The sequence below is a fragment of the Sylvia atricapilla genome, chromosome Z (assembly GCF_009819655.1).
Source record: "Sylvia atricapilla isolate bSylAtr1 chromosome Z, bSylAtr1.pri, whole genome shotgun sequence".
NCBI lineage: Eukaryota > Metazoa > Chordata > Aves > Passeriformes > Sylviidae > Sylvia > Sylvia atricapilla.
The window spans coordinates 69,451,976-69,523,218 of record NC_089174.1 but is presented as its reverse complement, the minus strand read 5'-3'; the positions used below and the strand labels follow the sequence as shown (position 1 = coordinate 69,523,218).

At 40.6% G+C, this 71,243-nt stretch overlaps 4 protein-coding genes across 5 annotated transcripts in view; 3 read left to right on the top strand and 1 right to left on the bottom strand.

The window, feature by feature from the left end:
- C1QTNF3 (C1q and TNF related 3) overlaps positions 1–10,115 on the top strand; it is a 12,648-nt gene extending 2,533 nt beyond the window's left edge. For both annotated transcript variants that reach the window (XM_066339615.1, XM_066339616.1), the window contains exons 2-6: positions 2,857–2,968; positions 5,187–5,341; positions 7,876–8,005; positions 8,706–8,805; positions 9,943–10,115. In XM_066339615.1, coding sequence (XP_066195712.1) covers positions 2,857–2,968; positions 5,187–5,341; positions 7,876–8,005; positions 8,706–8,805; positions 9,943–10,102 — 657 coding nt within the window. In that variant the 3' untranslated portion in view covers positions 10,103–10,115. The remainder of the gene's footprint in view (positions 1–2,856; positions 2,969–5,186; positions 5,342–7,875; positions 8,006–8,705; positions 8,806–9,942) is intronic.
- An 8,459-nt stretch (positions 10,116–18,574) lies between these two features.
- On the top strand, positions 18,575–39,354 carry AMACR (alpha-methylacyl-CoA racemase). Its single transcript, XM_066338596.1, has 5 exons — positions 18,575–18,860; positions 21,412–21,555; positions 24,055–24,215; positions 28,772–28,958; positions 38,561–39,354. Exons 1-5 carry the CDS (start codon positions 18,602–18,604, stop codon positions 38,968–38,970), a joined length of 1,161 nt encoding a protein of 386 aa, XP_066194693.1. The 5' UTR covers positions 18,575–18,601; the 3' UTR covers positions 38,971–39,354.
- A 1,691-nt stretch (positions 39,355–41,045) lies between these two features.
- SLC45A2 (solute carrier family 45 member 2) lies at positions 41,046–56,777 on the top strand. Its single transcript, XM_066338429.1, has 7 exons — positions 41,046–41,484; positions 42,553–42,729; positions 46,072–46,397; positions 50,163–50,306; positions 51,532–51,655; positions 52,482–52,687; positions 56,553–56,777. Exons 1-7 carry the CDS (start codon positions 41,046–41,048, stop codon positions 56,775–56,777), a joined length of 1,641 nt encoding a protein of 546 aa, XP_066194526.1.
- Positions 56,778–69,993: 13,216 nt separating this feature from the next.
- Positions 69,994–71,243, bottom strand: part of RXFP3 (relaxin family peptide receptor 3) — a 1,344-nt gene continuing 94 nt past the window's right edge. Inside the window, exon 1 of the mRNA XM_066338989.1 lies at positions 69,994–71,243. This exon is cut by the window's right edge and continues 94 nt beyond it. Coding sequence (XP_066195086.1) covers positions 70,000–71,243 — 1,244 coding nt within the window. The 3' untranslated portion in view covers positions 69,994–69,999.

Genomic DNA, 71,243 nt, shown 5'->3' with positions numbered 1-71,243 from the left:
ACTATTTTGCATTTTGCAGAACAGAAGCCAAGAATGGTGGAGATACATTACTTGTTTTCTGCATTGTCTTAAATGATAAAACAAAAACTGATAAAATTAATCAGGAAGTAAAAAAGGGCTGGGTCTCCAATTATGACTCATTCACAGTTTTAAATTAAGGGAATTTTATAGACAATCTGTTGCCTAGATTATTCTCCTATATACTAAATCATGGGAAATTCAACAAATAGCCTCAGCAATAGTTCCAATTTTCTATCAGTGTTAGGATATCAATGTGGCAGCAGCATTTCACAAACTTCTAAATCATATTCATGTTCTGCAAGCAAAGCCAAAGATTCACTGACAAAATTTATGCACAAATTGCTGCAAAGGATGCCTTTGGCAAGTAGATTGCAACTAACTTCTATGTCATATTTGAGTGTAATTTTACTTTGGGAACAAGCTTTTTGTTTTAATGTACTCTTCATGAAGTTCTCTGCTTTTAAAGATTAAAAGAAAATCCTAAATATTCATCATCCTTGGGAGCCTATCATGAATAATTTTTTCTCCTAGTGAAAGAACCAATAAAGGTAATAAATTAACTACTTTATGACTTGCATAAACAGCTATTTTGAAACCAGTGGAACTGCTGCATGCAACTAGACTGGCAGGACTTGTCTTATTTCACACCTAAGAACCTGATGAGCCTTTTTTGAGGTAATGCCAAACAGTACTTGGCTATCACCACAACTTGTATCTATTTTATTTTAAAAAAGCTGTTTCTCTAATAAAGTTGTTCAAGATTTCAGTGCATTATCTGAAAAAGACAAATTGCATCTGCACAGAGAGAGTCTCACATGCAGTCCACTCTGCTGGATTCATGTCTTTCCTCAGTTACAATCCACATTTCTAAGTATTTGGATATTTTTTGGCTGATATGACTTACTTGCTCTTGGCAGATGTGTATTTAGCTCATCTTGCCATTTAACGTAATTAAGAAGCACAATCTAAAAAACCCTGGAGATTTTAATCTCAATGCAAAAATCAACGTTATTCTTTTAGGGGGTACAAAATGCTTCACAATTCCAATCCTACTATACTTGGCCCTTTCAAGGACTGAAAATGAGCTGAAAGCAGAGCTGCTTCTCTCATACCACGAAAATTATAACAAGTGTATTGGCTGATCGCCAGTTATGTCCTGCCTAATAACTGGAAGAGACAAAACAGCCAGAAAAATGCAAACAGGTTCTCCAGGAAGAGACAGTTCAAGAGGCAGAACTTATTTTTCTCATTAGGTATAGACCTTGACCACACTCCATAAATATGAAGCCCTTCTGCCCACTGACAAGTCTTAAATTTTCCATAACTCCTTGAATATGAAGGATATCTGTTTAGCTGTCAAGTTGGCCTTTATTCCCATGGTAACTCCACCATCACTGGTTCCAGCTGGACAGGGTATGCATCTGTCTTGTTGGAGGAGTTGCAGTATTTTGGTGGTGGCATGAAATGAATTATATATATATATATATAAATATATATACATCTCCATCCTATATTCTATATTATAGGAGATTTTCTATATCCTAACTTAGATTAGGAACCTAAGTTCCTAAGCCTTCCAAAATCAATGAATTCGAGGGGTGTGCTTGGTATGGTCCAAAACACAGGCAGAAAGTTTCACATGACATCATTATTGACACTGAGGGCAAGAATACAGCATATCTGTGTGTTTATGTGACACCTTCCATCCTGCCAGAGGCTCATTTTCTTCCACCAAATAAGAATAAGTCTGGATTGGGCGAGTAATTTGACAATAATAAAGACAGGAAAAAGAAGGGCAAGGAAGGCAAACAGTAGAATAATTAAAGAAAAGTAGTAGTTGGATTGGTGTAACTATCCCTCTCCAGATTTTAAGAACTGCAGGTTTGCAGGATATTAGGATATCAGGAAAGAATTGTAGGGAAAAGAAAAGAGGGAACAAATGAAGAGGTAGAGAAATAAAATCAAACACTGGACCTTGGCCTTATCCGACATACTGGAAGATCTCTGAAACTAAGTAATGAAATTCAGTCAGAATTGAATGAGTCTCCATTAGTATAAACACAATAATATGGAAAAGAAAACCACCTAAACAAAACCATAATTAAACTGATTACTATAGTAGCTGAGCTGTACATAATAAACTCATTATTTTTTATTTATGCTGCTATATTAGTCAGCATATAGGTTTTTGTAGTTACACATTCACCACTACAAATAATCAAAAGCCCCAAACACCTTGTGTTGTGTTAAGTTCAAAATTTTGCCTTGTGTCTTGGCACTTTTTTAGTGTCTCACAACTTTAGTAGCCTGTAAATACATAAATCTGGGATCATGAAGAGGAATATGCTGCACAGATTTTTTTTTAGTATCTTCTTTGGGTGGTCCAACACAGCTTTATTTATATTTAATGGAGGATAGTTCATTGCTGAAGGTCAAATAAAGTTCCTTGTGTTTTACCACTTTTACAGGAGTGTTTCTCATCAAAGGTCAGTTGAAATGTGGGATCAGGATGTGAACTTAATTCAAATATTCATCTAAATTGCATTACTTGGTATTAATTTATTTTCAAAACCTCCATTATTTAACAGGGCAAATTGTTTTTATTAATATTTGTATAGATTTTTGAATGCTTTGAGAGCTATTCCTTTAAATCTTTCAAAAATAGCATCTTCAGGGACAACTTAACTATGTGAGAATTTCATGCCAGATAAGAACTGTTTTGAAAATTTACGAAGTATATAAACAAAAATAAATAATAAAGACCCTGTAACCAAAATGCCTAAGATCTATGTCCTCCATGAATAAGCTACCTAAAACTTATTCTTGTGCACTTAGCCCCCCCAGCCTGGACCGCAGAATACAGACTGCAGTTCCTGCTGCCGAGGTGACTTTGGAGTTCGACTCTACCAAGGGCCCCCAGGACCTCCTGGGCCCCCTGGAATGCCAGGTAAAGATGAAATTTAATTTACTTTTTTATCAGTCTAATTGAAGGCCATAAATTACGGATTATTCTATGAAATATCAGAGAGTGGTCCAAAAACCAGTATTTGAGGACAGATTCAGGAACAAGTTTTTCTATAATTTCAGAGGAGACAGATTTTTTCAGTTATATTCTAAGGTATTTTTTCCATTGCAAACCTATTTGTTATTAAAATTCAGCTTTCACAAATTCATACTGAAAGTAATCTTATTACATCTCTAGAGAAAATTGGTCCCTCTTAAAACAGCATGAAGTTCCCAATAAACTTGAAAGAACTTGTTCCCTAGAGCTGATTACTGTGATCACCTTTGTATATCCAGCTGTGTTACTGTGTACTGTATTCAAGGGCTTTTCTTCATCTAGCATACTGCTAGCCAATATTTTACAGAAACACAGATGCTTCTGTTCTCTCACAGAAATTCCTTCACTTCCTTCTTTCATCTTGTCTTTCCTAATAAAAATCTTTTTTTTTTTTTTAACATAAAAGATGTGCACAGAAGAACAGCATACACAAAGAAAGTGTATACTTTGATCTGATAATTGATATGGAAATAGAAGAGCCTAGAGAAGGGAAAATGTTGGTTGCATGCTGCTGTAAGTTTGTCACAGCAGCTACCTTTAGGATTTGGAAATCACCATTCTCAAAGCAGAGGTACAACATAAGTGAACAGGTCACTGAAAGACAGAATTGTCTCTTCTTAAAAAGCTTACATCTTCTGTTATCACAATAAAAATGCAATTCAGTGATCCATTACTTATTAATAAACAGTTGGATTTTTAGAAGCAGGATACAATTTTGTACTACACACACATTTTCAAGGCTGCAGTGGGCATACTGGGGCATGGCCTAGTCCCAGTTTCGCCCTTCCCTCGTGTCTCAGTCCCACTTTCTGTCACTGCAGGATACCACAAACCTATGTCTGGCAGCAGCCTCCTGTGCCCTGGGACTTCTGTCTCCTTCATTTGCTGGATTTCATGTTGTTGTGCCTGTAAGGGAAACAGCAGCAGTTATTTTTCCCCTTGATTGAATCAAATGTTGCTTGCAGACTTCTGAACTGGTAGAGCAGTTCTGGCTTCACATAAAGGATCATTCTCGTTATTTTTAAGAGCTGCAGATTCCTCTATCCAAACAAAAATGTGCATAATTTCTTTCACCATCTGGCTTCCTTGTTTGAAGTGGTTTTTTTCTTTCTTAATAGATAACCTCTGAAGGATCAATTCATCATCAGATTTGATCTCAAACAATACTATTCTTCTTGTAAATTTGTAACCAAATTGAATAATCAAAGAACAAGCAGAGTGCCAAAGAACCTTATTTCAGTTCAGGTAGAATTAGAACAATGATGACATTAATTAATCCCCTGAGCCGAAAGGTCAGGCTTTTGCTGCAGGAGGCATAATAATTGCTCAGTGATTCCAGCCAACCTTAAAATCCTGTCAGCTGCATAGACATTTGTTCAGTAATTTAGTCAGTAAACACCAGGAAGTAAGTAATACTGCAGATGCATGAGTATGTTTTGTAATGAGTTTTTTACTAATTTACTCATATTAAGCCATCTCAAAAAAGCTTAATTATAAAAACTTTGTCTCTTTTTAAATCTAGTACTATGCAATCAAATGACTCCTAGCCAGAACCATGCAAATGCACACTGTCCTGTTTTTAGCAGAGATTTTAGAAACTTTAATGCTACAGCCATTCATCATTTGTGTGGATGTATTTTAAAGATAGCAAAATCTTATTCAAAATTATCTTATCCTATCACGATTGACTTAATTTACCAGGAAACTGGTTTTTATAGTAAAGCAAAAGCAAGACTATTTCTGAAGGCTACCCTAGTATGTGTCAATAAAAAGTGGCTTTTGCTTTCTTTGAGGCTTCTGTCTGATGAGGTCTTCTTGCACATCCCCCCAACAAAGCAATGACTCGAGACACCACCAGTTTATACAGCAACACCAAGGCAACATGAGGGTTAATTCCCAAAATCTGTGGCCTTCTGGAAACCTGCTCACCAAAACCTTTACTGTCAACCTGACCACACAGCAGTTTCTTGTCTGTTACAGCTCAGTCTGGGATTTTTGGCACTGAAGAGTACCTGTGTTGCTGGTGGGAGAGGACCCTGTCACACTTACCTGTTAAAATACTATGAATTATTTAAATAAAACAGAAAGCTTTGTTTCCTTTCAGGAAATCATGGAAACAATGGAAATAATGGAGCAACTGGCCAGGAAGGAGCCAAAGGTGAGAAAGGAGACAAAGGAGATATTGGACCAAGAGGAGAGCGTGGCCACCATGGACCCAAAGGAGAGAAGGGTTACCCTGGGATTCCCCCAGAGCTACAGGTACAACATCTCTGGTTCATCTTGGCTGCAACCAAATCTCAGATTATGATATTCTTCACTGAAAACACAGCACCTTATTACTGTTAGAAGCAAATCCTCTTGTAAATTAATACTGTAACAGGCATATAAAACCCTTGTCCTTACTGAAAAATGTGCTTTGCCACATCTTTCTGGAAAAGAAAAGCTTGAGTCACAATCCATCTGAGAAATAGGCAGGAAGAAACATAGATGCTTTCCTTTGAGGGCAAAAAGCCAGTATCTGGGTTGTTAAAGGAGAATAGCAGGGACTATCATTTTCCTACCAAGCTGTATCACATAAATAATTGCACTTCCCACAGCATATGGAAAAAGTAAAGGAGTCATGTTTCTCAGGGCAGCCAGGCTTTGTGAGATTCTCAGGAACACATATATCCAGCTCCTCAAAGTATGGGCTCAAAATTTTCGAGTGCAGTAAGAGTCCTCTAGTTTCAAAAAATACCCCTCAGTAGTTATCTGTGTATTTATATGTCTCTATATATGTCCATATTTTAAATATGTCTGGGGCCATTTATGTTCTGCCTATGAATAACTTATATGCCAGGTGAGCATTTAAATATGGGTTCAAGCCTGAGCTGTTGAGCTCAACTCTTATATTTGCACAATCTCACAGCTTTTGCATTAAATCTTCTTCAAATCCCAGGAATCTGGCAGATGGCAGAGAGTTTGTGTATGTATGTGCATATATATATATATATACACACAGATACATACACATGTCTATTAATATATATGCACATACATATAATATATGCATATATTTGTATAATATATATCATATATACTAATGGTATAGCTGAATATCTTATAAATATAACTTTAGTTACATTCAACATATGTCTTTCTACAATTTTAAAATTAACTACAGCTATTTTTTTCCTGCATAGAGACAATGGTAGTAATGTAATTAAAACTGAGTGATGAAAGAGGATGAACAACAAAAGTTCATATCTATTTCCAGTGCTTAAAATTCCATCACTTCTTTTAGCAGATGTGTTTAAAAATGTTTACAGTATAGCATATTATTTCCTACCATCATAATTAAGAATATTAAAGTCAGTGGCAGAGAAAACACTTTTGAATACAATACTATTTAAAGTACAGGGTTATTTTGAAAAACTTTGTGTATCCATGTTGACCAGCTGCTTCATAATGAGACCTAGGGAGAAAAGACATATTTTTTGCTGTTCTGATCAGCCCACAAAAAGTAGCTTAGGGTCAAAGAGACTGTGAAATGGAATCTAGACAAAAGCAATAAATTCCACCAATCTGCCACTGCAGCTGCTTTCCTTTAACAAATAATGAACTTTGATGTGATCCTGGCTGAGAAGCAAGATATTAAAAATTTGCCGTCATAGAAAATGCATCCATGCAGGGGTAAGGAAAATCAGCCCAAGCTTTCAGCTCACATCTGGAGCTCCTTAAATTTCTGAACAGATGGCTAACGATTTCCGTTGTTGGATCCAGACTTGCATTTGATTGTCTGTTTTGGTTTTGTTCTGACTTGGATCTGAAATCAAAAGGAGTTGGGGCTGTTTTTTTATTTTTTAAATACCAGCATAGCTGGAATCTCACCAAAAAATGTCGTTTTCATGATGGGCAGTAACAGCTGCAATTGAACACTTGTCATTTAAGAAGCTGAGATAGAAATAGAAAGCCAAGACTCTATGTAACCTTCTGGCAACAAGGGGCAGCAATTCTGCTGCTGCCCCATTTATTCACATAATGGGGGTGATGATAGTCTTAGAGAAAAGATCACTCCCTTCCGTCACCAGGCCAGCTAGCTAGGTCATTCCCTGGTATCTTGCTGAGGGTAATTTGTCTGGTGTGGGATGTTTTGTACATCTTCCTATGAAACATTTCTATGGCAAGAAGTGAAACATGAAGCTGAAGCAGTTTTCATCTTCTTATTTTCTGCTCTTGGTCTACAACACCCTCTGTTTTCAAGACCAAGGGCAGCTGACAAGATAGGAAAAACATTGAATATTGAGTCCCAGCTGCTACACTTCCAGAGGACCTCTAACAAAAGTGTTTCATGTATCTCTTAAGCAAGAAACACTAATCTGCATGGATTTTATTCATACATGCAGTTAAAAGCAATATCCAGTTTAAATGCATTGGGGAATACATAAGAACTATATTAAAACTCTTTTGCCAGAAACACCATTCATTTCAATACTATGTTGCTGTTGCATAATTCTAGTGAAACTTAAAAGTAAATAAAATCTGAAATTAAGGTTCTGAACTGCAAACACTTGACCATACGCTTACTTTACAGTCATGAATAGTCCAATTGAATATGAGAACCCTAGTCTTCTTCCAGTTTCATTCAATGGGAGTTTTGTTAACTGGAGCTTATTGGCCTTGGAGCAAGCCCTAGAAGAACATCTCTGTCAGGAAAATAAACAGACTGCAAATATAGGAAAAAATTGGTACCTGATTGCTCTACACATGTGTTTTTGTTAACAACTGCCTGAATAAGGACTGGATTTTTGCAGGTCGCATTCATGGCTTCGATGGCTACTCACTTCAGCAACCAGAACAGTGGGATCATCTTCAGCAGTGTTGAAACCAACGTTGGGAATTTTTTTGATGTCATGACTGGGAGATTTGGTGCTCCAGTGAATGGTGAGCATATGCAAAACAAAATAATGCAATTATTGGAGCCATAGGGAGAAGTGTGGTCAATAAGGACAAAGCACTATTTGACAGCCTTTGCACTCACTCTGCATAGCTCTTGCTACCTGCTTTCCAGAAAAATTAATTGAAAACTGAGCAAGCCAAGTGAGATCTTGGCCAGCCAATGAGACTAGTGCTGACACAAAGGCAGGAGGAAGAGGCATGGCCAGGACTGGGGAGGGAGCAGGACTGTCTGCTTTGCTGCAGCTCTTAGCCATTCAGCCACTGTGAGGACAGAACCATGGCCATGATGTTGTAGCAAGCAGCAGCAGCTTCACAGTTGCCTTCTCCACGTCCTGCCTCCTGTCAATATCTTCAACCCCTTCTTCTTCCATGCCAGTTCACCTGTGAGCTGACTTGCAACAGATGTGTGGCTGGAAATGAGGCATTATAGTTCTTCATGGGTTATTTTTCAGCTGCATCAATCCTCCCTCTTATGCAGCTGGGATGCAGGAAGAACGACCCCTGCCATATGCAGAGTTAAAATTAGTTAGATTTTGGAACACTGTATGCAGAAGCAAAATATCTGCTGACAACTTGAAGGCAGTTTTGTCCACAGCTGTTACATTTTCTAAGCAAGAAGCACAAATCTGCAGCATGATTACTTCTTTCTATGAAGCAAACAAGTTGTATTTTATAACCTTTTCAGGAGTGTATTTCTTTACTTTCAATATGATGAAACATGAAGATGTGGAGGAAGTGTACGTGTACTTGATGCATAATGGTAATACAGTGTTCAGCTTATATAGGTAAGTAAAGGGCCAGGCCATCTTAATGCAAAAAAACGTTTGTATGGATGTGATAGTTTGCTCACATTTCAAGAAATGTAAAATTATTTATTTTTTAAAAGAAATTCTGTAGGGTAAAATAACCAACAAAAAAAAGGTTTGGGTTTCTTGTTGTTGTTTCTTTTTCTGTTTTTTTCTTTTTCTGCCATCCTCAGCTTGCATATTTGGACCATACACACCACAGATGCTGGACCTAAAATTCAGCCTTGATCACCATTTCCTCAAACTCAGGGGAAAGGAGCTAGCACTGCAAGGCAGAGCTGGAGTTCAGTGGTATCATGCTGTCACTCTGCTAAAATATATCTTCATACAAATTTTGCATGTCAGAGAAAGGAAATAATGAAGTGTTCAGTGACTAGTTACAGTCTTGTTAACATGAAGGCAGACAAATTTAAAGTTGGAAAGTGTTTAAACTGCAGTAGTAAGGATGAGTAAGAGGCAAAGGTCTTCCATTTACTGGCCTTTTTATCATTAGCGCACCACCACAGGCTGCTTTATCCTCAATAGATCTTTCCTAAAAAAGTGCTTCATTTCTATTCCCCCTGAAGCACTGATATAAGAAAAGGCAAGAGGTAGAAAAAAGGGGACCAACACTCAAGCAAAGCCAAGAGGTTAGCCAACATCAAATGTACCCATGTTCCAATGAAATGCTCAGTATGGAATGAGCTGCCTGTCTCTGCTTACTGCCTGTGCTGGGAGCACAAGGGCTCAGCTCACATCAGCCTTCTGGCCTAGAGGCATTTAAAATTCACTGGGATGAATTCAAGGGAAAAAAAGCATCACAGGAAATCTGTGGTGTTGTGATCAATGAGTAGTGTTTCTTTTCAAACAAAAAAAATTGTTCTTGTGTCCTGGAAAAAATAAGTTACAATTCCAGAACTTCAGAGAGGAATGAAATACTTAGGTAAGGTGCAAAATTTGATGAGGACATCAAATGCAGAAAGTTGCCAAAATTTCCTTATAAAGCTGAAAAAATGTTGGCAAGTCTTTCAAGAAAGTTTTGCTCAGGATAACGATGTACTTCTTAGAATTTTTTTTAAAGTTGTTTGGTCATTGTTGAGAAACAAAAAGCTGACTTGTTAAAATATTCATCCTTAGCTATGAATCCAAAGGGAAAGCAGATACTTCAGGAAACAGTGCAGTCCTAAAACTCGCCAAGGGAGATGAAGTTTGGCTGCGAATGGGAAATGGAGCCCTCCATGGGGACCATCAACGCTTCTCCACCTTTGCTGGGTTTCTTCTTTTTGAAACCAAGTAAAAAAAGGAAACAACCCGAAAGATGTTTATCTGAAGAAACATATTTTTTTGAACTGGTATATTTCACTGGACTGTGAAACAACATTAGAGCATTGGAGGATCAAGAAGCCTTGTTTTGATGCAATGTGGTGCTACTTGTGTATCAGAGATGAACTGAGTACATTTGGGTAGCTGACACAGAATCACAGAGTATGTATTGTCATCTGGGTTGCACCTATTTAATCATTAAATGTTGTACTGCTCTCATCCCCAGAAGTGAATGAAAAACAAAGGAAAATGTTTTTAAAGAATTTAAAGAGCAGTATACATAAAGTAAATTTAATCTCTAAATATACTTTACTTAAATTTATGTCAGGAATTGAACAAGGGTTTCAAAATTTTCGGATCATTTCTTCAGTTCTTACATGTTCATTTAAGTTTGCATCATGGAAACAAGCCTGAATGTATTTATTATAAGCAGGCTCAGGTGAGACCAGATCTAAAGGAAGAAGTTTGTACTGGATTGGAACGAGCTCGAATTGAAGAAAAAAATGTGAAAATAAAGACATCAAGGATTCAGCTTTATTGCATTCCCATCTCAAACCTCTGAAGATGTATCTAGTGTCATTTTTCACAGATTTTTAGCACATATTTTTGCTTAGTCTCTCTCTCTCTTAGAAGAAGAATGTCAATAGTTCTTGCCTTAGTAGCAGCTTGAAGCTAAGGTAATTTAGTTTGCAGTGTGAAGGGGATCAGGCAAGGGAACTGTAATATTTCCCCCTAGCCTTAGAACTTTTAAAACCTGATGTTACCCAATGGAGGGTGTCAAAGCAAAGGCATATACGCTAGAGAAATCAGGATTGTGATGTTTGGAGCTCCTCCAGAAGGATGTACCTTATAATATTGCATATTTACTTAACAGTGAAGTTGTTGAAACAGTTTTCCTAGCAGCCTTCCAAGAATTAGTATTTCAGGAAAAGCCATTGCAAAGCAGCAGCTAAGCCAGTTCAATATTTAAACTGGTGAAAGCAAATGCTAACTGGCTTAGTAGTTCTGGTTCCAATACACTGGACTACTCTTCAGCTTTCATGTCACTGGCTTTTCAAAATTTGGTATCTGAAATTCTGTTTTGCTATTTTCATTTGAATAAGCACCAAAATCAATACTAAAGTTTGAATATATCTTATTCTGGCTCTCCACACAAAAGTTAATGAAATATAAATTCCTTTTTACAGACATTACATTTTAATAAGATATTACCTGCCATTAATGTATAACAAGGTGGGGTTAAGAAAATATTTATTTGAAATTCTTTTATACCGGACGCAGGTATCAGTATCACAGGTATCAGTATCACAGTTATCACAAAAATGGAGCAAATGAATCAAAATCTGCCCCATGAATTTGTACGTCCTTGTACGTGTTCCTAGCGTATGTAACCACATCTTATGAAGAAAAATGCATGTTGATACTTGATGATTATGACTTGAGATTTTTTTTTTAGTTTTATGCATCAACCACTGAAAATATTAGATTTAATGAACCATTGTCTGATGAGTTTTTATCATTTCTTTATGAACTTGGGTCTGGTCTGTGCCACAAAGGTTTTCAAAACCTGAGACCATGTTATTTTGTTAAGCTTACTTTGTAAAACATATATTTATCCAATAAAGATTAATGGTTACAAAGCTATACTGGTTTGTTCATAACTATATTTACAGAGGACAATAGCATGTCCATTTGAAGACAATAGAGAGATGTTATTTGTAATACACTTTTCCTAAGCATTCATTTTGCTACTGAATGGGAGAAAGCCAGCATTAAGGATTCAAATATATTTTATACATCTCTGTGTGTGTATATATACGCATATATACATAAAATTTAAATCTGTAAGGTTTCCTTTGGAGACTTGCTTTGTGACACGGCCATTTAAATCCATTTTGGTCACAATGAAGCACTTAGAAACTGTATGACATATGTTAATTTTAAGCTCCGTATTATCTTATTATCTACTGTAATGACCACAATATAAAACAAAGTCATGCTTTGCCATACCCATTTTTGTGTTGTTTTCATGAGTTTTGTGCAACTTGGTCTATTAAGAGGGGAAAGTGGTTAAGAATTACCACAAAAGTTTCTTTGACAAACAAAGAGAGTTCCAAGTTTAAAGCTAAACAGTTTTTTACATCAAGGTTATAACTTAGGTTTTGACTGAAATCTCAGCAGTCTTTCTCTGCAAATTACTGCATGCAATCTCAGCTGACTAAGTATCATAATGCTTTACAAATAAATAGTTAACTTACATATTAATTTACTTCAAAAGAAGTAAAGATCCTTCAAAATATAGCAGCTGTGAATATGTGTGTGTATGTGTGTGTTCTTCTTTAAAATTAACAAGCTTCATATTCAGTAAGTCATGTGGAATATATGATCTTTTTTCTCAGAAATGTTCATGAAGATTAGTCATCTTTCCATTGCTGCTGATAATTGAAAGACTCTTAGCAGATGCCCAAAACAAAATGTCTTCTGTCAGAGACTTTTACCCTGTTACAAAACACATGGTATCTTGTAATTTCTGTTACAGCTGAAAAACCTTCTGGAATCTGTAAAGCTGTAATTTGGAGTATACTTAATGGCTTCTTGTCTTTTCCAAGATCAATCTGTATCTCTTCCCCTCCCTGAGCTCCCAGATTTAACCAAAACTTGGCAAGACTCACAAGTCCTTGCCTGCTATGAGTGCTGTGGTTTGGTAGGTGATATTTGACCTCTGTATTAGGTGCTGGCATCCTGGCAACAGAAAATGCTTCTCAACACAGAGCCAAGTTGAGCTCTGTGCTGTGTAAAGCACCACCCCGAAATCCTGGTCCTCCCTTCCCCCAAAGTTCCAGGAACTGCTGTCCTTGCCTGTGACATCCTTGCAAGGCAGCAACTCTCATCTCCAGCTGCGTCATGAGCATTAATTGCTGCATTTTGCAAAACAGGGCTGTGAACAACTCAAGAGATGCTGGATGCACCCCCTTGGCAGGGGAAAACACAACTTCTGTGCAAGAAAAAAATGAACTGGGGGAGAATGTTACATATCTGGGTCCCAGTTTCACGAGTGGTGTTTAAACAAAGTAGACAGAAGTTTAGTCAGAATCTGTGAGAAAAGAAGGAAGTTTACGGTTTTACTTTCAGAAGTTAGTCTATGGCCTGACTGACTGAAGAAGCAGTTTAGACTGACAATGGTTTACAGTCTCAGCCTCACTGAAAAGCCTGTAAGCCAAAGGGAAATCTTTAAATAAAGTAGTACTTTTCTAAAGAGGGAATAAGGAACAAATTTTACTCACAGATCTTTTATTTTCCCCTCTCTTTCACTGAGCTTCCAATGTTACAACCTGCTGTTTTCCGAAGCAGATTTTAATAAAAGTGGCTTTGAATTAATTTTTTTGCTTTCTTCTTAGTTCAGATTATGCAAATGATTCTTTTGTGCTTGGGGAAAAAGAATCACACAAGGACAAAACACGCAGGGAGTCGTTGAGTGGTGTGTGAAAAGACCCATGGTTCTTAATTTTGGTGAATCAGTAGCAAAGTTCCTCTATTTTGCAGTTAGTTCTGCTTCAACAGCCAAAGAAAATACAAACTGGATGATCAGTTTGGATTTAAAAATCTGAGGCAACAAAAGGCTGTCATGCTCAGATACCAGTGAAGAAAGTTACAAACTCTAGAAACTATCCTCATAAATTAAAAGAACTTGATAAAAGGGGCTTAGTATGACCTCTTATATCAAAGGGCGAGAGCTCCTTTAGTTCTTGGGCCAAACCACAGTTTTAGAAGGAATTAGAGCATCTGCAGTCCCCCATTAATTTCCAGTCTTCTGCCACTGGTCTGATAAACTCAGTGCACAGATGTTGAGATGAAGACTTAAAGATGACAGTGGGAGAGGTTCAATTTTGTGCATCTGCATTTGGAATGGAGCAAGCTATCATCCATGAACACATTCACAGAATAATAAAACCCTTGTGGGGTGAGGTTTTATTAAACAAAGAGACTCCTTGTATTAACTGGGGAAAAATTCCACAAATGGAAGGCTATTCTCCTGCTTTTCTGGAAACAGACCATCAGAAATAAAAAGAAATAAAATAAATTCCACAAAAAGCAGTGTTTTAAAAGAATCACATTGCTATAACACCAAGAGTGAAAACACCCATGTTCAAATTATCTTTGACATATCAGCTTCTGTTTCCTGTGAATGCGTGTCATGGTGTGTTCCTCCCATCATCTAGTCACATGCTACTTCTTGGTCTTGTCCAGTAGCAAGTATAAGATGCTTGATGAATAAGAACTTGCTATATACTGGAATGTGATAGGAAAAAATGAATATATGACCATCTTCATTCAGTAACTCCATCCAAATGTACAGTTAACAAAGTGACTTTACTGTAGAAAATAATGCACACTAATATGTAAGACAGAACAGCAGAACTAAATTAACTGCAGCTACCTTAATTTTAGAATAGTTTATAAGAGGTTGGGGTTTTTTTCAATCCTGGCAGTTTTTTGACAGAAAAACCCTCCAGGCTCTTACAGCATAGTAAAGTTGATGAAAGTCAAGGAAGTCTGCAAAGACTAGAATTTCAGGCCAGGAAATTGGAATTCAGAGATTATGCCATCCTGCCACGTGTAAGTCCTGGTCTGCAGCTGAAGTGCTGGATGGAATTTAATTTGTCTACTGTTAACTATTTAAACTAGAAAATAGTAGAAGCATGGTTGTTTTAAGGAAGATTTTTCAGATACTGCATCAAATCAACATTTTCTTTCCTCCAAGACTATGTGCTCTTCAGAATGCTTGTTTTGTTAAATCATTAAAGATTTCCAAAATAAATAACATGTATTAGGTATGCCATAAGACACACACTAAATAGCTCATGGGCAAGATGATGAAAACAGTTCATAAAAACAAAGGCTTCTCAATCCATCTCCCTAGCAATGTAGGAGAAATTGTCTCTGGTGAATGTGGCAGACAGTGCTATCTGGCAGGAATGGCTCACTAGAGATAAGTTCAGGGCAGGGTGGCTAAACAGTGGTTCATGTGGTGTCCAGCATAGGCCTCAAGCTCAGTATTCAGGCAAATAAAATGTGGTAATAATCCCAGTCTAGAGTTTCCAACTTCTACAATAGTGGTTTATAATAGACTCACAGGAAAGTATTTATTTTCTCTTAATTACCAAAAATAAAGATTAGCTAGATAAAGTTTCATGCTATTTTCTTTATCACAAAATCATGAAAGCACAGTAATACCATATGTTGTGTCTCAAAGGAAAGAAAAATATTTTGCTTCAGGTACAAGGGTTGAAGTCCAAAGTACAGAAACCACTGTCACAAGCATCAGTAATTTGTTTTCCTACTTACCAGAGTATCAGGGGCCAAATTTCCAACAATGTAAATGTTAAAGGCAAAGCATAGCTGGGACAGATAACCACTCCAATAACTGACCGGACTAAAAAAAACTTGCATGCTATAGTTTTTCAAGAATATGTCCATTTTAGTGAACAGGGCAGCTTAGACAATTACTTTCTGTGGATGAGACAGAGCTTCTATTTCTAAATCTCTAATTCGTGATCTCAGACAGACTTTCAAGAAGCATGACTTCACAGTTGCTTTAGAAGGGTATAATGAACTCAGGATAGATTTTTTGCTGCTGAGTGCTGGGATGTACACTTGGGAGAGCAGCAATGCGAAAATCTACACTCACACAGAAGCACAGAAACACAGAAAGGCAAAGTGATGCTCCAAAGTGATGAATCTATTGAAATGGCAGAGATTAAGGTGCTGCATTTGGCAAGAACATTGTACAAGGGACAGTGTGTCACAACAGCACAAGATATGTGATTAGAAATGCAGAGTATCACCCACACCATCTTTGTGAATATCAAGAAGTGTTATGCATGGAGCACAGCTTCTATTCAGGCAAGGCATAAGTGTAAGCTTTGTGATAAAGCAACTGCATTTGAAACTTTGGCAAGCTTAGGACACAGAACTACCATCACGAATTCCATGAGAATCTTTAAAGTTCTCAATTTCAGTTTAATGCAGGTATCTTTCAACTTTCTAAAGAAATTCCACCAGCTAGTTACATTTTCAGGCAATTATAGTTACCAAGAGTTGAAATATTATAGTTTTTCCCTTTGCATTTAACAAAACCAATACAAACTGTACACATACCAGTATCTCTTTAGCCATGCAGTAAAATGGATTAAATTGTAAGCAATATACATGTGAAAGAGGAGAATCCAGAGTTTGTGTACAGCTGAAACTTCACATTGGTACCTCAGTATTTTTCCAAAGGACTGAAATGTACAAGTAATTGTAACCAACAAATCCGACATCAAATGTAAAAGTCTGACATGCAGTCTGTATTGCAAAAGTGTCTGCACCTCTGCAAGAAATGTTGATATAACTCACAGTAAAGATAATTTCAGTCTTTTAACACTGACTGTGAAATATGCATTTCACATGATACAATAAAGCACACAAAAGCACTCTGACACAGTGTGGATTCAATCCCAAAGCAACTCCTTTCGTATAGCCATTACCTCAGCAATGACGAATTCATAGGCTCTCCTGTTTGCTGCTGCTTATTAATGAGAAGGATTAAATGGCATCACATAGATGAACATCACACTGTTTTTACTGCATGCTCATGATAGAGAAGGTCTTCTTTTTAACATATATTTTCAGCTGGCCAACTTGCTGCTTCAGGAGAGTTTGCTGCACTCAAATCATTAGCCTTCACCTCATGGTTAATTAGAACATCTGTTTCTCTCTCATGCCGGTTTATTTTTTGGCTTGGTAAAGCCAAATTTTTCAAATTGGAATTAATGCCCATAAAATGCTGCACTCATCTTCCTGGAACTGAAATAGCTTAATAGGGTTCTGACTTAAATGTTTCTGCCACAGATTATCCACTGTAATTTTGGATGACAGCTAAACAGCAGGTGCAAAGGACTGCTCAATTAAACCATAGCAAAATCCAGACATTATCCAGTGTGTGATTACGGTGTTATTTAGATGGGGTAAACTAAAGAGCATCAGGTGAAATCAAAGGTAACACAACAGAAATTGCTTGTTCATATTCAACACAAACTCCAAGAGCTAAAGGTGTGAGGGGAGAAAAGACACTGAAAATGAGTCAGAGAAACACAGTGTTACAGTAACATCATAGTATCTGTGAAAACCAACCCTTATATGGAATAATGTCCCTAAGGGACATGGAAAACAAACAAAACTAGCCAGCTTCATTTGAATGAAAATGCAAATACTTTTCTCCTGGCTATTTACTGTGGGTGGCACCATAGTAGTGGACATAATCGGTGCCTGGACATCATCAGTGCCTGCATTACAGGACCTGGTGTCTGCACAGAAAATGAAGGGTATTCTGGCAACAGACCTGTTATTACAGAATGAGGAAAATTTCTGCATTCATATTAGCAGCCTTTACACATTTTTGTAGTCTAACCGATTTAAAGAAATGTATAAAGTGAGCATGGGGTTGACATGAAGGACTTCTTCGCTCTGTCTGCTTTCTGGTAACCTGAAATACCGGGAGCAGGGTGTAAGTCTAAAAAGCTGTGTCAATACAATGCCAAAGGTTTCATTACCCTTTCTGGATTTATGTCTGCCTGTGAGCAACTGATGTTGCAAGAACAACAGCGCCCAGAGAGCCCTCTTTAAAGAAACATCTGGTGAAAAGAATCTCCAAGTTTTAATCACTTATCCTACCGATACCCCATCGTGTGACCTGGGGGTCTTGGGTGTGTGGGTTTTGGCCCATCCAGGTGCCTCGGGCATGGCTGGAACCGCAGGCCAAGAACTGATGACCCTTCTAAAAACGGGCACAAGGACCTGTGGCCCAGCCAGGGGTTCAGCTGGAGCCGATCCAGCCTCAGACTTCAGAGGTTGGACTTCACGATGTTAGAGGTCTTTTCCATCCGGAACGGTTCTGTGATTCTGTGACTCTCCCGCCCTTAGGCTAAAAGGGTGTAAAAGCCCATGGTTTTCTTTGTTCGGGGTCCCTACACAGAGGCAGCAGATCGCTCTGGGGTTTTTTGTTGTTTGGTTATTGCATCACGGTTAAATTATTTTAAGGAATTGGTCGTCTGAGCCCCTGCTATGGGAGAGCTGGTCTGACTGTGAGTGTGGGGGGCTGTGCAGCTGCCAAGGGGCCTCGGTCCCAGCTTCAGGCGGTGTGAGTCTGACGGCCAGGGTGGCTCGCTCCTGGATGTTCGGACAGGGAAGTTTCCCCAAAAGCAACTGGGCGCCGACCAAAAGCAGCACAAGAAAGCCTCATCCTCGCTGCGAGCCGGGGCGGAGGGCAGCGCAGTCGCCCGCAGCCTATCACGGGCTCGGGGTGAGGAAACCGCGGCAGAGGCAGGCCCGGGGGGAGCCCGCCCCATGCCCCGGGGCCGCGGAGGGAGGGCGGAGCGGTCCTTGGGCCCACTCCGCGGTCGGTGTGCGGGCGCTCTCTGCGGCGGCGGCAATGGCGCTGGGCGGGGTGCGGGTGCTGGAGCTCGCCGGGCTGGCGCCCGCGCCGCTCTGCGGGATGATCCTCGCCGACTTTGGGGCGCAGGTGGTGCGAGTCGACCGCCTGTCCCGGTCCGCCGCGGCCTCGACGCACGCAGACGTGCAGGCCCGCGGGAAGCGCTCCTTGGCGCTCGACCTGAAGCGGCCGCAGGGCGCCGCGGCGCTGAGGCGGCTGTGCGGCCGGGCAGACGTGCTCATCGAGCCCTTCCGCCACGGTGAGGGGCCGCGGCCGCCGGGGAACCGCGGCGGGGCGGCGCTGCGGCAGACTGGGCCGGGCCGTGCGGAGCGAGCGGGTAGTCGGAGCTGCGGAGCTGCGGGGTGCCGTGCTGAGGGGCTCCCGGCACTCTGGCCTCCGCGTTACTGAGAGGGAAGTGGGCAGGGAACAGCTTTGCGGGTGTATTTCCTGTGACAGGGGAGGCGAGCTGTTTGGTGCGGTGCAGCTGCCATGTGAAACCGGCAGGGAAGGGCCGCCGAGAGGGCTCAGATAGCGCCGAGCCGCCCGCCGGGCCCTGGACGAGCAGGTGTCCGAGTCCAGGGTTCACACCGAGCTGGGGGCACCGTCCTGTGTGATGTGCAAACCTGCTGCTAAAGTGCAGCTCGCATTACCGTTGCGGTGCAGGTCAGAGTTTGAGTTTACAATTCCTCTGAGGGCAGCAGATCTGACATTGTGGTCACACATTTACAAAGCACATATCCCAGGAAGATGAACATAAGAGCGTGTGCTAAATAGAGTAGTGTGATTCTGTTATACAGGGTTGCTTTGATACAGGATCAAATCCAAGTTCTGAACTACAGCCGTCATATTCAAACATCACATTTAATTTTAGGAAATTGCTTTCCACAAAGTAATCACTTCTTGCCAGTCTTAAATCTACTTTATGAAAATCTTCCTTGTGTTTTTCCAAGTACTTTCCATTTTTAACATTAGGTTAAAAGTAAGACAAATTCTTTAAATACTCAATTACAGAATTTTTCTGTTTTTCAGAGCTATTTTGAAGAGAACTTCTGGTTCATTTTTAATTACACTATGCATATTTACTAATTTACTACATTTAGAGGTGCTTAACATCTGATTTTCAGGAGCAAAATTGATGCCATTTTAAGATGAATAGACTTTTCAGACTGACCATTTTCCCTCTGTGTATAAGCCATACACAGACACTCACCTGATAGTTATGTCAGTATCCCTCAGTATTCCTTGAGGATGCTTTTCTGTTAGGAAAAATGCCATCAAGGTCAGGTTCGACAGGGCTTTGTGTACACAAATCTAGTTGAAGATGTCTCTGCTCCCACCAGAGTGTTGGACTAAGTGATCTTTACAGGTTCCTTCCAACCCAAAGCATTTTGTGATCATGCTTCATTGAGGAGCTAGCTGAAATGTTCTGAGGATTTTACTGACAGTTTAGAAATAGGAGACTTTATCAGTCAGTCATTGCACATCATTGGCAGATTGTTTGTCACAAGTAATTCTTTTCGTTTGGAGAATGGGTTTATTTTTACATTAAAATTGTTTGTTTTACTCCCTAGAACCTGAGGGGGAAAAAAAAGTTCCACGTCTTCCTTGTAGCTGATCTCCTGGATTTTCATTATGTAGTTGTTTTTTTTTTTCTGGGCACTTGGTGTTTTTTTTCAGGGTTGGAAGAGCAGGCAATTTCATAACTAGGTAATAGGTTTTAAGGGCCTGTAAGTGAACTAGGCAAATCATGGGACTGGTGAAAACAGTGAGAAGGTCAGAGTGTCCAAGTGGCAGAACAGTTTCTTTCAAGACCTTTGTGACTTTACAGCAATGGCTTTGTGACACCAGAGGGGTTATTTGTCACCCTGTTTCCACTTGTGCATTTGAAAATCACGCACTTTGCCAAATTTCACTGCTTTGTTCTTGACAGTAATCACTTGCCACTACCCAGTAATTAATACAGTAGAAATGGATTTTCATGAAATTGATGGTGTAGTAACAGTATGGATTAGTTTTGTGAAACAAGCTGGAGTAACAGCTTCTGGGGTGGAACAGGCATTGAGATTACATTATCCATTCCATTCCAAAATGTATGGCCAGTATACAGTGCCAGTATGGATCAGACATAGAAATCTGACCAAGCTGCACTGAACCAGTAAAGTATAATTTATTTGCAATTCAAATTTCTACTCTTAAAACCAGTGTTTTAGGACTGCAAAATTTTAGCCTTGATTTCTGTAAATCCATGCTGATTGAATTTATATGCCACTGATTCTAAAAGTTACTTATTCCCTGCATTAAAAAAAACCCATGTTTACTTGTGTGTGATTCCTGCAGATAATCTGCGAAGTAGTGGCATGGTCCATTCACATCAGTAAGTTGAATAACACAGGAAAATGAGGTACTGAGAAATGGTGAGGAAGGTATATTCCAGTGAAATATGTATTGAAATTCCAAGTGATTTTAATATGGAAAATATAAGAGTTTTCTCTTTCTCTTTTTTCCTTGTTTTACAAGCCTTCGGTAGCTTTCTCTCATCCAGGGGTGCGTGGTTTTCTGTCAGTTTGTTTGAGAAGTAAAACAGGAAAAGTGAAAAAAAAGACCTCTAAAGCCTAAATTCCGCTTGGTTTACATTAAAAACCTATGTTGGTAATTTATAATGTTCATGTTGTAATATGCACACTGAAGTAGAATGTGCTACTTCATGAAGGGCAGTTGAGTTCTGCTGTTGTATAATCTTTGAGCCATGATGTTTTGAGTATTATTAAAATTAAATGTGAATTAAAATGCCTTGCGCATTTCTTTTTAAGGTGTCATGGAGAGACTCGGGCTTGGCCCAGAGGTCCTTCTGCAGGAGAATCCCAGACTCATCTATGCTAGACTCACTGGTTTTGGCCAGACAGGAAAATATGCCAAGTCTGCGGGTCATGACATCAATTACTTGGCTTTATCAGGTAGGCTAAGATTTCCTGTCAAATAGTTTATTTCCTCCCTTGGATCAAGACTCAAGAACTTGTTGAAAGCAGATAGCTCAAACTTTATCTGAGGTGCAGTCTGATGAAACAACAGATCTGAAGTTTCTCTGTCAGTGAAATGGGGCTTTCCTTTCCCTGTGCTTTTCCCCTGATGCTTTCAGTCAGCTCTAGCATATGCTTAGCCCCTCTATAAACTTCCTCACAAGTCAGAAACTGGTCAGAAGAATTGAGGATGTTTTCTGCCAGGTTATTAAGGTGAAGCAGTTCATTGAGGGATCCAACCTACTAGTCAGCACAAGGAAGGAGGAGACATGTACTGTGCAGGCAGTTTGTTTTGCCAGCAACAGCAAGCTATTACATACCGGATCAGAATATCTTCCCAAGCTGTACAGTATTTTCTTTCATTTGTGCTATTCTATCTGAATAAAGTATCTGAATATTTATCTGAAGAGAGGACTGAATGTTTTCTTCAGGGCTGCTCTCCTAGAAAATCAGTATAACTTAAAATCCACAACGGGCTGCAGATTATTTTATGTGCTTGTGAGCAGATTTTTTTTTGTGCAAGAAAAATTAAGCAGCACAAGACAATTGAGCTCTTGTGCTTTTCTGCTTGTAAATATGTCTCTGCTGATAGCAGCTGAAAGGAAGTAGGCTTCAAATAAAGTGGAAATGCTACATTTCATTAAGGTGTTGTGGACATTATGCTGGTTTTAAGTAATATGATTTTACAAGTAGGCAGTAGCAAACAGAAACAAAATTTTGCACCTCTGGTGCTGCCTGTCTATGCATGGCTCTGCCTCCTGCTCTTCACACTGATGTCAGCTGTTACTGATGCTTCTCTGAGCCTATGAAGGAGGAAAGAAAGTGCCCCAAAACTTCTTGGCTTCCCACTGGATAAAGTAGTTCTTTTAGCCCCAGGAAAGGGATGGAGCAGAGGCAATGCAAACCTGGTGATCTGGTATCACCTACTGAGTCATAGTGTTGTGGAATTAAATTTCTTTGGGGATGGGTTGAGTATTCCCTCATGGAAAATTGTTAGAGAGTAGAAAAGATTAAAGAAAAGATGCTTCATTTGAAACACTTTTGACTTCATGTCAAGATGATTTCAAAGTATTAGGATATTTTTATCTGTTGTTAGTGGAGGGAAAGAGTCAGTACAGGAGCAGCGTGGTCTATCCCTACCTTACTTTGTAGTACTTCCTGGTTTACAAAGAGAGTGATTTTTTTATTCTGCAGCTGATTTAGTCAGTAGTGTTTTGGTTAGTGGTATCTTCCTAAAATAATTTCGCATGAAATTTCACAGATCATTTTACTGCCTATTAAAAGGAAACAGAACAAGGTGTTTGAGAGGTGTCATTCCTCAAAATTGAGGTCTCATATTCTGAGTATTATCCTAATGATCTTTGGTTTCCTTGAAATAAAAATAGATTGTATTAGGAACTCCTAAGAAGTCAGTATATTTTCTGGTGCCTGTAACAACTTTTTAGACCATTAAGAGGAAGGTTTTAGGCAGCAGCAGGGGTTTTACTCCTTCACTACAGCATCTGGAAACAGTTCATACTGTGCACTCTGTTGCTTGCCCATAGCAAGTGCATTAGACTATTAGTTAACTAGACAGTGCCTCAGAACCATGCAATTGTCAGGAAATTCTGACCATGTATTCTACAAGTCTCAGACCTCAGGCCACATACATAGGAGAAGGATGATCTCACTGCAGTTTCTTGCTTGCCCAAAGGGGATTGCTATGAGGCAACTACAAAGAGTAAGGTCACAGTAAAGAGGTTGTTTAGGATGGCAGAGAAATGCTAATGAATTCAGAGCTCTGACTGAAGTAAACTGGCTTAGCCTTTGCTCTAATTCCTTTCATTTCTGCATAATTGCTGGCATAAACATAGGTTCCCTGTGTTTACATTGCATGCAATCAGATATAACGTTCCTGTGCTAGTCACCTGTTCTTATATGCAAACTTCCTTTTGCCAAAGGAAGTTGGAGAGGGAGGGTAGGACTGAAGCACAATTGCCAGTGTGAGATCCTTCTGATCATTAGTTCATTTGTGATGAGCACATAGGAATATACATCTGCATTTTTACTTCAAAATATCCAAAGGAGAACAGTTTATCAAAGTGGCTTTGAGACACATTCATAATGTCTCTTATTGGCAAGATTCATTGCATGTACAAAGTACTAATATAGAATTACTGCACACAGAGTTGGATTTTTTTAGTAAAATTTTGTCCCTATATAGTCAAAATATCAGCGTTTTTCTGTGAGAGCTTTGTTCGTCTCTTTAATTAATTATCTCTTCACTAATGTGATTTCATATATTTTTACTCTTTTGTGCATTAAAGAGTCATCAAAGTAGATATAAAAAACATTAGAAGATTGCTGTATGCCTTACTTATTTGCATAGATTGAAAAGAATGAAAACTTCAATTGCACAAATAAATGTTTATAATTGCTTTGGATTTTTTTTGTCAGGTGTGCTGTCAAAGCTGGGTAGAAAGAATGAAAATCCTTATGCACCTTTAAACCTTCTGGCTGATTTTGCTGGTGGAGGCGTCATGTGTGCACTGGGCATTGTTATAGCCCTCTTTGAACGTGCCAGATCTGGCAGAGGGCAGGTCGTTGATGCAAGTATGGTAAGCTTGTCCTGAGGGAACTTGAGGTTTCTTAGGTGTGCTTGGATATTCTACTCTAAATCTGGGAAAGAGAGGAGATTGTAAGGTTTAAAACTGAGAATTTCAGAAAGAGAAAGTAAGTGATCTCATAAAATGGCTGTTCCTTCACATGTAAGCAATTTTCATGAATTACTGCTGCCATAAGATCCTTATGACATGGAACACATACTGCAGCCCCTTCCCTCTCCCTAGTTTTGCATGTCTGACTTCTTCACGAAGTATTAGCTCTATATAGTTGAAGAATAAGTGCGGTGTATGGACATAGGGCATATGATAAACAACTGGCTTATTGTGTAACAGCAAAAATGGTAATACTGTTGTAATAAAAATTGCATTAGCTTTATTCAAGATACATCTTCTTATGAATTTGTGACAGGCCATATCTTACTTAGAAGTACTGTTTCCTGGGATAGTTACACTGCCTGTGGATCATTGCCAAGAAATCAACTTCAAACACTTTATGAATGTGCTGTAAAATAAACGAAAGGCTAAATTACCTTGATAATGAATACTATGGATTTTTTCCACTAGAAGGCCAGCTCCTTGCACACAAAGGAAAAATACTTATTTGCATTTATCCTTGAAACTTATGTTAGCTGCATGTGTGGTTTCTCTTGTTCTCCCATTTTTTAAAAAATAATGTTGCAGTTAAAATTTGACCTCCTTTTGAGGCATTGTACAGTGAAGACTAAGGTTTGGCCTTAAATAAAAATTGAAAAAAATTACATTATTTGAAACAAATCCCTTTGTTTAAGTGGTCTTGAAGAGAGTAGAACAGCCAGAGATGTTGGATTTCTTCATAAGTTTTTGACAAATTCACATGATGTTCTCAGAAGCAGTCCATGGCATTATTGTCTAGATGAAAATTTTATGGAAACAGTGCAAAACAGGGCTAATGTTTTCACTGCAACAAAATTTTTTAGTAGTTGATTGTCAAAATGAAAAACTTGGCAAGTGGAAGTTTGTTAAGGTTTTTTTGTGTGTGTTTTCTCTCCAATAAGCTGTATGATGATTGAGTGATTAGTAAAGTGTGTAATAAGTTTACAGATGATACACATATGTGAAGGACTTGGATTAGAATTGAAAAAGACCTTTTCAGATTGGAGAAATGACCTGAAAAAACTGGCTGCCATTCACAGGCATTACTGCTCTCTAGTCCTCTATAGCAGAAACAATTTGCTGCACAATGCAGTAAGAGAACAATTGGCTAAAGTACAATCCTGGGGATTTGTAGTAGTCACAAGCTGAACATGAGTCAACAATATCATGCTGTTACAAAACACATACATACTGTATTAGGATGTATAAACAGGAAATAGAGCCAGCAAAGTTTCTGAAGCAATTATTCTAACCTATTCAATGTTTATGAAGTCTCAGGAAGATAATGTTTCAGATGCTGACAATCATCTTTCAGAGTTGCTAATTAATGGAAGTCCAAGTAGAACAACAGGAATTATGACTCTAAAAGCATGACCTAAAAGAAGAATTGAAGGAGATGGTGTATTTGTGAAAGAAAAACTGTGGAGAATTACGACAGGTCTTCAAATGCTGAAAAAGATACTTCTTGTAGTTTGTAGTATTGCCAAATTTTCCTTATTATTCTTCAGAGAATTAAAAGAATTTGTTAGGAGAGTCAGTTAAGTCTGCTAATGTTCTAATGAAATTTGTACCTCATTTGGAGTGGAATGTGTTGTGGGTTTTTTTTTTTTAAGCCCTTGAAAATTGTCTCTTCCAATTTTTTCTTGTCTCATCATAATTTTGGAATTTGCAGTTCCCTGCTGATGTGCCTGGTGACCTGTGAAATAGATGAAACATTGTCCAGTATCACAGGATGTACTTTACCTGGCATTTGGTCATAATCTTTATTTCTTGAATAGCCTTTCAGTGACACAGTTTATGAAAATCATACATGCATTATCAGCAGTAAGGACTGGAGTAAATTGACTGGTGGATGAGCCTGTTTTTACACAGGCCTGTTTTTTCTTCTTTCTGGAAGAAAATACTTTTAAAATCACAACACTGCAGCATTTCAGCTGCTTTGTTTTAACACTGTTTTTTTGTTTAAGAGACCCTTTACTTAAGCTGTTGTGCAGTTTAGGTAGTATGAATATGTTAATGACTCAGTACATGGTAAAATTTTCTACAGTAGAAAGTGCAGTGTGCAAAAATTAGACAGTGGGTCCTGCATTTCATCTGTCTCAGAAGAATTAAGTGCCTGGCCTGAACTGATTGCTGCTGGTTGCTGTTTCTTCTCATTCACTGTAGGGATCATGGCTATCTTACAGGAAGCCATGCCACGTGGAGTGGACACTGTAGTGTGACACAGCAGGCGCAATTGTACCTCTGAATTCTTGCCCCACACTGGGACAGAGGCATGTGAGTCAGGGCCACAGTTTGGTTTTGATAGTTTCAGCCACAGAACCTTCTGCTGTTCATAGGCATCTGACTTGGCATAACTCACTCTTTGTGAAAAGACAGCCACAGGGAAGCATGCTGGTAGTGATCGCTTGCATAACAGTCTCATGGCAGGAGCATTTAGCAGTCCACTGGGAGACAGAGGTTCCAAGTTTTTCTCAGCCTGGAGGTACTCAAAACCAAAACTCCCACATCCTAGAAGCCTTCATCAGTCACGAGGATAGTTTAGGTTGTAGATTCATTCCTGCTTTTGTTGAGCGGCTTTCAGTCTGTGGAAAGAACAGAAGAGCAGAGCAGACAGGTCACCCATTGGGGTGATGCCTCTGGATTCTTGTGCGTGCTTCAGAGAGTGCAGATGCTCATAACATGAGGGAGACTTGAAACACATAACTTAGTGTAATCATTCTGCAATTATACTTAAGTGGAGTCTCTCCATGTTATACTTTTCATGTTGTAAAATAAGGTGACCACATTAGTGAGTGTGTGGTGTTATTTTTACGTGCCTTTGGAGGTCTAGTGCAGATGTTAGGACACTTTTTTTACTTGTCTCTGAATGTCAGTGGGCCTTAGGCAGAACCTAGCTGTCCAATTGCCCCAACAGGGATATTTCTGAAGTTCCTATACTGGTCAAAAAAAGCAGGAATGAATTTTTTGTGTTTTATTTTAAGTGTTTCCAGGGTAAGTAGCACATAGGTATTATATAGGTGCTGACTAAGAGTTTTGTCAGCACTGAAATGTGATTTTCAATTAGGACTTACTCTGATATTTCCCCCATCTTTTATTATCCTTATTTTCAGTGCTTTTTGTATAATACTACTTTCTGCTAATATGAGCAGTGCAAGATCAGATAATTAGTAAAACAAAATCTATTTTGTTATCCTTGCAATGATTTTACAGATAGGTAGATGAAGGTAATGCAGTATTTTCTCATGTAAAAGTACTTTAATTGACTTTAATATGTGACAGTGTGGATAGAAGTATTCCTGTTCTTGAAGCAGTACTAGAGAAGAGCCCACATAACACACATTAAATGGAGAAGCCCTCTTGATGCATACTTCAACAATTTGCATGTTTTAAAGTTTGCATAAAAAGGTATAAACTAATAGATCTTTCTACATGAAAATTAGTAGCCATTTTTTGGTACATTATCTATGCTTTTCTCTATAGACAATATTAGGTTCATTTAATGCAGCAGAAAATTAATGACTTGAGTGATACTCAGAATAATACAGCTCAGTTCTAATCTGTTCTACTGCTATGTTTCTGGCCATACATTATTAACTAGCTTATCTTTGCTTACAGTACTTTCAATACAGTTGAAGGAAAATTAATTGTGCTGATGGGCAAAACTGTAGGATGTGAATTTTCTTGAAAGATTGACACAGTCTTGGTAATCTCCAAAAGACTGAACAAACTGAATTTTCATCTAGGTATGCTCCACATAGACAAAATTTGAGGAGCAATTTGGAATGGGATTACTTACGTTTTCTAGTGCTGTGTTCATCAGACTTTTGTCTGTGTAGAGATTACTTTGCTGTAATCTCTTTGTAGAGATTACAGCTGCCAGTGATGACAGTGGGAGAATAGTTTTTGTTTAATTTAGTGTTGGAAATTTTGAATTCCTTCAAAATTTCTTCAAAAAATGGCATCTTCCTATAATCTGTATATTTAAAGGAGACAAAAGTTTGATATTTATGGGACTGGTACAGGTATTTTGTTTTCCAGGGGTTTAGAAGGTGTTGATATCTGTCAAATGCTTAATGTTATATAGAGCCATCACTTGAAATTATTCATTCATTGTGAGCATCTAATTAACTAAACTTGCTAAATGAGGAAGCTTTGTGCACTGAAAGTGTGTTGCCCATCTGAAGTTGCCTTACGGCATTAATGCTCTTTCTTATTCTCTAATTCCAGATGATTTCATATATGCAGTGTAAGCAGTAATTGAAAATTTTAAGAAATGAAACTGCTTATCAGAGATTTTATAATTAAAAATCCTAGCAAAGCGCAGAACTGGTAGTAGCTTTTGGTTTTATATAGAATTTAGGTAATATGCTGGCTAATTTACTCCAGTTTTTATTTCTATTCTCTAAATCTTCAAGGTAGAAGGAGTGGCATACCTAAGTTCTTTCCTGTGGAAGTCACAAAAATTGGGACTTTGGAGCCAACCTCAAGGTGAAAACCTGCTAGATAGCGGTGCGCCTTTTTATGAAATCTACAGGACCTCTGATGGAAAATTCATGGCTGTTGGTGCCATTGAACCTGCATTTTATAACCAGTTAATAAAAGGTGAGTAGGTTGGAGCAATTGCTTCATAACAGCAGTGCATGAATGAGTGAATTCTTTAACAGTTGGGTTTGATTCGTGATGTGTGGTTGACAGAATCACCAAGTTGAAAGAGATCTTTAAGATCATTGAGTCCAACCCATGCCCTAAAACCTCAAGGAAGCCATGGCATGGAGTGACACATCCAGTCTTTTTTTAAAAACATCCAGGGATGGTGACTCCACCACGCCCCGGAGTAGATGATTCCAGTACTTTATGACCATTTCTGTAAAAAACTTTTTCCTAAAAAATGGGAAATGTGATTTCTTCGTAAAAGCCAACACTTCCAGAAGCTAGTTGGGTAGTTTGATTGACTTAAAGCCATTAATTTATTTCCTTTTCACCCTCAGCAACTACACTTAGATTGCAAGTTTTCTAGTGGAGTTACTGTAGTGGTAGTCTGTGATGTGACTGAAGCACTAAACAACTTTTTCTGAACATCACTTTTTTCAAATGGTTGTGAATATACTTTAGAAGATCTAATTCTTTGGAGATGCAAATAGAATTTCAAGCAATTTCTATTATTTGCACTGTAATTAAAAATACGACCTATTTAAATTGTTTCAGAAAGGAATATTCTCTGGAAGTAGTTTGTAGTATTTCTTGATAGAAAAAAAAATTGTGGAAGCAAATTTAGCTTGAATATTTCATTTCCACCACACAATTTCAGAGTGCTTTTAGTGTGTGGCTGTGGAGATTATATTTATATTTGACTAAGACTCTTTAAATATGACCATAAATTATGATTTATCTCTTCAAGAAATTAGAATGGGTTATGCAGAATATTTAACTGTATGAAATGGAAACAAATTTTCAGGTGCATCTTTGCTTCTGAACTTGTTGTCTGCTTCAACCCTTTTATGACATGGACTCTTTAACTTCTTATTGGTTTTTCAGTTTAATTTTTCTTTCTATTGTGCTTCTCTGGTAGATTGCTATATAGAATTTATGAAAATAAAAAAATCATGGAAGAATTTAATATTCTTTTTTCATTGCACAGAATATGAAGACTATAATAAGTTCTCAATTTAATTATAGTTTTGGTTAATGAGTTCAAGGAGTGTCAGCAAAGAATTCCTAAAGTGGATGTACCCAGTCTTTTGTGAACCATGTTGGTCCATGCACTGCTCACAGTCTTCGCTCAGTGAACCTGTCAGGGGAGTAGTTCCTTATTCTTGCCCAGTCTCTTTCCCTCTGATTATTCCTTGAATTGTATCCATGCTACAGTTTGTACTGGTTTTGCCTGGGATAGAGATGAACGTCTTCACAGTAGCTTGCATGGGGCTGTGATTTGGGTTTGTGCTGGAAGCAGTGCTGTTACCCAGAGATGTTTCAGTTACTGGTAAGCAGTAACTTGCACAACACTGAGGACTTTTTTCCGGCTCACCCCACTGCAGCAGTGAGAGGGCTGAGGTGCACAAGAAATGGGAAGGGACCACAGCTGGGACAAGTGACCCCTGACAACAGGGACATTCTGTACTGTAGGACATGGTGCTCAGAAGTAAAACTGGAGGGGAGGTTGGTGGGTGGTTACTGCTCAGGGACAGGCTGGGCATTGGGCATTGGAGGGTGAGCAATTGTTTTCATCTGCAGCTCTTGTCTTTCTTGCATTATGGGGTTTTAAGGTGGGGTATGCCTTTCATGAGCAGGATCCATAAGAGAGAGCTTGTTCTTTATACTTTGGCTTTGTTCTCTTGGAGCCTTTGGTGCTCCTGAAGTTCTTGCACAGCTGTACCTGTGAATGGCTGCTTCTCTTGTAGCTTAAAAGAGTCCATGCAATTGTGAGGAATATCTAAATCGGTACATACTGTTACATGAAATACATGAGGAAGGCTCCTGGAGTGATTCAGGGACACATCCAGCATTATTTTGGACAGATCACATGTCAGTTTTGGAAATGCCATGTTCTTAGCTGAAGAGGATGGTGCTTTTTGTCTCTAATTGTCCTGAGAATAATTTGTTTGTGAACTCAATTTGTAAGCAACTTGATCTTGAAAAAGAAAGTGTAGGTGATCATTTGACATTAATTATTTGCAGTTCTTTGAAATGTTTTTCTCATCCAATCCCCTGAGATTTTCTAGCTTGCATAGGAGTTGGAGAACAAAAGTAAATATAAAACTGTATCAGAGCAAAATGCAAGCCCTTGCCCTGGGAGTTTGGTGGAATTCCAATAAATATCTTCAGGGAGAATGCTTGTATTAAATACAAAGCAAAAGAGAAAAAAAAATAAGGCTGCATACTCAACTACCCATATGTTTGGCTTAATCAGTGATCAAACACTGGCCTGCAGTATTCATGGCTGGCAGTTCTTTGGAGACTAAGTTGAATCACAGTTAAGCTACTGGACTAGGATAGAATCTACACTTGTTCTAAAAGCACCAAAATTCTGCAATGGAGTGTGGTTCTGTTAGTGACTCTTTTTCTCTCTGGACTGTTTCTGGACAGTCCTGCCCTTCTTGTATTGGTCATTGTTATGGAGAAAGACTGGGGCTTTTTTCTCTCAGCCAGGTTACGAAAAGATAAGCCTCTGATGGATGAAACCAGTGGCCAGGTGATATAATGTGGTCACTGATGGTCTCTTCTTTAGATAGCTCTTTACTGAGGAAGATGCTGAAATTTTGCTTTTCCTTTAGTTGTTTCTCAGAAATTTAGAACTTAAAGTTAGAGAACCAACTATGAATTCCTGTACTTATGTTGGGGCACCCACACTGGGCAACTTTATTTTTATGTTTGAAAGTATTCCCTATGCTTACAGTGGAAAGAAGTTGCTTGATTTTAAGAGCTGAGGTTTCAAAAATAGTCAATCCAGCAATAAAGAACTGGTGTGTATCCACTTGTAAGTAGACAACTGCAATCATTGTTGCGCATGTTTCAGTCTGTTTCTGCCATATTTAAAAAATCCAACATATATGCTGCAGTCTTTGAGGAAATTTTGCTTTTTCCCTTTCATTGTATCACTGTCTTTGCTTGTTTACACTCAGTGAGTTTCCTTCATTTATTTTGTGCAAGTGAGTTGTTTAAAGTAAGTGACCAAATTCAAGATTTTTACAGTATTGAATTTAAAATAGCTGTTTTGTTTGTTATTGCGTTTGAGGTGCTGTCTTAGTTTGAAAGACAGGTAAGTGCTGGGAAAGGCGAGAGCCTCCCTTAGATAGAATGGAGAGTGTAAACCCCCTCCCTCCAAATGATTATAATTTTGAAATTAAGGGGGCTCTCAGGGAAGGATATGAGGATAGGAATAACTGTTCTTTACTAGTACATGTAACAAGGCAAACAAACAACGATAACTGTGGCATCAACAACAGAACCACGCACCTCATGAGGACCTTCTCGGCTGGGATGGGAAGGGATGAAGGAGAGGCTTTGCTTGACAAAACCCCAGGGCAGTGTGATCCTGGTGCCCCTGCAGGACTCTGGGGAGCACCAGTCTGGAACGGCAGGAACGAGCAGGAACCCCGGGCTGGTGGGTGGGATGTACCAGAAGCTCCAAGGCGGTGGCTGGAGCCGTGGGGATGTCTGGGCAGGGCAGGGGCTGTGGGGCTACAGCGCAGCAAAGGCCCAGGGCAGCGCCGGAGGAGCGGCAGGGGTGGGACAGCGGCTCCCGCAGGGCAGGAGAAGGCCAGCTCAGAATTCCTGGTCGCACAAGCAGATGGTGGTAGGTCCCTAGGACTGGGCTCCATGGTGATAGTGAATTCTCCCCACAGTAGCAACAGCCTGACCTTCCGATGTGAGAGCGCAGCTGCCCCCGGCCCCGTCCTTTAGCTGCCCTCAAAAATCGGGTGTCTTCCCCCTCCGAGAGAAAGCTCCCACAGAGGAAAGAAGTGTCACCAGGTGCTACAGGTCCTCTCCTCTGGCTACTTCTTTTTCTTAAGTACCCATGATCTGTTCAGATTTTCACATAGGAAATATTTATTCTTTTCAGTACTTAGGGTTTCAGTCTTTCTGAAGCAGTAGTGCACTAAATTAGAATAGCAGAACCTTCTTGTGACTTAGGGATTATTTTAATTCTGGGATACCTATTGCAGAAATTAAATTCAGAATTTAGCCTTTGAATACTATAGGGAAGAGAAAGGTACTTGTGGGAACTGTACTGCTCTTTTATAAACCTGAGGATCTTTGACTTGGGCTGAGTCGTCTGTTCCAGGCATTAGCTCCAGCTTTAAATGGTATTGGTATGTTCCAGTTACAATTTCCATAATTTAATTTCATAGCTTTTCTCCATATTTCTGGTCAGTTCTGCTGGTGAACACTTTGGTGCTGTTCCAGATAAAATACATTAAAAAACCACTTGAAGCCTCTCTGTATTCAGAGGGTAGATTAGTTTTGCCACTCCCATAGAAGGAGAGTATAAGGATATGAGTGTTGCAGATGTCAGTTGGAGATGTAAAGATGGCAGAATTGAGCAGGGAGTGTGATTTCTAAACCATTTGTCTCTGCTCACAGAATTCTGCTTAGCCAAAGCAGAACTGATTTCCTTTTGGTTTTTGTTCACTTCAGTGTTTCCCTGCAGAGTTTCTGCAGGGATCCAAGTACTGGACCCAAGTTCAGTTAATGACATAGTAAGGAGAGTTCTTAAGGAGGCTGCAGAAGGAAACTAAATTTAAGAAAATAGAGCATATTAGTTTGAGAAGATTGATAGCTTTGTAGATTGTGCTCAGCAGGGACAATTAAGTTTGTGCTTACCAGAAATTTTTTAATTAAATAAATTTTTTAAAGGCTTTATGAGAAACTGAAGCTATGTAAATTAGATGCAGCAGAGATGTATATTTGGCTCACTAGTGACTATTTGCTATTAACAAACAAGCAGTAGTCCTTTTGTGGGTATTAATTTTATTACTACAGAAATCAGACAATAAATAGCTAAAATGCCTGGGCATCTTACGAAAAATCTGATGGAAAAAACATTTGCTACTAATGTTAAGCCTTAATCTTTCAACAGAAAGAGACAGAATGTCTTTCATCTGACTTGTGAATTGCTTCTGCAGGTTTGTTCTGTTTTGAGCAATAGGTGCATAGTCTTGCTGCAGGCAGGCTACAAGGGGGGTAAAGAACACTGCTGCTGTGGAGCAGGTTAGAGTAAAGGTTTGATTCTGAGTTATGTGGTGTAAAGTCAGTTACATAAGGTTGTGGAATGCCTTGGTCTTCTTGGGGGAATCCCCAGGGTTCTGCCTTGGAAGAATGGACCGTAGAGTTTTCCCTACCTAGGCTGAAAGTGAGGATCTCCCTGATGGTGCTTTGCACACTGTGGTCTGCCCTGGTCTCTCCTCTCCCACTGCCCCTGGTTCTCTGGTTTCTCCTTTCCCTGTTTTTCCCAATTGGTGGTGGCATCCCCGGTGGCCGACCCCGTTTTCCCTATGGGTCACTGACCTCTGCCTTGCCCCTTGTACTGCCTCCATGCCCTCAGGTCATTGGCTGCTGACCCCACACTTAAGCCTGTGCACAGCACATGGTTGGGTCTTCTATCCCTGGTTCCCTTCAGCGCCTGAAATAAACCTCACTGGAACTGATTTCATACAAAGGCCCTTCTTGCTGCTCTTTGCTAAACTTAGCCGTGGCGTGTGTGGATGTGTGAACTTGATTCCTTTGCCTGAGTCCTCCCCCAGGTGGCTTTAACACAGGAGATGCTTTCTGGGAAATAGGTTGCAGCTCCACCACCTAGAAAGCACACTGCTATATACAAGGTGAACTGACTTTACAGGGGAAAGCACTGACAGTCACTGAAGTCCTGAAGTTTAGTTCCTACTCCATAGTACCCCTTTTGTACTACAGTATTCCTACATTGTATTGTTTCAGTTTAAAAATAAGAAGGAAAAATTAGGAAGCAATTAAAAAAATAGTTTACATCATTATGAAGGATTTCCATGGGACTGTCATTTTTGTGATTGTGAAGTATTGTGTGCTGTACTAAAAATCTGCTGTTACACTGAATGCCAATACTACATTGTTACTGATACATGCAACATGGACAGTTTCCTGATTATGTATAACTGATGTATAACATCAGTTATACATGTTAGTATTTTGGTTTTTTTTACTTACTATGGTAAGCCTTAAACATTGTACAAATACTGTAGAGGGCCAGGCTCTTGCTGCATCAAAACATTTGCAACTGTGATAGTTAAGTATTCCACTTGTAGTACAGCTATGGATGCATTTGCAATGAGGCCTGGTAGTACTGTGGGCCTGATCAACTGTCACTTTCTAAAAAACTTCTTGAGTTTCAGAGATGTTGAGCAGAGAAAACACTTTACATAGTTTAATGAAAATTTGCTATTCTGTGGGAGTATTCTGAAATTCAAATCCCTTTCACAGTGAGAACAAGTTTTAATTAGTCAGAAAAAGCACAATGGGCCTTCACCTTGCAGCTGTTGTTTGGGCCAAAATTAATATTTCCCATACTAGATGATTTTATTCAGTCATCTTATGACAACGTAATTTCAGAATTACTCTGGTAATTTTGAATGACCATACAATTTTGAAGAGAAAATCAGCAAGCTAAACCAAGAAAATCCTGAACAAAACTCTGCTTTTAAAATAGTATGACTGATATAATATAAAAACTTGCAATTTCTGACATGCCAAAGCAGCTTCACTGATTTATCTAATGAATTTTGCTGGCTTCTTTCTCTTGAAATCATGCCTGATTTTACTAGAGTTTGTCTAAGAAATTCTGTAGAAATAGAGATTTCAGTTTCCTGCATCAATAAATGATATGGGGATATATGTCAATAAAGCTATAGCATTTGATGAAGGTTTAAAGCTACATCATTATAGGGAGACAATTTTTCATTTTTCAAAAGTAATTTCAAAGCTGTACTAGAGTAGGTTGACTGGGCTTTTCCATGCAAAAAATCCTAGGTGAAAATTTGAACAAAAAAATCTCGGAACTAAGTTGTGATTGCTTTATAAGATATTCTGTGTAAAAGATACTTTGCTTTTGAATACATTAGGTGAAATCTGTGCTCCTGTGGTATCCCAGACAATTCTGTGCCATATAATAGTTTCCTTGTTAAGTCAGTCACTCCTGCTCTGATACTGCTCATCTCCACCACAAATGGTGAGCACAAGCTGGAAAATGAGAAGCTGTAGTGCTTAAATGCTCTCATCCTGTTTAAAGTTGAAATTTTCAGTGGTAAGCAGAAAATGAGCATGTAATACTAAATTCCAGGTTCTGCATATTGTTCCAGTTTGCCAGAGTATGTGCAGTGAGGCACAGTCAACTTCCCATCTGCCACAATCATCAAAAATAATTGTGTAATGGGATAGTGGTAGAGCTCTGCTCATGTTGGACTGGTTGCTAGAAACCAAACCATAGTTAATAAGAAAATTAGTTCTGTGAAATAAAGTTTCCACTTGACAAATTGTCATGCTTTGAGACAGAAGTTCACCTAGTGAGTATTTACTTTCCTTTTGTGGGAGGTAAATTTGTCTCACCTCATAGCTCATAAGTAAACTATACTGCACTATTTGTCTCTTGTGGAAGACTTTAAAAATCAATAATCAAATTAATTTTGAAAATACTGCTAGCTTTTATTTGATCATGATGTTCAACCAGTGTGAGTTATCTTTCGCTGATCTCATTTTTAGGATGACATGTATGGTTATGGACACAAGAATGTAAGTTGAGCAATAAGGTGCACATAGCTTGATAAAACCATAAGGACTGATCATTTGTAGTATCATTTATCCTTGTATCCACAGGCATGTCTAATAAGATGTGAAAATACTTATTTTATCTTTTGACTGTGGTTAATTTCTTCTGAGAGTGAACAACTGCAAGGCTGTGTTTCTGAGTCTGGAGACTGGCAATTTGTGTGTGTTTTCCTTTGAAGTACCAAAGTACAATTTCAAAGCATCTATCCACTTTCAAAAGTATGTTTAATAATCTTGTGATCAACAGTGAAGTTCTTACATACTATGTTAAAATGGAGGGTTACTGTGGGCCCCAAGAAGTGCGTATTGTACAGATTATGAATGGAGAGAAAGAACTTAAGGAGCAGAAGAAAAGGTATTATCTCCCTTTTTTCTCCATTGTATGTTTCAGCAGCAATATATCTATTCCACTCAGTTGTAAGGAAGCCATAGAAACACAGGATATTTTAGGTATTTTCTGCCTATCTACAGTTAAAGGTAAGAGAAGGTCTGCGTAAATTCTGCCTGCAAACAGCCCTCTGTTACCTAAGCCTGTAACAGTTGTTAGTCTAATTATCAATCTGATACCGGATAACCAAGGATAAAAAAAGAATGCTCAAAATTCAGTTTTTCAGAGCTGTACATTTTCTTTGCCTTTTACAGGGAGCTGCTGTTTTCTAAGAAGCTCTTTTTTTTTTTTTTTTTTTTTTTTTTGTTACTTGTGAAGCATTATGATGATAGTTGTTTTCTAGTCTTTCTGATTTCTCAAATTAACTTATTTCATATCCCGGCTTTATCTGAATTTTTCCTGCTATGTTCATGCTCCTGAATTTCAAAATGAGACTGTTAGAACAGCCTTCAGTATATCACTTCTGATTTGGTATCATGCTTACGTCTCTGTACTATCTCATTTTCAAAGTGGAGTTCAGTTGCCTTTTCTCTTTCCTGTTTCTACCTCCTTTTCGAGATAAACACTACAAGAAGTGATAAAAATTCTTGCATCTCCTTGAAGTAGCAGAATGAAAGAGCAGAGACTGCAGAGAGCAGAATCCATAAGAACAGAAACAGATCTTGGAAACTGTCAGCACAGAAGAGATGTAAGCTCCCCAGTGAAAAGGGATGTGATGCTTAGTTCAGGGATAGATCTAGGACTTGCCCAGTTCAGGAAATCGTCATTACAAGGCCTATGTGCCTGTACTTTGCTCTGGTATCTCAGAAGGGACGTGTTTATTTCATACCTGGGTGGTCCCTGCAACTGAGATGGAAAGCAGGGTTATTGAGCAGTTAGTGAGTGAAAGCACTGTGGGAACTGGAACCTGGGAAGTGTGCTGGAGCAGAGGGAGCAGGAGATACTGCTGGAGTGAAGAAGCAGGTCAGCCAGCCTGCAGGCACCTGCTGCTGAGCTCCCACAATGCAGATTGAGCTTGGCACATCCATCCACCCCATCTTCTTATCTGTGGCATAGAAATAACCTCATCATGTTGAACTTCCAACATGGTAGCCTGCTGAATGTCCAGCTCGGGCAGATGTGCTGGCTCTTGAGGGGTGCGTTGCTGTAGTTCAGGACCCATTCAGCAGATTTCTCTGTTGTTACTGCCAGGTAGAGAATATGATACCTATTACACAAGCTTTTGTCAGGACTTTATTACCTACCTTGAGGCAGCTGCTGCTTATGTGAAGTGTTCATACAAATGAGTGTTCATTAAACGTATGTACTTAAAAGGCTGTAGCTGTTCTGGTTTAGTCTAATTCCAAGTATCATAGAACATTTTATTCCTTTGCTCCCTGCCCTGCACAGATACCCAGATAAAGTTCAAAATTACTTTAGCGTTGCCTGCAAAATACTGTCTTCTTGAGGAATATACTTAGTTGTGGGAAGCATTTAGTAAATTAGTAAGCCGTATTATAGTTGAACTTTGCTTTTCTCCTTTCAGGTCTTGGGCTAAATTTAGATGAACTCCCTGCTCAGATGAGTTTCTCTGACTGGCCTGAAATGAAGAAAAGATTTGCATCCATATTTGCACAGAGGACACAGGCTGAGTGGTGCAGCATATTTGATAGCACTGATTCCTGTGTGATCCCTGTTTTATCCATCAATGATGCTGCCTCACATCCGCATAACAAAGAAAGAAGTTCTTTTATCAAAAATGATCAGGGAGAGGTGAGTCCTAGACCTGCTCCTGTTCTATCAAGGACCCCTGCTGTTCCATCATGTAAAAGAGATCCTTTTATAGGAGAGCACACAGAAGAGATACTTCTAGAATATGGGTTTACTAAGCAAGAGATTGCTAAACTTTATTCTGATAAAGCAATAGAATTCAAAACCCTAAAAGCCAATTTATAATTTCTGACTATGCATATCAGATAAATTCCAGGCTGATACTGTAAGCTTTTATGCTTTAAAATTGAACTATATGACAAATAAATTTTGCATAATATTGCTTCTAAATAATTTATATTTTTTAAATTATTGATATTTTAAATTTAATTTGAAAACTGTGGGACTTACATACTTGTGTAGCTGGATGGTATGTTGTCTAGAATGATACTGTAATTGTGTTCTGAAGATCTACACAATTTATTTGGTAAGCACCTCAGAATGTTTGTTTAAATATTGTATCCTTTGGTCTGATTATTTTAATTCTTGGTAACACCATTAATGTATAATACATGTTGTAATTACCTGAAAGCAATTCTTTTAATAAAATATAGTTATATTCTTCTTAAATGAGTGATTGTGTTGTTTATTCATGAATTAGAAGAGATTTTTAAAATCTGTTTTTTCATATTAATTAATTTGCTTTATCATCCTGAAACTATGGTCTAACTAATGCAATTCTCTTACGTGCTGCTGCAGAGCTATTATCTCACAGTCAATGTGTTTAACAGCCTGACTACATTTGCTCAATACAGTCTCCTTATATTGCATTTGGAGTATCAGCTTGGCTAGAAACTAAATTCTGAATTAATTTTTTTTATTTTTAAAATACCTGCCAACTAATAACCCTTTCCTCTACTTATGGAAAAATGGCAAGCAACTTCGCTGCACAGGTTGCAAACCATGGTTATTACATCTTGGTTTTCATTTCCTTCAAACTTAAACTGTCATTTGAAACCATCTCTTTCAAGGCAAAAGAAATTCTGCTTTTAAAAAGAATTGGTTACATGGCAATAATTAGTATTGTCTAGTCCAATGCGTGAGGAATTACGACATTAAGGGTTGAGTGTTTTGATAATTTTATCTGTGTTTTGCTTAAGATTGGTTTGTTGGTTACAAAGTCTTCCAAAGCTTCCAAAGAGGTACACTTTAGCTAATTTCATATGTGTTGTGGCAAAAATGTCAACATTATTACCATAAATCAGCCTTTTACATTCTACTACATAGACCCCAGCCTGGAAGCAAGAATTATCTCAAAAGGCCTGGCAAGTTGTCTAAATCATCAGCAAAAGCACCTGAGGTTTCCAGCTGATAATCGGTTTAGTCTAAGTTACTAAACATTATACACTGTTGCCATAGGACTTGACAATTTTCTTATGCCCAAATATATCTGATCATATTGGAGAAAAATCAGCCTTGTAAAATGTGATGTCCATCATGGATAAGTTTTGAAACCAAAATTACTGATATCAATTTAAAACCTTGTGTTACTTCAGGATAGGTGGATCAGCTGCCTCACTCAGGTGGCTAACCTGAAAGGTACAGCTTGACTAAGGTCACTACAAGTTTCTCCAAAGCCCTTCCCCTGACAAGTAAGACATTTTTAAAAATTCACCTCCAAGCAATTCTAATATTCTTTGTTTTCAGAAATCAAGAAATAATTTGTTCTTTTGAGGGCATTACACAGCACATATAAAAAAGTAGCCATCAGTTGTTGCTTGACAGATTCTGTTGAGCTTTATATCTGCCTCTAACACTCAAGGGCAGTGGGATAGGTTCACTTACTTATCCGTATGAAGTGCAATGAAATCCTTTTCTGGACAGATGCAGATTTTTCCTCCCAGGTTAGTCGGCATGGAATGGTCTGATGCTCATGTTTGCTGAATGGGTAGATGAGGACTCAGTTCCTGGTGTCACTGCTGTCTTACAGCAAGATCTTAAAACAAGAGGAACAGCTTTGTGTCAGGCTAATCCTGTGCCTGGACCATGTGATGTATGTTCCCATTATATGTGTGCTTCATGCGTAAACAGTAATTCCTTGGTTGTAGATAGTCAGGAGCAGTGCAGACGCCCAAAAGCTCAGATCTGCTAATGAGAACACACCCCGCCCCCTTCCTGGCATAACTTGTGATCGCAGAGCCATGAAAGTATGTGAGTCCCTCCCCCAGCACAGACCGATCCCACCCGGCATATGATCTGGGCCCCATGTCAGCCGGAGCAGGCAGCACCAGCTCGCCACGGCGCTGCTCACAGCCAGAGCTATGACCTTAACTGAAGACAGCTTCCACGGAGCTCTTCCACCCACCTCCGGAGTGGCCAAGGCCGACATGGATGACACCAGAGAGAAGGAGGAAGCTCCGAGGCAGTCAGTGATGAGGACTGAAGCAGTGGTGCCAAGGAAGCGAGCGGTGGGAAGGCTGATCATGCACAGCATGGCCATGTTCGGTCGGGAGTTCTGCTACGCCGTGGAGGCCGCCTTTGTCACACCCGTGCTGCTAAGTGTAGGGCTGCCCAAGAACCTCTACAGCCTTGTATGGCTCATCAGCCCTATCCTGGGCTTCGTGCTGCAGCCCGTGGTAGGTTCAGCCAGTGATCACTGCACCTGTAGCTGGGGCAGGAGGCGACCTTACATTCTGGGTCTGGGCATCATAATGCTGTTAGGCATGGCTTTGTACCTCAATGGGGACGTGATGATCTCAGGTGAGTGAGGGGCTTGTGTTACGCTGACAGACAAAACTCATCCTAGCCTTTTGAATCAGAAAAAGGAGAGGGGTTCCCCTTTTCCTTCTTAAAATACTCTGTTAAAATTTGGTATCACGTGACTCAGGTGCACTGAAGGAGCTGGGGAACACTGTAATCTTCGTGTACATTCAATCTGAACACTGGATGTCATGTACTCTGTGCATAGTGTTGTGTAGTCTGTGCATGTGATTGCAGTCTGTTGTATGTTGGTTTGGTTGCCTGGTAAGCTCCTAGAAGTAAAGATTTGCTTAGGTCATGGAAGTTTTTTGAGCTAAGATCTACCTTGTTAGCTTAAATGATAGTACATACCCAAACTGAATCCCCGTTCATCCTTATTTTTGATGGATTAGTATTCAAAATACTCGCCTATAATTACTGCAGCACAGGCTTGACTCAGGACTGTGTTGTGCTGGTGAAAAACAAAAATCCTTAACTGCTTGAAAACTCTGTTGCAGATGAAACACGCAAAACAAATAGGAGTGACATTCCTATTTTCATATTTTAGCTTGGGATGTAGCTTCCTAAAGTCTTGACAGAAAGTTGTTGCTGACTAGGCAAGGAGGAGGTGTGTGTTTTATGGACTGATTTATTATTTCTTCCTTGATATTATTAATGTTGAATATGCTTGATTTCATTGACCCAGAAAGAGATGTTGCAGTCAACTCTTGATTATCTAAAACAATATAAGGGTGGGACAAAGAGAATAAACTAAAAGTATTACAAAATGCATGTGTTACCAGAGCATGCCTTGAAGTGGTAAAGAAAGAGATAACGGATAGTGATGCTCTTGGCTGTGGAGCATGAAGCATTCTGAGCATGTGGTGACTCAAGGCAGTAAGTCAACCCAGCCCAGCTCAGCACTACATAGACTCAGCTCTCCTGCTTCTCTGATGAGATTTTGGTGTCACTGGACTCTCTGGCATAACCAGTCATTGTTTTGATTTTGAGGTATAAGGAGAGACTAAATGTGGTTTTGCAGAACATGGCACTGTTGCTGTCAGAATGAGGGTGTTTTTCTTTTTTTAGCTTTCATCGATGAGAGAGAAAAGCAGCGGATGTGGGCAATAATCATTACTATGCTGGGAGTAGTACTTTTTGACTTTGCAGCTGATTTTGTTGATGGTCCCATCAAAGCATATTTATTTGATGTCTGCTCTCATCAGGATAAAGAGAAGGGTCTGCATTACCACGCCCTCTTTACAGGTACTCTGATCCCTTCTTTTTCTCCCTACCTCTCAATGGAGGGGAAGGTAATTGCATGGCTTTATTGTCACCATGTTTCTAATCTTGAATGAACTGATCATCTGATCCTGCACTTCAGTCACGAGACTTTTGTTTGCTGGGTTTTCACTACTCCAGAGAACAGCAACTTGTGATTGCTCTACAAGAATTCTGAAGTCTGAAGAAGACTGCAGGCACAAACAATTACAGCAACACAGACATGATTTAAGAGCAGCTAGTTATTTTAAAAAGTGAAATAGTGTTTGTTCAGTTTGTTTGGGGTTTTTTTCAAGTTTTTGCTGAGGCAAAAATTAATGGATGTAGCTTGTTTCATTGCTATTGCACATAAAAATAACATCTTTGGTTTGTCATGTGACATAGAACAAGAGCTGCACAACCCAATTGATTTCCGTTCTTCAGCAGTGCCCCAGTATGTGCTGTATAGAAAAAGAGTTCTGTGTAAAATTCAGAAATTCACAACTCCCACAAAATAGGTCTAAGTAGTTCAGTTCAAGTTCCTGCTAATGAAGTAAACAGCTTCATTTGTCTTTGTACATTTTTGGAATGTTGCTGAGTTACAGAAGGATACAAAACTGTTGGAACAAGTCCAAATAAAGGCTACTAAGTGGATAAGGGAACTGGAGCACCTCCCCTGAAATAGACAGGCTGCTCAGACTGGAGAAGAGAAGGTTGTGGGGAGATCCAATAGGAACCTTCCAGTTTCTGAAGGAGGGGCCACAGGGAAGCTGGAGAGGGTCTCTTCTTTAGGACGATAAGGGGAAATTTAGGCTGGATGTCAGAAAGAAATTCTTCCCTGTGAGGGTGTTGAGACACTGGAATAGGTTGTCCAGGGGGATTATTGGATGCCCAAGCCTGTCCGTGTTCCAGGCTAGGTTGAACAAGGCCTTGAGCAGCCTGGTCTAGTAGGAGGTGTCCCTGCCAGTGGCAGGGTGGATGGGACTGGATGATCTCTAAGGTCGATTCCAACCCCTGGACGTTGATTCTATGACATCATTGGTACAATGTGAGCTCTGTGTTGAGGAAATGCACAGGGAAGACACCTAAGGCTGTGTACTTGTGAAGTGACCTGGGAGGAACCTCCTGCCTCCTGCCATGTCTGAAAGTAATCCCTGTGAAAGCACTAGATGTAAAGCAGGCTACATAAGAAGTCATGTAATCTTTGTTACAGCAGATTTTTGTGGCTACTGAACCCCCACCAGGAGCAGAGAGATGTAGACTCACAGTTACTCTGTTCAAGGAGCAGGGTGTAGTAGGTACTGACAACAGGCCAGTTTTGGACACATGAAATACCTGTGTCCAGGAACACAGATTATAAAGGGAGCTTAAAGCCATATGGGAATGAAATCTGTATTACCCATTAGAAACAGACAGACAAAATGCTAAAGAATCACTTGTTTGGACAGAGAGAGGAGTGAGTTTCTATGTATATTCAGCACAAGTCTGGTTGCAAATTTTTTTGGATGGTACTAAAAAGTCTCCAAGTTTGAAGCTACAGATTTAGCTGATTCAGTGTACAGAGATGTGAAAAGGGATGTGGGACAAATAACGTGAAATAAGACTGGGATAAAGTGCGTGACTTGGTCCAGCATCCTGTGCTCTCCACAGCAAGTTCATCAATATCTTAACCCTTCCTAACTGAAAGTTCCCTGGTCTGGTGTTGAAATCCTCCCTTGATTGGAGTTCTACAGCCTCCCAAGGCAGTCTTCTTCAGCAATTCATTTGCCTTGGTGTTAGTTTTCCTTAAAATGAAATACAAATATCCATTCCCTACAGATTACATTTATCATTCCCCATTTTATCCCTATTAGACACAGATAGCAATCTTCCCATTTTTTTCCCAGTTTCTGTTTTAGATATTATTTCTTTTTCCCACTTTAGTTCCTTCCTTCCTTCCCTCCTTGCTTCCTTCCTTCCTTCCTCCCTCCCTCTCTCCCTTCTTCCCTCTAAGATTTTTCTCTCCAGATTGCCTTCAGTTTAGGGTTTGAACATGAAACTTGATAGCTTTGCAGTTATGAAACCATGGCCACCCATTCAAGTGGAAGAAAGAGTACACACATCCAACATCTCAGCATTCAGGCTGCATTCCAATATCATAATGCTTTTTTTTCAAAACAGCATGCAAAGACATCATCAAATGTCAAACATCCTCTCTGCAAACATACAGTGAGATTATGTAGTGTTGATTTTCTTTAAAAGGTTATTAGCATAATTGTTTTTTATGAGAACAAGCAAGGATAGAGTCCCCTGTGAAATACCATAGGACACAATGAAGGTTGGCCATAATCAGACACAAGAGGGCAAAGGAAGTACAGAAAGCCCAGAATGAAGTCAAAATCCCATGTTTTGTTGGGGAAGCAAGTGCAGGTGCTGTTAGGTTTTGTTAGATGTGGGTCTTTGCTGTACACTGTTATCAGTTCTCCTAAGCAGAAGGGTAGAAATACTTCCATGTTCTTGGCAAGTGCCTGTCCTGTGGAACTCCCAACCATCCATCCCACAGAGCCACCTGGTTAACAAGGTGTCAGGACTCTGCAAAGGTGCCACTCCTACCAGAGCTCAGTACTAAATGTAACAGAGGGCACATTCCTGTGCACCTCTGTGTGCACTTAAAACAAACAGAAGAATATGTAAAAAACCCGAACTGACTGAAAACTGGATTTATTAACTTCAAGACACAAAGTAGCATTCTCATTTTACCTTTTAGTTTACCTCTTCTGAGAAAATTAGTAAATGGGATTACACACTTATATTTCTTCCTTTCTGTTTTCTTTTCCAAGTGGTGTGGTACTTGGATTTGTATATTTACAAACCCACGCCTTTGGGTTTATTTAATTTTTAAAAAATTCACATGGAGGCAGTATTTCTGTTTGGACTAAGCTAAATAAAATACATTTAACAAATTCTAAACTATAGGTAGTCTCAATATAATTTAAAAAACATTTGTTCTGTGAAAATAAAAAAGAAAACCACATAAATTTTTGTAGGATTTTATTTAGTTTTACTTGTAATGTTTGCCACTTCAAGGAGTCAAAAAAAGAGATGGACCCGATGTTGCTGTATGTTCAGGCAACTTCTGGAGAGCTCTGCCTGACAAATCTGAGGAGGTTTTTCAAGAGATGTTTTAGTAACTGCTCATGTATGTGGATAGCTCACTATTCCTATTTCGTGTGAAAAATATCTGAAGAGTGATTATTCTATCATTTCTAGAGGGCATGAACATATTGAGAGTATTATGTACTCTTTGTTTATTTTATCAATGCCAGTAAACATTCTTTTTTTTCCTTTTTTCCCCCCTCACCATTGTAGGTTTGGGAGGTGCCCTGGGTTACCTTACAGGTGCTATGGATTGGGGTCAAACTATACTAGGATATACACTGGCATCAGAATTCCAGGTGATTTTCTTCTTCGCAGCCTTGGTTTTCATAATCTGCCTTACCCTACATCTGTGCAGTATTCCTGAAGTCCCACTCAGATATGAAAATGAAGAGGCAAAGTTCTTGTTGGAAGTGACTGAACCCCATAAATACAACTCCATAGAGGAGGAAATTAAGAATGGTTACTTAAAATCAACATGTCCCGAAATCAAGGCTGCAGCCAAGCCAGGGAAATGTACAGTTGCATCACGCACAGAGGTGAGTGCAGAGATGATTTTACAGAACATATCTTTGCATCCTTAGAGACTCCTTAATTAGCTAATGTTGATTGTTTGTAATGGAGTTCTTTCACACACACACAGAGGAACTCTCCACCAGGATACAGAGACAGGAGAAAGCCTGCTCTTTTTTTTTTTTTTTTTTTTTTTTTAAGAAAGTTTGGGGTTTTTTTTTTAGAAAGTATTGCCAGCAAGAGGGATGAGACAAGCTAGTTCTGATGCTTTGATCCAATGACAAGGATGAAGGAGTACCTCACTCAGCTGTCTGCTCAATGTCAGTCTCTTGATATCCTCCTCATGTAAATTTTGTAAATAGTATCTACTTTATCCTTTAGTCTTGATGTAACTAGCATAAAATTGTGGACAAAGACTATAGACCATTAAACTTTGATGTAGGTCACTAATTCTCACCGAAGTCCACACAATTTTATACATAGTGCATGTGAAATGTATGTTCCCTGCCTAGTAAACATTTGGGTTTTCTGCTGCTCAACATTTCATTGAGCACTAATGTGTTTAATATTACTACTTCTACAGCAGTACTACCTTGCTACCAGAGTTTGAATTTTATTTTGAGTGATATTGTATCTGTGCCTTTGGCAGAATTTTTAGGTGCAAGATAACAGTGAGTATTTTTAAATCCTCGCTGTTATTTTGTTTCTGATGCATTTTACGAGAGATTTCTTCAACCTAAGACACAGAGGAAGAGGTGAATCTACCAGAAAAATATCTAGGGAGCTCACTTCTAGCATGGTCTAGGGAAGAGGTGATCATTTTTACTGTTTGGTTGATGACTTTTAGTGCTAGAAATCCTCATGTCTATCTCACAGGACACTAGCTAAGCAAAGTGTAATGCAATAGTGGTGATACAATTGCTTGTCATTTTGATTTCACTTTTGATTTCTTGGCGTTATGCATATTATCCATCCCTGACACACTGATACAAAGGTTTGATAAATCAGGTAAACCGTACTAAGAATGTGCAAATGGTCATAAGCAAGAAAGGAATACACTTGTTTAATCTATAAATAAAAGGGATTTATTATCTTTTATTATTTGTAATTTGTTTTATAATAGCACTTGGTAACTTCTAACCAGAAGAAAAATACTATTACACCAGATGCTCGACTTATGAAATGAGCATTGTCTGATGAGAATGCCAGGCAAACACAGAGTTGGGCAGACAGCAAGGCAACAGTTATGGGGAGAATCTGACAAGAGCATTGTGATGCTGTCTGTACTTCCTTACTGCAGGCAACTTGAGCAGCCAGCATCCTTCACCAGGCCTGTTCACTCTAAGCATCCTCCGAGATGTTAGAGATGCTGAGTGTCATCGTTTGCTTGGACCGTGTAGGCTTTAAAAAAAAAAGGCAAATGAAGATGAGAGAGTGATGCAGTGAAAGGGCAGGTAGCAGACTGTGGTTTGGAGTAGCTTCTGCCTTGGCAAGAAATAATTCCATGGAGTCAGTACCATGAGTAACATGGAATTGCATGTCTGACACCAGAGGGGAACCTGTGGTGTCCAGTGTGGGTAAGCCTGTGCCATTGACCTCCTGTCTGACAGGCTGGGAAGCCTGCTGGAGTCCCCCCAGGGCTTTGATCAGTCTCATGTTTCTTTGATGTGCATTTCTTTGTGTGTATGAATTGTAGACATTCACTGCTTTAATGATCTGTCTCCTGTGGCACATGTTTGCTGAGTTCATTCATTACCATAATCACTTCCTTGAAGAAATGGTTTGGCTTCCTGTTTTTCTGTCTCTCTTTTTTTTTTTAATTGCAGCCATCATGGCTATATTTCTTCTAAATTAAGGTCTATGCTCTCACAAAGAAATTAGCCTTGTATTCTTTTGAATGGTGCCAAATTATTCAGGGTCCACTGCCACAAAACCCAAGTCATGTTGCTTCATCTGTATTCTTATGATCTTGTGCTCTAAGTTGTGATTTTGTAGAGATTATTTGGTATTGTGAGCTTTTGAAGAATAAGGCACTTAAACAGAGCCAAACTTTAGCACATTATTTAGATTAGCATGCAGTTTGTGTGCTGGTATGTTTTGAATGTGTGCATTAAACATTTTTGATTTCCATTTCCACTCTCTGGAATATCTAGATAGAAAGAAAACCTTTCTATCTAGCTGTCAAACTATTGTTTGTAATCACTGCAGTGTCCTTTGTAGTTCCATGACCTTATCTTAGAACTTAGATTGGAAAGGTTATTTTAAAAAGCAGTGTGGAAAAATTATAAACTCAATTAAGCCCAGTCAAACAATAGTAATTATCCTTGAAATAGCACTAGTGAGTCAATCTAGATTTTTTTTTTGTTTGCTTTCTTTTTATAATTATGGAAGAATATAAAGCTTACCCTGTTTAAAAAAGACAGTGATGCCAAGAGAAATTCCAAGGGATTTGGACAACATACAGTCCAAGGTAGAAGTCAGCAACTTGAATTTTGGCATTCCTATGAGGATTAAAAACCTCGCACTGAAGCAAAGTATTTTCCAACTTTATATGTGGTGATTACCCATAGAGTAGCTTGTAGCATAGCCTAGTTCAAAGGAAAGTAGAATTGCAAAAAAGTAATTACAACACTGAAATAAGAAAGGAAAAAATTACATCTTACAGCAAATTGAAGATAAGATCCAGTCCAGGAGTTTCCAGTAATTAGCATAACTTTTGCAGTTCTTCCACGTTTTATAACATGTATCTTCCCTTACCATCTCTCTCAACACTGTTGTCTCCAAATGTTATGAGAGAAAATGGGAAGTTTTCCATCATACACAGTTAAAATAGTATCTTTTTTCCTTTTTTTTTCCCTTAAAAGCAGTGAACCATGCAGGAGCTTTAATACAAGAAGAATAATGCGTCAAAATACCTGATATCAAGCACACCTACAGTAGTTAAAAAAAAAAAAAGTAATACAAATGATCTGATGAATGTGAATGAAAAAGAAACTGAGAGTTTAGGGGCACAGGGCTGAGACAAGGAGGCAGATAACATGAGGTATTAAAGATGGTGAGAAAATTTGATTTTCCTCATCAGTGAGATTTGTTAACTAGCACCAATTAAGTTTTGATTGTGAAATGAGTTACTTCCTTCATGGTATAAGGTGTTCATATTCTGGAGCTCACATCCTCTATTTGCTGCCATGGTGAATGACACTCCTCCCTGCTTCAAGGACAGTGCCTAGTGGAAATCTCATGATATGCCCGAAGAGGTAGACGTTTCCTTAGAAAAAGAAGTTTCCTAGTGAATTTAGCACACAGAATGGAAAGGGAATAACTCAAAAATGCTCAGAAATCCACAACTTTTAATTTCCAGGAAGTATTTTGAGCATAACTTTTTTCTGTGTCAGCTTTAAATTTTCAGTGTAAAGCTGATGGTCTCTATAAAGAAATAACTTTTGTTTCCGGTTATTTCTGTTGTTGGTTCATAGGGGGTTTTTTTAACTCTCTGAGTCTGCTTTGGCAGAAAATTTCCCTGTGATTCTACATCTAAATAATTGTCCTACAGATTACAACAGCAAGAAATGTTACATTCCTGCTGGTACACTCCATCTCTTCCATAGTTTCTGTGAATTTTATAAATTGAAGGAAACTCAGTACCCAAGCAACCCTTCCTAGCAAAAAATAAAAGCCTTAGGAAATTTAGCAATGAAAAGGTACTACTAAGGCCTTCTTCATTTGCTGTCAGCTATTTCACTGGCCTTCAGAACAATAATACTGTATTATTCTTGAATATTTGCTTTTAGGAAAAAAGGAAGATGACCCTTAAATCACTTCTGAAGACACTTTTAAGCATGCCATCCCACTATCGCTGGCTGTGTGTGAGCCACCTCTTTGGATGGATGGCTTTCCTGTCCAACATGCTCTTCTTCACAGATTTCATGGGACAGGTAAAGCCTAAAATCATCTCACTACTCCTTCCTTTTAGCATCTCCTCCTCCATAAAAAAGAAATGGTGTTACTATCCTGAGGAAATGACACTGGTGTCAGAGCCATTTATATCTGAATGGCTCCACAATAGTTTTGTAAGCCAGCTAATTAAGGTCAGGCCCTTGTTTCAAGCCTGTCTGTGAAATCATTGGGGAAAACCTTTAGTATTTGTAAGGCTATTTGTATCTAATTGTTCCAAGTGAGGCTCTCAGAGCTGGTTGAAACACATCGATTTTCTGCTTTGGCTTCGGAGCTACTCCCAGATGGGCAGGTTTTCTAGCTGGGGCAGTGTTTGGATGCCGCTGGCTTTATCCTGGTGAGTGTGCAGCATCCACACAAAGCCCCTCACATGCACTGCAGCCTCCCTGGCCTCAGACCGTGCAGCTCTTTGACACAGGGAGCTACTTGGTAGCAGAAAGTTTTATTTTCTTGCATTTGTCTGCCCTGAGTCCCTTTTCCCAGCAACTGTTTGCCTTCACAATAGCCAGTGGTGCCTTTTCTGCCATTCCCAGGGACTGTATGTCCTTGACAGTGATTCTTGCCTACATGGATGTGTCTGCCTCCCTTCTTCCAGAGTACTAATACGCTCCTGGCACAAATCTCTCACTGCTACTGCCTGCTCTTCTGTGATTTCCACACAATACTCCCATTTCCTTGCCTTTTCTGCCTTTGTAGGCAAGGTGAGAGGGAGGGTTTTTTCCCTTGCAGTATAGATTAACAACTGAAAGAAAAGTTTTGCTTGTCTTGGAAGGTTACTGAGTAGGACAATAACTATGTGGAAATGTTAGAATGTTAGTGGAAGTGGGTATGTTAGAGGTAAACCTGAAAGAGAAAACAGGAAAAAAATAGATAAATTAGAGAAAGAAAGGCTAAGGCAAGAAGGCAGAAGTGGAGAGAAAAAGTTAGTTGGAAGTGAGACACCCAAAGGATAAAAGAGCAATGGAGTCAATGTAAAGTAGACAGTCCAGGAAAATGCAGAGGGTAAAAAAATGAGGTGGAGCCTGGCATGTTATAGTCCAGGAGACGTAGTGTGAAACCTGGAGAATTACAGATGGGTGGTTATGACACTGCTTTACAGATTCCTCGGGTGCTCCCTACCAGAGATGGGGCCCTGTGCCCATAAGAAGGAGGCATTCCCTACATGCAGCCATCCCTGCCTTCTGTGACTTTCGTGGTCTCTTTCAGGTTGTGTACCACGGGAATCCTTATGCACCTCACAACTCCACACTTTACCTTACCTACAAAACTGGGGTAGAAATGGGATGCTGGGGACTGTGCATCAATGCGATTTCTTCATCAGTCTATTCTTGTAAGTACCCACGAATGAACTCCAACACTGGGTTTGCTGTTTGCAATTGTTTAAAAACCATAAAGGGATGCCAAATTACCTAGATTTTTTTTCTACATTAAAGCTTTAAGGAATGTTACATTCTCAGCATTGTTAGAAACTCATATCTTAGTCCAGCCTGTCCTGACCATATGATGAGGAGTCACTTTGGGAGTAAGACATTGTTCTGCACAGGAACTGACCCTGAACACTGAAAATCATTCTGAAATTAACTGCCACATCAAATTCTTAGGTGCTCTTTCACTTAGCAATGCTTAGCTGTAGGCTCTCAAAAGTGGCCTCTCCCCATTTGTATTCCCCTTGCAGAAAGTCTTGCCAGGAGCTTGAATCTTGCTCTGCAAAATTATGTCTAAACATGCTGGCACAGCTCCCCAGTTAGATTTCACCATAACTTTTCCACAGGATTAAAAAATTACTTGTGATCTGAAAGCTCAAATAAGTAGCATTTTGGGGGTTGATTTGAGCATCTAAAGGAGCTTGAGGGAAGTGTTTTCTCCTTTGGAGCTTAACTGCAGGCATTTCTGTGTGGTCTTTCTGTGCATGAAAGTCTATTCTGCACAAGTGTCTCTGAGTGCAACTGCAGTGTGAGCTGCAGGTTGAGCTCTGGGCGGTGTGAGCAAATATTCTTTGGCAAGTTTATACCTATAATAATCTGAGGTAATTTCCAAAATCATTAAGATTATCTCCTTCATTGCTTTTTACAAAATACAGTGCCTTAAAAGGAATTCTCTGATAAAATATGACCTGTTTTTTAAATCTTATCAGCAATTTTGCTTTCTTTTCACAGACTTGCAGAAAGTCCTTCTGCCATACATAGGATTAAAGGGACTTTATTTCATTGGATACCTATTTTTTGGACTTGGTACTGGATTAATTGGCTTGTTTCCCAATGTCTATTCTACTCTGGCTCTTTGTTCACTATTTGGAGTCATGTCCAGCACACTGTACACAGTTCCATTCCACCTCATTGCAGAATACCACAGAGAAGAAGAGGTGAGTGCAATGTCTCAAGAAGCATTAAGTTTATATCTGTCTGTGTGTGTTCAACCTGTTTTGGGGGTAAACTGGATAGAAATGGTGAGCAGCTTTTAATTTTAATTTTGAACTAATAATAATGATGCATATGAATGAGGAGTTTCTGACAGAGAGAGTTAACATCCCAGCTCCAAATTCTGCAAACATGCCTTCAGTGAAACAAATAGTTATTTATCATCACATCTGAAACAAAGCCAATCACAGTACATGTTCAGACAGTAAGCAGGTAAGAGGGCTCCACTTGTGTTGCCTTCAAATTCTACATTTCTTATATCCTTCCTTCCAGCCACATTAGCAGAGAACTTGACTTCTGAGTGCCTGAGATTAATAACAAGCCTGTAAAGGCTGTCAGAACTTTTAGGTAACTGCAAAGTGTTACAAAAGCTCTTAGCTAATAAACAAATGACATTCAAGTAGAAGTAGCTTTATGTAGTTCAGTATTAAATCATATACCACATTCTTTTTATCTATCTAAATGTCTGTGGTTGGGTTTTTGTCCTCCATGGCCTTAAATCCTGTTTCCAAGGAAAATCTGGAAAGACTTGCACACCTTGTATCATGTTACTGGGCACAGCAGGATCTACATGTATTGTGAAGTGTTGAGTTCTGTAATGGAAAAGTTCTCTCAAGTCTGTTAAGTTAGTCAAACAGCTGGAAACAAGAAAGAATAAGGAGAGCTGGAAGAAATTAGGAAAAGTTCTTCAGTATATCTTGGGACATCTGAAGAAATTAATAAGAGCAATGTTGAACCATTGTAAAACCACATAAAACAGTTGAAAGCAGCACAGGGCTAGATAAAGTGCTAGACAACATGTCCTACTGTTCTGCACAGCTTTCACCAGCACCCTCTGAATGATGAACACAACTCTAATTATTCTACTGAATGCTAGGAGGATGTCTCAAAGTGATTAAATATTTCATATATGTGATTCTTTAATTTTCAGTTAATTTCTTTGCTCCTTCCAACAGAGAATGATCATGATGTTTTATAAACACAAAACAAAAGGCTAGGAATGAGCCCAGGTTAGGGTGAGATCTCAATTCTAACCTCAGGTCAACCAGCTTAGAGAGCAGGAGTAAATGAAAAATTTTTATCTGTTCCAAGACAGAAATGAAATAAAATATGCTAAGTGTGCGTGAACTTTACACTTTAAAGGCCAGTATATTCATGTGTAACTTTTAAGACAACCAGTTGTTTCTTGTTTGGTGTATGGTACTTCCTGGGACAGATGTTAAATTATATATAATTCTTTGTCAGATTTTATATTAATGGGTTGAGGTTTAGCTCAAATGTTCTATAATGTTCAAGATAGGAAAAAAAATAAAGAGCGAACATCAAGTACAAGAGTGCATTCATTTACAGATTCATGTATTTGTGGTTGGAACTACTGCCACATAGAAACACTGGGAACAGCCCAGCAAAATAAATACAATTTATTTTAAAAAGTGTCTAAAATTAGGACTTTATAATTTCAGAACAAGGAGCAGATATTTTTCCCCACTATGCACTCTACCAAAATCATGTGCTATTTTATAATGCTGCCATTTCAGCTCCTTTTCCGTGCTGCTGTTCCCAAGGATCCAAATTCAATTTTTTTTTCTACTGGATTAGGAAGAGACTTTGTGTCTCCAGTACTTGTGAGCTTTGTGTAGCTCAGAGGCAAGGTAATAGGGTTTGCAAAAAGTAAAAAGCATCTTAATGGCTAAGAGAATTTGGATACCAGAACACAGCAGTGCCGCTGGCCTACAGTGTGGGAACTTCTTGTTGTTGGAATACAACCTTCTCCATTTAACAGCCTATACAGGAAGAAAATAAATATGTAAATTATCACATAATTTCCCAGTAAAACAGAGTAATTTCCTTCTGGAGGAAGGGACCTCCAGAGATCACGCAGATCCTGCTCAAGGAGGGCAACCTGGAGCAGGTTGCCCAGGGTCTGGTTTGAATGATTCTAAGAATGGAGACTCCACAACCCCTCTATAGTTAACCTGTTCCAGTGATCCACCAGCCTCACAGGGTGCTAATAAGCAAGACACTTGTACATAATAAAGAAAGGTTTTTGCTCTGCTATGTATATCATAGCAGATACACAGATTAGTAATTAAAAGTGGTCCTCAGCAGTGTAGAAGAATCCTAGTCTGGATGTTTGTTTTCAGGTTGCTTTCATCCCCAGCAATAGAAGTAATACATTTGTATTTTAGTAGTGATTTCCTTTATGTTCTTTGAGCCATAACTCCAGGTTCCTGCCTGTATGTGTGTGGGGCACATCAGCACAGTCGTAAAGCCTTTGGATGTGGTTCCTCACAACATCTTTCCCTCTAAATTGAAAAGATGGATTTTATGAGTGGACTGTTAGATGCCTAAGAAAGTGGTTGGATGGTCACATCCAGAGGGTCATGGTCAATTACTCAGAATCCAAATGGACATCAGTGACAAGTGGTGCCCTCAAGGGTCTATACTGGGACTAGTGTGATTCAGTATCTCCTTTAAAGACATGGATGAAAGGATTGAGTGCACCCTTAGCAAGTTTGCAGATGATACAAAGCTGAGGCTGTTTCCTGAAGGAGGGGATGCCATTCAGAGGAACATGGACAAGCTCAAGGAGTGGGCCCAGGGAAATCTCATGAGATTTAACAAGGCCAAGTGCTGGTGCTGCACCTGGACAGGGACAACCCCCAGTATCAGCACAGGCTGGGCATGACCAGAGCCAGAGCAGCCCTGCCCAGAAGGACTTGGGGGTGCTGGTGGGTGAGAGGCTGGACATGCCCCGGCCATGGCACTGACAGCCCAGAGAGCCAAACGTGTCCTGGGCTGCATCCAGAGCCCCGTGGGCAGCAGGGGAGGGAGGGGATTCTGCCCCTCTGCTCTGCTCTAGTGACACCCACCTGGAGCTCTGCATCCAGAGCTGGGGTCCCATCATGGGAAAGACAGGGACACAGGGACCTGCTGGAGACAGTCCAGAGAAGAGACACAAAAATGATCATAGGGCTGGAGCAGCTCTCTTCTGAGGAAAGGCTGAGAGAATTGAGATTGTTCAGCCTGAAGAAGAGAAGGCTTCAGATTGACATAATTGTGGCTTTCCAGTATTTGAAGGGAGCTTGCAAAAAAGATGGAGGGGCTTTTCACAAGGGCACATGGTGATAGGACAAGCAAGAATGGCTTCAAATTTAGGGAGAGTAAATTTAGGTTAGATATTAGGAAAAAATTCTTTACTGTGCGGGTGGTGAGGCACTAGATGAGGTTGTCCAGAGAAGTTTTGGATGCCCCATCCCTGCAAGTGTTTAAGGCCAGGCTGGATGTACCTTTGAGCACCTTGATCTGATGGAAAGTGTCCCTGCTCTCAAAAAGGGCATTGGAACAAGATGACTCTTAAGATTCCTTCCAACACAAACCATTCTGTGATTCTATGATGATTCTTTGATAATATGATAGTATGGCTCCATCAGCCATGAGTCAGAGCTAAATTATCCATTACAGGATGACCTGTACTGTTAAATTGCAGTTTGACAGAGTTCAAATTAACCTGAACTTGAAGAAAATGTAGAATTTTTCTGGCCAGTTTTCAATTACTTCCTTAAGAAAAAGGATAGAGGGGTAAACTGCAAATGAGAAAAACTGGACATTTTGGTGAAAGCTTGGAAAACTGACTGTTACTTGTAAAATCTCTGTGGTAACTTCTGTAGCCTCTATGGTACAAGAAGAGTAGCAGCAAGCTACTGACCTGTCCTGCTGCCCTTGAGGGGTGTAACAATGTCTTGGCCAAGAGCTGCATGTTGCTGACACTGTCCCCATTTCTGGGGTTTGTTCTGTGCTTCTTTGCAGAGTCTGAAGCTGCAGGAAGGGGAACAAGCCAGGGAGCATGGGCGAGGGAAGGGCATCGACTGTGCTGCTCTCACCTGCATGGTCCAGCTGGCCCAGATCATTCTTGGTGTGGGCTTGGGGCTCCTGGTCAGTGTTGCTGGCAGTGCTGTCACCGTGATTTCAGCATCCACAGTGGCGCTGATCGGCTGCTGCTTCGTGGCTTTCTGCATTCGTTACGTGGACTAGCACTGCAAGGAGCACTTGGAAGAAATCTCCCCAGGGGAGTGTTTTCTTTCTGGGTCAGTAGCACTGGTGATGTTGCTGTGCCGGCACTGCTGGCACGTCTTCCTCTCTTACCTCCTTGGATCGGTTGCAATTCCAGAGCTTTATGAAATGGAGACTTGATAAAACTGGTTGCCTAATGCCTCAGACTCACACATCCACCCACAGTGTGTTCACATGCTGTGACATGTGATGGTGTGTGTAGCCACAGTATTTTGATGCTCTGCACCAGGAGTCATTATGAAACTCCTCATTACCAATTTGTGAAAGTTAATGGATGAAGAATGTGATAAATTGAAGTAATATAAAAGGACAGCGTTAGGAAGAAAGCTTTTATTTATCTTGTTTTTCAAATATCTTAGGTTGGGAACTGTTCCTTCCAATAGTCAAAAGCTGCAGGATATTCAAACAGGTGTCAGAGGCCTTGCAGGGTACAGTTCTGTTGTTAGTGGTACTGCTAAATGGGATCAGTTAATTACCAGCTGCTGTCAAAAGCAGATTTGAGTGTGAAAAATAACTGGAATATAAAAAATATTGAAGCCTATTGTTTAAAAGCACTATGTAAAGTAATTATTTTGTACTGGATCCTGCTGCTTCTGTATAAATGAAGTGAAAGTACTGGCCGAGGTTGTCAGGAAAGTCTGCCTAAAGGCTGCTTTGCAAATCCATGTGTAGGTACCTAAAAATATGTCTTTGGGAAACAGCCGTCATTTCTTCCTTCTTTAAAGGCCCCCTAGTTCTGATGCTGTAAGTGAAAAAATAAACTTAGCCAATGTAAGAATTTGACAGCTGATTGACCACATAAATCTTGACATTGGATATGACAGCATTTACCTTAAAGTAGCATCTCTCTTTTCTCTGTTTTCCTTCATGCTTTGACTGAAATGGCATTTGCTCTCTACAGAATATTGTAAATAAATTCAGTTCTGAAAAGCACTGGAATTATCAGGAATTATTGTACAGTAAATACAGAAGCCCAGTTATTTGTATTTAATTGCATATGAAGCTTCATTCTTATTTTTATAATATTGCCAGAGTTTTGAAAACCTGTTTGTGAAAGCAATATACTGTATTTATACTGTGCCTCCTCTATCCTGAAAACTGTCATATCCATCCACTATGTTATATGCTAAGCTACATGAAGCCAGCTGTTAATGCAATATTGTTAATGAACATTGGGACACTATGGGCAAGTATGCTGTTTATGGTTGTTTTTGTTCTTAATGTTGCGCATGTATCATCAACACCATTCGGAGAAATGCAGTGTTGAGCTTATGAGCTCTTAGAGGCTCTGCAAGACACGAACTGACAACCTCAAAAATAAATAGTTACATTTGAACATCAAATGCTCCTGCAGAGATGCATCAGCTTCATCCTTTTTCTATGTTTTCAGGAGTAGAGTCACATATTCTCAGGAAAACCAATTTTCCCATAGGTAAATTCTTATTAATTTTAACAAGCCTGTGGGAGCCTCAGATACCTTTTCTGTGTCTCCACTCTCCCAAAAGGGGCTCAGTGCATCGCAAACCTCACTACAGTATCTGCATCCTGCCTTTTGAAGAAACCATGTTTTATGGTTTCTTTTGGTTTGTGGCTCTTCATTTCACAATGATGAAAGAGAAGACCTGGGAAGACAGAGCCCCCAGACTGTGTTTGAAACAGTTGCAGGCACTGAGAAAGCTGAAGCATGAGGGCCTCAACCAGGACAAACAGGAGGAAGCCAGAAAATGAAGGATTCTTGTCTTCCCAATTAGCTTTATGCCATCATTAACTTCCTCCTTATCTCCTGAGAGGATGAATTTTTAAGGGAAGAGCAAGACATCTATGGAGCCGTAAAAACAGATAAAGGAGGAGGTGATCTGGTTTTATAGGACTGCACCACATAAACCTGTGCACCAGATGCTGAGGTCATAAAGCTCTGATTCCACTGTGAGGCTGCGAAAGAAATTTTGCAACGTTTACCTATGTCTTTGTCAATATTTTCTTTGAGGTTTAACACCATTAGAACATTAAGGTTTAAATGGTCGGTGTTATCCCTGCTCTGTTACACAAAGAGGGCGCTGGCATTGATTCAGACCCACATAGGGACTGCAGATCTGTGGCAATGTGAGAAGGGTTCTGAACCTGCAGGGTGAAGAGAGAAGGGCCCAACATGCATATTTACATTTTTATTTACAGATACATTCAGAGGAAATATTTTCAGGAACTCATATTATCATGTCTCATGATCTTTCCCTTTAAAACCCACTGTGTGCTACAGAAGACAGAAACATTAAAGTCATGTTTTCTCTGGAAACCTTCATTCAAAACCATCCTGTATTGTTCCCAGCACTTCAAAAGAGTATCTTTATGAGTCCTTGTTAGAAATAGCAAACTGACAATAAAGTATATACAATTTGGAAAACAGTGTCTAACCAAAAAAAAAAAAAAAAAAAAAACCAACTATGATGGTGCTCATTCTGAAGTTGAAAATGTATCTCAGCTGTTACTGTAAACAACATAAAATGTTATTAACTCATAAAAGGGGATAAGTATTTCTTTCAGCAATAGAAATGTTGCTAATGTATGTTACTAGTATAATATATTACTAATACATGAAAGGGGATAAAATATTTATTTCAGCAAAGGAAATTCTAAAATGTTAAAAGTTGAAGGTATTGAAGAATTGTACTGTAATGCTATTAATTTAAGAAGTTCCACCTCTTCTGTGCTTTTATACTAATTCTGGACTGCAGCCATTAACATGATCATTTACTGTACTTAACATAAATTTTTATGGCAATGATGTGAGTATAAAGTTACAAGTACCCTGTGCCCAATCTTTCTCATCTGGTTATATTTCCATATACATAAAATCAAACAAATAAAGATTCTCTCTATATTATGTTTATGCAAATGATACTTAGACAAACCACACAGGATCCCAGAATGGATCAGGCTGGAAAAGCCCACAGCAGGTTGTCTGGTCGAGCCTCCCTGCCCAAGCAGGGCAATCCCAGAGCACACGGCACAGGGTTGTCTGTAGTGAAGACTCCAAACCCTCTCAGCCACCTCTTCTGGAGGCTGAACAAGCCCAGCTCCCTCAGCCTTTCCTCATAAGAGAGATGCTCCTGTCCCTTAATCATCCTTGTATCCCTCCTCTGAACCCTCTCAAAGATGAGATGACCTGTGACAACCACCCTCCTCTTTCCCACGCTCACAAAAATAGTCATGGCTGAACAAAACAAGGCAGGAGACAAGTCTGTCACCTATCTTCATGGCACTTCCCTTTTTCTTTCTCTTACGAACATCTGCCACTTATTCCTCTTTAACAAGCAGACATGTGATACAAGCAAATCCTTAAAGGAACTTCTGGTACTCTTGTTTAGAGGACTTGAAGTCTTAGTAATGTCACAAGTGTTCTGATTTTGGTACCTCACCCCCCCCCCCCCCCGGCAAGTGTTCATTCTGTGTTTCATAGTGTTCTCGTTAAGTTTCTTTGACTTGCTTGGAAACAAGCAACTCAGGTGGCTTGTAGCAGATAAACCATTTTTTCCAGAAAGGCTACACAAGTCGGGATGAATCATAAATGTCTTTGCCTTGGGAGAACTCAGCTTTCACACTGGTGCCTATGAATCACTACCAGTCCCTCTAGCATGTCAAAAGATGATGTAAGTGAATGTGGCAATGGTAACATTTTGTATTTTTGAACTGTAGAAGGATTGGGTGGAAGTATCTGCTGTAAAATGTCTTTAAATTATTTTTTGGCATGATAAAGCTATAAAAAATAAGCTATAAAATAAAATTTTCCCCTGTAAGTTTCCAGCATTCATTTCCATTTTCTAGCCGCTCCATCTTGTTTATTTAAGAGGCAAATGTTCAGGGTCACTTGTTCAAGACTAAACTGTGAAAAGTGATTTATAATTTTTATGGGCCCTGACATAATGCATCCATGAGTGCTGAGGGAGCTGGCAGATATCATAGCCAGGGGGCTCATGATCCTTTTTGAAAGGTCATGGAGATCAGGAGAGGTTCCTGAGGACTGGAAGAAAGCAAATGTCATCCAGTCTTCAAAATAGGTAAGAAGGAGGACACAGGGAACTGGAGCCAGTCAGTCTCACCTCAGTCCTTGGAAGGGGCAGAGGCCTCCTCAGGATGTTCACTGGTGACACCAAGCTGGGAGGAGTGGCCAATACCCCACAGGGCTCTGCAGCCCTTCAGAGGGACCTTGGCACGCCAGAGAGATGGGCAGAGAAAAATTGTCTGAAGTTCAACAAAGACAAGTGCAGTGTCCTGCACCCGGGGAGGAACAACCCCTGGCACCTGTACAGGCTGGAGCCAGCCTGCTGGAAAGCAGAAGGAGAAGCACCTGAGGGTCTGCTGGACAACAAGCTGGGCCAGCATGAGCCAGCAGGGCGCTTGTGGCCAGGAGAGCCAATGGTGTCCTGGGTGCAGCAGGAGGAGAATAGCTGCAGGGTGGGGAGGTGATCCTGCTCCTCTGCTCAGCTTGCGTGAGGCCGCATCTGGAGTGCTCTGCCCAGCTCTGGGCTCCTCAGAAAAAAAATACGTGGAGCTCCTGGAGCAGGTCCAGTGGAGGAGGACAAAAGTGATTAAGGGACTAGAGCATCTCTCTTATGGAGAAAGGCTGAGCAAGCTGGGCATGTTCGGCCTCTAGAAGAGATGACTGAGAGGGGACCTCATCAACGCCTGTCAGTGTCTGCAGGGAGGGGTCAGAGGATGGACCAGGCTCTGCTCAGTGGTGCTGGGCAATAGGACAAGAGGCAATGGGCAAAAACATGCAGAGGACGTTCCACTTGAATAGAAAGAATTTCTTTACTTTGAGAGCAATGGAGCACTGGAACAGATTTCTTAGAGAGGCTGTGGCATCTGCTTACTGGAATTATTCAAGAACCTTCTGGATAAAATCCTGTGCCTTGTGTTCTAGGATAACTGTGCTTCAGCAGGAAGGCTAAAAGACATGAACACTGTGGTCCTTTCCTACCTGACCCATTCTGTGATTCTGTTGCCTTCTATGATCAGTTTAATGCGTTGCTCCTATAGATACACAAGACGTGTTAGGCACTTGCGTTTCCGGTTTTGGTTTTTATAGGTGGTGTTGTTGTTTTAATGAACATTTTACCTCTGATGTATTGGTATTTTACCTGTCAGTTAAGCATAGTGACATCACATCATGCAGCCCCGACAAACTGGAGGCTGTTCCCCTGTGTAAGCACTTGCAGCAGCCGGAAAACAGAAGCCAGCGCTTTCCAAACTGGACCGCGTAGTTGACTGAGCTGAGCGAGCCCGCTCTCAGCAGGGAGAGAGCCGCGGTGGAAGGCTCCTGGAGCGCGGGGCGCTTTTGGCGGGGCCCGTTCCCGGGGCCCGTTCCCGGGGCCCGTTCCCGGGGCCCGTTCCCGGGGCCCGTTCCCGGGGCCCGTTCCCGGGGCCCGTTCCCGGGGCCCGTTCCCGGGGCCCGTTCCCGGGGCCCGTTCCCGGGGCCCGTTCCCGGGGCCCGTTCCCGGGGCCCGTTCCCGGGGCCCGTTCCCGGGGCCCGTTCCCGGGGCCCGTTCCCGGGGCCCGTTCCCGGGGCCCGTTCCCGGGGCCCGTTCCCGGGGCCCGTTCCCGGGGCCCGTTCCCGGGGCCCGTTCCCGGGGCCCGTTCCCGGGGCCCGTTCCCGGGGCCCGTTCCCGGGGCCCGTTCCCGGGGCCTGCCCGCTGCGAGGTGAGCCGGGTGCTCGGCTGCCCCCTGGTGTTCAGCGCCGGCACAGCGCCCCGCGGAGCCGCGCACCGCCCCCGGCCCGGCCCGGCCTGGCCCTGCGGTCATCGCTGCGCTTTCCTCACGGCGAGGCGCTGCCGCTGACCAGCTCTTTCTCTCTCCGTGTTTGGTTTTTTGTTTGGTTGGTTGGTTTTTTGTTTGTTTGTTTGCTTGTCTCTGTGCTTAGCCGGGGAAAACTGCTCGTTGCCAGGTGTAGCCGGGTTGCCTAGTGCATTGCAGACAGTGCCCCATGCACGTGTGGTGGTAGGAGCCCCGCATGGACACGTTTAGCATCAAAACTCATGGCAGAATCTGGTCTTGAAAACCTTAAAACCTTCTGTGCTGAAGCCAAGAGTCACTCCTGTAGTGCAGCCGTTCCCCACTTGTTTGGCAGACGAGTTTTTGTTGCACTGGCTCACAGCAGGTGAGAGCCTGCATCAGGGGGCAGGGGGACAGTGGTGGCAGCACACGGGGAGGCAGCATCAGAGTCCTGAACACCTCTGTTTTCAAGGACTCTTTGCTCGTTAAATACTGAGAAGGAAACGTGACAAACAGCAGATTTGTGGAGTCTAAGGAGTGACAAGAGGGAAAGGAAACGTTTCTGACAGAGATGCCTTTTGCTGAAGTCTGGGAGCTTTACACTGGGGTTGCATGGCTGGCAGATCGCTCAGTAAGCACAAATCTATCTCAGATGATTTGGGTGTCTTTTCAACATTCAGATCTGATTTAAATAAAATTAAATTTATGTTAGTTTGCAATGCAATTTGCAAGTTACTCAGTTTCTACAGATTTTGAGGGCTGAAGTACTTCTTTTCTTTAATAAGTGCTGCAGTTCCAACAAAACACACAGTCCCCACAAGTAGGCCTTTAAGAAATAGATCCCAAATTTGTTAGATTGTTAGATCCATAACATAGAAAAACATGGCAATAAAACAGCTTTTGGAACTATGATTCTCTCTGAGAGAAAGATGGTGCCTTATCAAAAGGTAGTGTTCTTTTCTGGACACGGATTTTGCATTTTGAAATATTTTCCTTGGAATTACTTTTTATCAAGTGTGCTCAAAATTCAAGATTTCAGTTTATATCTCTGAAAATGTAATCCCAGATCTGAAATTTGAACCAGATTCTTTTCCCTGTTTATTATCGACTGTACAAACTGAGCAGTTATTTACTACTGCTGTAGGATCTCTTTTACCTTGAGTTCAGGAGCTCATGGTTTACTGTCTATACATCTATATCCATCACTGGATTGGCCTATGAACACAGGGCTGGATTTCAGCCGGAAGTGACTTTTGATGGGCAAGATGAAGACTGTATTTCCTCTGAGCCCCCTCCACCATTTCAGCAAAAATTAAAAGCAATTAAAACATTTTAAAAAAATTTAACAGGTGATTTGATATATATAGTAGTAGAAAATTTGAGGGCATAAAATTTTTAGAGGTTTTTCAGAATAAACAACAAGCAAGACAGACACTAATGCTAATTCTACTCTATTGGAGCAAAGCTACATCCACAGCAATCTATTTGCTATCTCAGAATCACACAAAAGCACAAAATAATTGGGGTTGCCTCTGGAGATTACCCAATCCAAGACCCCTGCTCAGCACAGGGTTGCTAAAGTAGTCCAATCAGTGTTAAGTCAGATTCTGAGCATCTCCAAAGTTGGAAACTCTACCGTCTCTCCAGACAACCTGTTCCACTGCTCAACCACACCATTTGAAAGGGTTTTTTTACTTCTCACATTTAAATTATGGAATTTCAGTTGGTGCCTATTGCCTTTTGTCCATTCCCTGGACAATACTAAGAGTCTGATTTCATCTTCTTTAATCTCTCCCCCATTAGATATTTACCCACATCGATAAAGTCTCCAACCTTCTCAGGTCCGGGCTGAACACTTCCAGCTCTGTCTCCTCACATGAGACATGCTCCAAGCCCTCCACTACACTGCAGCCTTCCTGGTAAATAATCCAGAACTGGATAACCTGCCCAGGACTGGACAAAGCATCCCAGATGTGCCTCACCAGGCTGAGCAAAGGGGAAGGAGCCCCTGCCCTGACCTGCTGGCAGTGTCCTGCCCAATGGAGCCCAGGATGCTGCTGGCCTTTGGCTGCACGGGCCCATTGCTCATGTCCACCTTGTCCCCAGCTCCTTCTCTGCTTTCCAGTGGATTGGACTCCAGCCTGTGCTGGTGCAGGGAATGCAGGAATTTGCATTTCCCTTTGTCCAGATGCCTGAGGTTCCTGCCACCCCATTTCTCCAACCCATTAAGGACCCTTTGAATGGTGGCACTACCCCCAATGTGGGAACCACCTCTCCTGGTGTTAGTGTGCTGATCAGATGTCTTCAGAAATAAAGACACAAGTCATTTTCCACAAGATTCCTGTTTTATCCACTGGAAGATTAGGTGAGGTTCAGCTGAGTGAAAGCAGAAGGGTTCATTGAACAATGATTTTAGGAGGCAGTGTTGAACAGTTAATTTGATCCTTGTACAACTGATCATACTTACTCAGCTGATCTGAAGGAAAACCACAAGTCTTGGAGAAACAGTGTCTCATTGTCCCAAGAAATGGATGAGTAATGGAGAGAGCTGGTATCTGAGTAAGACACCTTTATTTTATTATTTCCCACCTGAATACAATCAGTCCTTTCCAATCAGGAAGCCAATTTTCCAAAAAATTGTTAACTAAAGAAACCATTTCTGTCTGCAGCTTATCTTTTGGCAGAATTTTCTCAGCCATCCTGTTAGTCTTTATTTTACAGTTAAGATTTTGGGTAGGACTCTGAGGCTATGCACAGACATTGACAGAGAAACCTGCTGATGTGTATTATCAGCTACACTTTAGCACAGGAATGAGTTAACTGGCTACTCGTGGCACCAACTGCTACCGGGATTGTACCTAGAGGAGATTCTTTTAACTACTCTCATCATGATAAAAAGATATTTTCAGTAATCCCCTTTAAATGGAAAAATCAGAATTCTCTTTTGAGAAATAACCCTCACGAAAAAAAGATCCAAGCTCTCAATCCAGTGTCTTTGAGCTGCACCACACCCATATCTATTCCTGCTCCAGCTCAGGGATACAAATTAGATCAGAGCTTCTGTGCACGCACTCAATTGAATAATTAAGTTTTAGAGCAGACAGTCGTGAATGGGAATGAAGGGGACTGGACTTTTTTTACTGCTAAAGTGAGTGCCAGAATAACTCACTGAGAAAGTGAAACAGCATTTCCACCCAAGACATTTCAAAGAGAAACTTGGAAATGCAATTGGAGGTTGTTATTACATTAAGACCATGGTTAGTTATTTAAGGGGCTGAGATACTTAAAAGTCCCTAAGGAATCAGTCTTTGCCTAATGAGAATATCCGGTCTTTAAAGGTTCTCTTAGTTTGTCACTAGATGTCAGCCTGCACCTTTGGGTCCTTACCCTTCTAAAACTAAGTGCACCTCTCCACCAGCACCCCACCAGGAATCTGTAACAAAGGAGACCAAGCACGAAAATCTTGTCAAGAATTCAGTAAGTATTGTTTTGTATCCTTCAGCAATGTTTATTTTAATGCATGAAAAGGTGATTGTTACAAACAAAGACGTAAGCATTTGTAGGAAACAGTGTTTTTGAAGCACGTTCTACTCTTTACTAATGAAACCCCGGGATACTAGGTAGGATGTGTCGTTGTTGAGCTGGAATGATCCTCTGCTGAGGCCATACATCCTATGTACACAGAGCAACTGCACCTTCTGCCAAGACCCAGGCTGGTGCTCCTGCCTGTGCAACACAGATTTCATGCTGTTAGCTGGGACTCAGCACACAGGTGAAGCAAAATTTCTCTGCTCATGTCTTGCTAGAGCAGTGGTCTCTGGCTGTGCTGGACACACACTGACCTGCACAGCCTGGGCTGCTAGTCTGGCCTTAATCAACATTTGGCCAAGTGTGGATGCATTCTTCAAATAGCAGATCCATGACTTACACCTGCTGGAGCAGTGGCTTGTGAGAGAGCTATCCACTAATTTTATTGTCCAGTCATTACACACTTTTAAGGTATTTTCATGTTTAGGTGATTTGCCAATGGGAGGTTTTAATGTCTCTAGTGATCAGACACCTGGGGTTTCCTCTGAGAATTGTACATTGGCACTCTGGGCTAACTATGCATTGTTCTGACCACCTGTTTTACTGTGTTGTTTTTCTGGCACAAAATTACGTCTACATTGACATCCACAAAAGCACATGGGTTTCACCATGCTGAGCACCACAGAGGCTGTCTTCCAGGCAGCTTGCTATCTACTGAAATTCACAGTTACACTTTAGACACACAGACAGCTGTTTATTTAACACACAAGAAGAGTTAAACATCAGATAGGAAAAAAATTCCAGCAAGTTAAGCAAGAAATTACACTGTTCAAAAGCAAACAGTAAGAAGAGCATCTGGCTGTGAGATTCCTCTCATGTCTCTAATTTAGATACTCTCTCCTGGCCTACAGAAAGACAATTATCTCTCTCAACTCTGGAATTAAGAGCTCATGGTATACTTTTCTCATCGAACTGTGCAACTTTCTTCACCTGCAACACAGATATTAGGGCTTTCTCCCACAGCAGAAATGCAGTTTTTTGCAAATCCTTTAGCACATTAAGCTGCTTTACCTGTGGGTCCAGAAAGACCTCAGGTTCCTGGATGGCATATGGAACTTTAGTTGAACCAGGACCTGGGAGCAAGCTAACCACTGTTCTTGGGAAGGGAAGACCTAGAACACAGATCTTGATCCACTTTCTATTCCATATTTGCAGTGAAAAAAAAATCTCTCTACAATTCTTCTTTGGAAATTACAGCCTAACCACTGTGCTGCCAAGCAGAGTTTGAGGGCTCTTGCTGCCCTTATGATCCAGCAACAGCGAGGAACTCAGGCAACAGGAAACTGCTGCAAGCCAGAGAATAGGAGCACATTCACAGAATGGCCCAGAGATTCAACCATTCCACTAGAATATGGGAAAGAAGCTGAATCTCTTAGGCTGTGTGGGATAGCTGTGCCCACTAGCTTAGCATTTCACAAGATAAGGGGATGGAGAATAATCTGCACATACATTAAAGCTGGGACAGAAGCAGCACATCCAGGCACAGATTCAAAAGGATGGGGGGCATGAGTTGAGTTCACAGCCATTTCTGACTTAGTGTGGGCTGCCACAGGGTCTGCTCTGTTGGAATGCAGAGTTGCCTCCTTCACAGGATACACACTGTGGCCAGTCCCAACAGAGATATCCCCATAAAGCACAGAAATAAGTGCTACAGAATTAAGCAGATTTAGGCATGCTCAGGAACAGATTTCTAGTCACAAAATTTTACTAGAGAAAACTTAAATACCTATAGACTTCATTGGTCAACCAAGTCAGGATTTAGGAGGTTAGAGAGGCAGTTGTACAGTATTTATGTACTTAGTACTTAGATGCTCAAGTTCTGTGGATATGTCTGATTTCTTCGGAGTCTTTGCATCTGTGTAAGTATGCTCATCCACCGCCTCATCACTTCTGCTTTTCTTCTTCAGGCAACTTGTAAGTCAGTATCTTCCCTGTTAGCAAATGGCCAAGGCTGGAGAAGTCTTTTCTGCCTTGACAAAAAAAAAGATAACAACTTCTCCTTGCAAGTAGCAGAACCAGCTGCTTTTCAGACCAAACCTGCATATTACAACAGGAGTTACCAACACGTACAGTACACCTAAAAGAGTCTGAAAAGTGTCATTGTCACTATGGCATTGCAGTTTTCTCTGGACAGAAATAGCAAGTTTGCTCCATTTCAGTACTTAGAGGTGACAAACAACTCTCTGCATAAATGCCTTTTTAGCAGAATCAGGCAGATGTTGGAGTTAGACTATGAGGAAAGGGATTGTAAATAGAAAACAGTTTTGAAAATTGCATTTAAATAATCATCTTATAAGCAGTACTAGGGATTAATGAATTGTGTTCTGAAAACAAAACCAGAAATGTCACATCTCTCTATAATTTAAAACAAATACTTTGATCTTTTGATTTCAAAATTTTTCCTCATAATTAAAATATTTTAAGAAGTAGATATATAGCCTTATCATAAAAACTTTCACAGCTTAAAATACACTTTTTTCATCCCCCTAAAAGTTTGACTCAGATAAGCCTCAAATTATTTCCCAGGCCTTTCTATGGCACAGAGGCTGGTCAAGGCCAATACCTGGCATTCTCTAGGCTACATAAGCACTGTAGGTCCTAGGGCTGCTCAGACTAGAGGAACTGAACTGAACTTCACTGAAATACTGGCAAGAGTCAGTGCAAACTCTCTGCAGAACTAAAGCCTTTGTGCTTGGTTTTAAGTGAACACAGAAGTATCTCAGAGCAAGTGATTTGAAGTGGCTAGGATTGTTTCTTTTTTCCCCTTGGTTTTTTTGGGGGGGTTTATTAGTAGTATTATTATTTTAATTTTATATTTTATTTACAGTTGTGCTGATTTCCTGAAGTGAAATATGAACAGTCTGAAGTGCAGCCAAAATCAAGCCTGCAACCTCAGTGCCCTGGGAGAGATGCTATCTTGCTACACATGGTCTGGGCTGTGAGGTTTCCTTTCCCCTTAGTGGCCTGGAGAGAGGCTGGGGAACAGAATCAGGGGGCTCACACCCTCACTCCAAACCCAGGCAAAGGAACATCCCATGAAGCTGCAAATGCTGTTCTTGGATTTCTCTTTGGCTCTCTGGGTTGCTCTTTACCCTGGCAGCAGCTGAGGGGATGGGGGTAGCTAGAAAAGCAGATCCTGCACTCATCTGGAGGAGAGCACAGTGTTCCTTGTCCCTGCTCTTTCCTAAATCCCTAAAAGAAGGGAAAGGCGCAAAACCTGAAGAAGCAGGAGCTTTGTACCCACTTGTCCTGGCTGTTCCCCTCAAGGCAGGTTTGAAATAGAAGAGAGGCTGTCTGATCCCTGTGCCCTCAGTGGAGCCCAGGGAGCAGTCAGGCCTGCACCATTTGTAGGGTCCTGCAGCAGGGAGAAAGCAGCTCAGCTCCCTCTCCCTGCCACAGACAAACACACAGGGTGGGACCTGCTTGCTGCTTGCAACTCCAGCTTTGGGGGATGTGGTTGAGGCCTTCTAGCCTCAGTCCACCCCAACCAGCCCCTCACCTCCATGTGGTGTTTTGCATATCCTGCATCCTCCCTGGCTGGAGTCCAATCACCCTCATTAGTTCTTGTTCCCCAGCAGAGGTAAAAACACTAAAAGGCATCTCAAAGAGACAGCCCACCACTACCTCCTCCTAGTCTGTTCTCCAGCTCAGCTCTTCCAGACAACAACGTCCATTTAGTGTCTCTGAGGGCAGACAAAACCGCAAAAGAGCATCTCTCACACAGAAGTCTTCCTTTACTCATCCCTCCTCCCCTTGTCCTGACCAGGCATTCAGTATCCCCAGGCCACATCTGGCACTGTCCCAACCCCCAGAGCCCCCTGCCATCTCAGCAGTGCTGCTCCATGGAGCTGGCAGGCAGCAGGTCGTAGCGGCTGCTGTACATCACCACCCCGGGGGGGTAATAGGCCACCTCTGCCTGGACAGCAGCAGCACGGGGAGCAGCAGGGACAGGGTGGACAGGCATCACGGCATGCAGAGCCTGCTCCTCCTTCTCAGGCTTGGTGGTGTCAGTGAAAGGGCGCATGGTGGTGAGGGAAGGTGAGGTGATCCTCCAGAGGAGGCTCTTCAGTGCCTTGCGGAACTCCCTGCGCATGAGGCAGTAGAGGATGGGATTGAGGCAGCTGTTGGAGTGTGCCAGGCACACGCTGATGGGGAAGAGGTACACTTGAGAGAGGAAGTACTCGTTACTGAAGTGCACCACGTTGAGTTTGATGAGTATCCCCCACGTTGTAAGTGCTTGGTTAGGCAGCCAGCACAAGAAGAAAGACAGTACCACAATGGACACTGATCTAGTCACTTTGGAGCGGCGCTTGATGCTGGGGCCACTGCAGGTGCTGCCCATGTTCTTGTCACTGATGAAGCGCACCAGGAGCAAGTAGCAGAGACTAATGATGACCAGCGGCACCACGAAGCCCAGCAGCACCTTCTGGATGTGGTACAGACCCAGCCAGAATTGGGCATTGCTGCCTCGGCCCTCTGGGAACTTGACAAGACAGAGAACATCATCAAAGACAGTGGCAGTGGTGGAAAAAATGGCATGGGGCAGGGAAGCCAGGACAGCTGACAGCCAGATGAGTGCACAAAGCCACTTGGCAGAGCAGCAGCCACTCAGTGGGTCTCCTCGACGCTGATTCTTCAAGGCTGAAGCCACAGAGCGGTATCGAGCCACACTCATGGCAGTGAGAAAGAATACACTGGCATACATATTCATTGCTGTCACATAGGAGACGATCTTACACATTGCCTTGCCAAAGAGCCAATTGAAGTCCAGTGCGTTCTCCACCGCCCAGAATGGCAAGGTCAGCACAAACTGGAAGTCAGTCACTGCCAGGCTGGTCACAAAGAGGTTGATGGAGGACTTCCTCCAACCTTGCTTGCTTTTCATCAGGTAGAGCACCAGTAGGTTGCCCACCAGTCCCAGGGCACACACCACGGAGTACACCAGAGAGATGACAATCCTCACCACATCAGAACTGTCCCCCTGCATCCCGTCGGCTCGCTCCAGATTGATGGTCTTCAAGAACTGCAGGAAGGACACGTTGCTCCCGTTGTCCATCTGAGCGCTCTCCA

What these genes read in the sequence shown, in the direction of transcription:
- AMACR (XM_066338596.1), top strand. Translation starts at nt 18,602, where the DNA reads ATGGCGCTGGGCGGGGTGCGGGTGCTGGAGCTCGCCGGGCTGGCGCCC. An exon ending in CATCGAGCCCTTCCGCCACG is followed by an intron (nt 18,861 to 21,411) that starts GTGAGGGGCCGC and finishes TTTCTTTTTAAG; the next exon opens with GTGTCATGGAGAGACTCGGG. An exon ending in AGGTCGTTGATGCAAGTATG is followed by an intron (nt 24,216 to 28,771) that starts GTAAGCTTGTCC and finishes TAAATCTTCAAG; the next exon opens with GTAGAAGGAGTGGCATACCT.
- SLC45A2 (XM_066338429.1), top strand. Translation starts at nt 41,046, where the DNA reads ATGACCTTAACTGAAGACAGCTTCCACGGAGCTCTTCCACCCACCTCC. An exon ending in TGGGGACGTGATGATCTCAG is followed by an intron (nt 41,485 to 42,552) that starts GTGAGTGAGGGG and finishes TTCTTTTTTTAG; the next exon opens with CTTTCATCGATGAGAGAGAA. An exon ending in TCACAGATTTCATGGGACAG is followed by an intron (nt 50,307 to 51,531) that starts GTAAAGCCTAAA and finishes GGTCTCTTTCAG; the next exon opens with GTTGTGTACCACGGGAATCC.